The sequence below is a fragment of the Pelophylax lessonae genome (assembly GCF_965119305.1).
Source record: "Pelophylax lessonae genome assembly, chromosome: 9".
NCBI lineage: Eukaryota > Metazoa > Chordata > Amphibia > Anura > Ranidae > Pelophylax > Pelophylax lessonae.
In genome coordinates this window covers 24,555,770-24,627,858 of record NC_138776.1, presented here as the reverse complement: position 1 = coordinate 24,627,858, position 72,089 = coordinate 24,555,770, and the positions used below count along the sequence as shown (strand labels likewise).

The window sequence follows — 72,089 nt, the reverse complement described above, 5'->3', positions numbered from 1 at the left end:
CAGCGCATTTTCTGAAGAACTTCCACGCTAGAGAACTCCTTTGAGCTGGCTTTGGTGCGCTCGTTCCCTTGCTGCGTTGGGCAGTAGCAGGCGTAGTGTCTAGGTCACGGCCGCTCCGCTTCTGCACCCTGCTCCCTCTTCTGCTGTGCTGGTGGCTCTGTGCGACCACCGCCTCTTCCTCCAAACTACTCAGGTCACCTGCATGACCTTCATTCCATGTGGGGTCGAGGACCTCATCGTCCTCCACATCATCTTCCACCCAGTCTTCACCCCTGCCCTCCTTGTCGGTCTCCACAATTCTGAGTGCCGCAGCAGTTGGCACCTGCATTTCGTCATCATCGGAGACGTGCTGCGATGGTCCTTCCATGTACTCATCTTGAGAAATAAGTGGTTGGGCATCGCTGCACTCAATCTCTTCCACTTCTGGGGCGGGGCTAGGTGGATGGCCCTGGGAAACCCTGCTGACAGAGTCATCAAAAAGAAGAAGAGACTGCTGCAGGACTTGGGGCTCAGACTGCTTGCCTGATTTGCAAGGGGGTGAGGTGAAAGACGGTTGGACATTGGCTGCAGGTGCCAACTCTGACCTTTCTGCAGTAGACTGGGTGGGAGACAATGTGAAGGAACTGGAGGCACTGTCAGCAACCCAATCTACTATCGCCTGTACTTCTTCAGGCCTCATCACGTCTAGAGGCGCATTATGCCCTACCAAATACTGCTGCAGGTTCTGTCGCCTACTCACACTTGAGGAAGGTGTTTCACTTGTGCGTGTAGCTGGCACAGATCGACCACGTCCTCTCCTTGCAACAGGAGCTCTACCAGCAGCACCACGACCCAGGCCACGGCCCCTATTTGACGGTCTCCTCATATTTCTGTAATTTATGATCTTGCCCTAGAAAGGTGTTTATTGAATAGCGGAACAAAACAACAACAGTATCGCACGGGTGTATCTCACAGTCAAATATGCAAACTATGCCGCAATTTAATTTTTTATACCCCAAAAGGGTGTATATTGAATAGCGGAATAGAAAAAATGATAAAAAACGGTGTATCTCACACGTACAAACACAGACTAGGCCCCGATTAAAATTTTTTGTACCCTAAAGGGAGGATGAGGAAGAGGAGTAGGAGTAGTTCGGAACAGGAGGCAAACTGAAGCGCCCTGCAATCCTTGGCGGTGGAAGGAGATGCGCCAAACAAATTTAAAAGGTGTATCTCACACGTACCGATACAGACTATGCCGTAATTTAATTTTTTACACTCCAAAAGGGTGTATATTGAATAGCGGAATAGGAAAAATTTTATAATACAGTGTATCTCACACGTACAAACACAGACTAGGCCCCGATTACTATTTTTTGTACCCTAAAGGCAGGATGAGGAAGAGGAGTAGGAGGAGTTCGGAACAGGAGGCAAACTGAAGCGCCCTGCAATCCTCGGGGGCTGAAGGAGATGCGCCAAACAAATTTAAAAAGGTGTATCTCACATGTACCGATACAGACTATGCCGTAATTTAATTTTTTACACTCAAACAGGGTGTATATTGAATAGCGGAATAGGAAAAATTTTACAAAACGGTGGTGTATCTCACACGTACAGGACCAGACTAGGCCCCGATTACTATTTTTTGTACCCCCAAAGGCAGGATGAGGAGTAGGAGGAGTTCGGAACAGGCAGGAGGCAGACTGAAGCACCCTCAAATCCTCGGCAGTATGAGATGCGCCCCAAAAATTGGAAAGGTGTATCTCACACTTACCGACACAGACTATCCCGCAATTTAATTGTTTTTACCCAAAGGTGTAGATTGAATAGCGGAATAGAAAATATGATATCAAAAGGTGTATGTATCTCACACATACCGACACAGACTATCCCGCAATTTAATTGTTTTTACCCAAAGGTGTAGATTGAATAGCGGAATAGAAAATATGATATCAAAAGGTGTATGTATCTCACACGTACCGACAAAGACTATTCCGCAATTTAATTGTTTTTACTCCAAAGGTGTAGATTAAATAGCGGAATAGAAAATATTATCAAAAGGTGTATGTATCTCACACGTACAGAACCAGACTAGGCCCAAATTACTATTTTTTGTACCCCCAAAGGCAGGATGAGGAGTAGGAGGAGTTCGGAACAAGCAGGAGGCAGACTGAAGCACCCTCAAATCCTCGACAGTATGAGATGCGCCCCAAAAATTGGAAAGGTGTATCTCACACGTACCGACACAGACTATCCCGCAATTTAATTGTTTTTACCCAAAGGTGTAGATTGAATAGCGGAATAGAAAATATGATATCAAAAGGTGTATGTATCTCACACGTACCGACACAGACTATCCCGCAATTTAATTGTTTTTACCCAAAGGTGTAGATTGAATAGCGGAATAGAAAATATGATATCAAAAGGTGTATGTATCTCACACGTACCGACACAGACTATCCCGCAATTTAATTGTTTTTACTCCAAAGGTGTAGATTAAATAGCGGAATAGAAAATATTATCAAAAGGTGTATGTATCTCACACGTACAGAACCAGACTAGGCCCAAATTACTATTTTTTGTACCCCCAAAGGCAGGATGAGGAGTAGGAGGAGTTCGGAACAGGCAGCACCCTCAAATCCTCGGCAGTATGAGATGCGCCCCAAAAATTGGAAAGGTGTATCTCACACGTACCGATACAGACTATCCCGCAATTTAATTGTTTTTACCCAAAGGTGTAGATTGAATAGCGGAATAGAAAATATGATATCAAAAGGTGTATGTATCTCACACGTACCGACACAGACTATCCCGCAGTTTAATTGTTTTTACTCCAAAGGTGTAGATTAAATAACGGAATAGAAAATATTATCAAAAGGTGTATGTATCTCACACATACAGAACCAGACTAGGCCCAAATTACAATTTTTTGTACCCCCAAAGGCAGGATGAGGAGTAGGAGGAGTTCGGAACAGGCAGGAGGCAGACTGAAGCACCCTCAAATCCTCTACAGTATGAGATGCGCCCCAAAAATTGGAAAGGTGTATCTCACACGTACCGACACAGACTATCCCGCAATTTAATTGTTTTTACCCAAAGGTGTAGATTGAATAGCGGAATAGAAAATATGATATCAAAAGGTGTATGTATCTCACACGTAGAGACCCAGACTAGGCCCAAATTACTATTTTTTGTACCCCCAAAGGCAGGATGAGGAGTAGGAGGAGTTCGGAACAGGCAGCACCCTCAAATCCTCGGCAGTATGAAATGTGCCCCAAAAATTGGAAAGGTGTATCTCACATGTACCGATACAGACTATCCCGCAATTTAATTGTTTTTACCCAAAGGTGTAGATTAAATAGTGGAATAGAAAATATTATAAAAAAAAAAGGTGTATGTATCTCACACGTACAGAACCAGACTAGGCCCCGATTACTATTTTTTGTACCCCCAAAGGCAGGATGAGAAGTAGGAGGAGTTCGGAACAGGCAGCACCCTCAAATCCTCGGCAGTATGAGATGCACCCCAAAAATTGGAAAGGTGTATCTCACACGTACCGATACAGACTATCCCGCAATTTAATTGTTTTTACCCAAAGGTGTAGATTGAATAGCGGAATAGAAAATATGATATGAAATTGGTGATTTATCAATAGCACATGTGAACAGCAGTGTCTTATATCAGTCAGCTCTGCTGCAGGCTATGGGGAGAAAAAAAAAAGAAAATTCCCCTTTTAAGTTTGTAATTTTTAACTAGATTAGTACAGACTATGCCACAATTTAATTTTTTTAACCCAAGGGTGTATATTGAATAGTGGAATAGAAAAAGTGTAAAACTTTTGAAATCACTCAATAATAGCACATGTGAACACAGCAGTGTATTATCACAGTCAGCACAGCAGCACTGAATGAAAAACGCTGCACACAAGTGACTGTCTGATAAAAAATACTTTTTTCTCCCTCCTCCTCAGCGGGCAAAAAGATTGTGTTCACACCACCCCACACACAGCAAAATCGATGTGGACCACTGACACCTGCCTATCTCCAGACTCTCCCTAAAAGGATCGATAAGATCGGTCACTGCCGGCACTGCAAACCCCCCCCCCCACACAGCAAAATCGATTGTAGAACACTGACCCTGCCTATCTCCAGCCTCGCCTTAAAAGGATCGATAAGATCGGTCACTGCCGGCACTGCAAACCCCCCCCACACAGCAAAATCGATTGTAGAACACTGACCCTAAAAATCAGCAGCCTCGCCCTAAAATGCCCTAACAACTCGCCCTGCCTAAAACACTCCGACCTGTCCCTCAATTCTATTCGGACACAAATGATTTTTGCCTGTCTGTCCCTAATCAGCAGCCAGCACGTATGATGTGTGCTCTGTCCCTGAACTACAGCATAATGACGCAGCGGCGCTCTGTCTCGAACTTATAAAGACTTGGTCACATGCTTCAAATGGCCAATCACAGCTACTAATACATTTGTAGGCATGGCTGGGACGGCTAAAGGCACACCAGTTAAACGCTTGTTGATTGGCTTTTGAAAGCCCGCCATTAAAAGCGCGCCAATACATACAAAACCTGGAAATAAAATGACCGAACACGGATTTTTACCCGAACATACAGTAAAGTTTTCTTTGTTCGGGTAACAAAAATCCAATTATTCGGTACGAACACGAATAATACAGTCCGTGTTCGCTCAACACTACTTGTCACGGCTAGGCCGCTACTTCACTTTGCCCTTGGCTGTGAAAAGAGACTTTAAGCTTCCTGTGATATTCCTTTCCTGTGGCAGCTATTCTTTAACCACTTTAGCCCCTGAAGATTTGTCTGCTCAAAGACCACGCCCTATTTTGCGATTCAGCACTGCCTGACGTTAACGGACAGTTGCGCGGTCGTGCGACGCTGTGCCCAAATTAAATTGATGTCCTTTTTTTCCAACAAACAGAGCTTTCTTTTGGTGGTATTTGATCACCTGTGCGATTTTTATTTTTTGCGCTATAAACAAAAAAGGAGCAACAGTTTTGGAAAAATAACAATATTTTTCAAATTTTTTTATATGAAATTCTCAAAAAAAAAGCGTATTTCGATTGGTTTGCGCAAAATTTATTGTGTTTACTAACTACGGGAAATATTTGTCATTTTTATTGTTTTTTTTTAACTAGTAATGGCAGCGATCTGCGATTTTTTTTTTTTGCGGGACTGCGACATTGTGGCGGGCAGATCGGACCCCTGGCTGACATTTTTGACACTTTTGGGGGTACCATTGACATTACTACAGTAATCAGTGCTATAAATATGCACTGTAAAAATGACACTGGCAGGGAAGGGGTTAACTTTATTGGTGATCAAGGGGTTAAGTGTGTCCCCAGGGGCGTGATTCTAACTGTTAGGGGGCGTGGCTAGTGAAGTAATCACAGAGACATACGATCCTATATAGCAGGATCACATAGCCTCTGTGATTACTTCAGTGAGAATGACAGATGGTTGTGTTTACATCAGCCGTCTGTCTTTCTCCCTCTCCTGCGGGAGATCGCAAGTGGCCGCCGGTCACACTCGCTGGCTAGGCAGGGAATGTGCGGGGGTGGGAGCGCACCGCCGGCGGCCCGCGCTCCCCCCTACAAGCTCTTTGGCAAGCGACGTAGGTCTACGTCACTTTGCCTGTAAGTGGCTGACTGCCGCAGTAAATAGTTGTTAGGCGGTCGGCAAGTGGTTAAGGTAGACTGTACTGCTGAACAACTTCAGGGCCCTTCCTGGTGCCCCCTTTACCCCCTAATCTTCAGAGCTTAACAACTTGGCACCCCCTTTACTATAACACTCTGGGTTAGCTGGCTCCTTGATCCCCTTGACCTCTCTGGAGTGGTCGCCTCTCTTAGGCAGACCTCTGGGCAGATCCTTAAGTACTAACGACACTGTTTTTCCAGAAGTCTCCTGCCCAGCAGCTCCACTGGTCAGCAACTCTGGATCCTCTGCAGCACAGCTCAACCCCTGGTCCTTGGCTGACTGCCTGGGCCACCTTCCTCACTTCAGCAGGAGGAGAGACAGCCGTCCACCTCCTCCTGGGACTTTGCTCCCTGCCAAAAGACACTCTGTAACATGCCCCCTCCAGATTTATTCCCAATCCCAGGATGCATTGCAGCAATGCCCACCCACTGGGACAGTCATAAACCCCAGTGTGCTATTGGCTAGGTTTCCTCCACTGTCCAACAAGATCCCTCATTGGACACAGTGGGGAGACTCCCCAGACTCAATAAGTCACACCTGGAAGCATGTGACAGGCTAAACTGACAGATCAGGCCCTCCTGATAAGCAGACAGGGCCGCTCTGTTTTTACCTAGCACCCACCTAGGAGGGTGCTACATATATGTGATCCGGCGCACAGGTGTATAACTGCTATAGGGGAGACGGGATGTGGTTAATTTACAGTGGGGGGATCATGGGGGGGTTGCATCTATCTGAAAATAATATCAGTCTGGCAACGAGAATGAAAATGATCTACCCAGTTCAGATCTGTCAATATAGCCAACCTAGAGAAAGTTTCATTTCTTTTGAAAAGAGATGTTTCTGTGACGGAAAGATGAGGTTGTACAGAGGAAACAAAACCACAAGAATCTCATATGTGATAACAGATGATGACCACACTAGAGATGGAGAAAACCTTCAAAGCCCTACACAAACTGATACTAGATTGTAAGAAATGGCGTTAATCGGCAATAGTATCTGCGCAATGGGAAATTAAAAAGTGAAAACGTCTATTAAACATTCCACATTATAAATACATATCTGTATAGTGCAATATATAAGAGTGCATGTGTAACACAATTATATGATGGTAAAATACCAAAATTGGGAGCTGCAACAAAACTGTGAAAACGTGAAAATGAATTAGTGACTATACCTTAAAGTATAAAATGCTGCGCTCACCTAATAGTGCACATTGCCGAACAAAATGAACTGTGAGAACATATTAATAACATGAATCAAAAAGATTGATAAATGTGCAAACACAATATGGTGATAAAATTATATGAATCGGTGAATAAAGTCCCTTACACCAACAATCTGAAGAAGTCCACAAAAACTTAACAATAGTGCAGTCTCTAAAAGATGGCTTTCCACAACTATTGATTCTTCAGTCCCTTCACCAAATGGACACCCGGTGTGTATGAGCGCTTACCAGAAAGCACCGACCCCTTAGTTATAGGGGGTCAGTACAAGTAGAGTTGTATATTAAGATCCGGATCTCTAGATGTAGTTGCGCCTGACAGAAGGTCCACCTTACAGCCTTACAGGTTTCGTCAGCACGTATGCCCTTGAGAACGACGGCATACGTGCTGACGAAGCCGGTCGGGACTTGATCACAATCACGCTATTACGCCACTTCCGGGACCGGGCGGTGCGCAGGTTGGAACGGGGAAGCAGCGTCTGCCTATGTTGTCCACGGACTGTATTTTACTGAAATGCCCGTTGCTGTCTAATCTAATGTAAGTGCATCTACCTATTTTTAATAAAATTGCCTGAACGTACTTCACTATATCGCCCCCTTTTCATTTACCCTAACTTTAAGGAGCGTTAGGCAGGTTGAGGAGTACGGAGTACAATATACTCAGCAAGTGGCTGTAAGGTGGACCTTCTGTCGGGCGCAACTACATCTAGAGATCCGGATCTTAATATACAACTCTGCTTGTACTGACCCCCTATAACTAAGGGGTCGGTGCTTTCTGGTAAGCGCTCATACACACCGGGTGTCCATTTGGTGAAGGGACTGAAGAATCAATAGTTGTGGAAAGCCATCTTTTAGAGACTGCACTATTGTTAAGTTTTTGTGGACTTCTTCAGATTGTTGGTGTATGGGACTTTATTCACCGATTCATATCATTTTATCACCATATTGTGTTTGCACATTTATCAATCTTTTTGATTCATGTTATTAATATGTACTCACAGTTCATTTTGTTCAGCAATGTGCACTAGTAGGTGAGCGCAGCATTTTATACTTTAAGGTATAGTCACTAATACAAACTGATACTACACTGCAGGAAGGTTCTTAAAACTAAAATAAAGCCTTGTTTCCAAAAAAAAAATAACAAACATGTTGGTTTTGCACAGAGCAGCCCGGATCCTCCTCTTCTCGAGTCCCCCACCAGCGCTCCTGGCTTCTCCCACCTGTAGGGTGCCCCCACAGCAATCAGCTTGCTCTGGGGTCACCCAAGCAGGCATGATCCTGACCCACGGCTCTGTGTGTCCATTCACACACGAAGCCCCAGCTTGGACCTGGCCCCTCCGTCTCCTGGTTGGCTCACTGGCTGTGATTGACAGCAGCAGGAGCCAATGGCTCAATGAGTTCCCAGAGAGGCAAGGCTCTTGTAGACAACGCTAGATCAAGAAGGGGCTCAGGTAAGTATAAGGGGGGCTGGGGGGGCTTCTGCACACAGAAGGTTGCATTCTATTCATGAAGGTAAAAAAAAAAACCTTGTTCCTTTACAACCACTTTAAAATACATATTCAAAATACGTGTAAAAATCTTGCCATGTGTGAAGATGTATTCAGCCTCACCCTGTGCAGAGATTTTCCTGCTCTGGGAGAAAAGTCTATGTCAGCCTTTATCAACCAGGGTTCCCAGGCAGCCTGGGGTGCCTTGAGGTTTCCTTGAGGTTTCTTCAGGGGTGCCTTGACAAAATGCATAAAAATTGCCCAAAAAATGTATACAAACCAGCAGATGGATGAAGCCTTCCTTTTAGTTACACAAAGCCACAGGTTTCAATTGTGTATCATTACGACCTTCTAGCTGACGGTGTCCTAACAACCAGTGATGTCATCAGTTGATGAGGAGGATGTCAGTCTCCTGCACAGCATCCTTGTTTGTCTCTCACCTGCCCCTCTCTATCAGTTTTGGGGTCACATTAGCTGACTGATAAAGAAAAACTTAGGGAGAAGAGAAACATTGGAATACTCGTCAGTATAGTACCACTTTGCAAAAGTGTATTTGCTTTGGAAGAATAAATCACCTCCAAGGTTGGGTGTCTTACTTGGACTTGTGGATGTTGCTGTAGTATGTGAAATTATTAGAATAGTTTTTACATTTTCAAATGGGTTCCCTCGAGACAAGGGCCGGAAACAGGATTGGGCAGGAGGGGCGGCTGCCCTGGGCACAGTAGTTTATTACAGGGATGTGGGCACCCTTACCCTAACCCTAAAGGGAAGGGGGGGCGCAGTTTGGCATCTTTGCCCTGGGAGCTGGATGGCCTTGTCCCAGTACTGCTTGAGACGGTCCATAATTTTTAACCACTTCAATACAGGGCAATTTCACCCCCTTCCTGCCCAGGCCAATTTTCAGCTTTTAGCGCTGTTGCATTTTGAATGACAATTGCGCGGTCGTGCAACACTGTACCTACACCAAATTTATGTCATTCCTCTCCCCCCCCCCCCCCCCACAAATAGAGCTTTCTTTTGGTGGTATTTGATCACCGCAAGGTTTTTTATTTTTTGCTAAACAAATAAAAAAAGGCTGAAAAGCTTGAAAAAAAAAAAGTTTTTTTGTTTATGTTATACAATTTTGTAAATAAATATGTTTTTTCCTGCACTGATGAGCACTGATGAGACTGCACTGATAGGCACTGATGAGGTGGCACTGATGGGGTGGCACTGATGGGTGGCACTGATATGCGGCACTGATATGTGGCACTGATAGGTAGCACTGATATGCAGCATTGGTGGGCACTGATAGGCAGCACTGATGGGAACTGATATATGGCACTGATAGGTAGCACTGATATGCAGCATTGGTGGGCACTGATAGGTGGCATTGATGGGCACTAATAGGTGGCACTGATGGGCACTGATAGGCGGCACTGATGGCCACTAATGGGCACTGATAGGCGGCACTGGTGGGCACTGATGGGCACTGATAGGCGGCACTGACGGGCAGCACTGATGGGCACTAATGGGCACTTATAGGGCCACTGGTGGGCAATAATGGGCACTGGTGGGCGGCACTGATAGATGGCAATGATGGGCACTGGTGGGCAGCACTGATGGGGAGGGCACTGGTGGGCAGCACTGATGGGGAGGCACTGGGGGGCTCCTTGAGCCCTGATTGCCATCCCTGGTGGCCATAGTTGGCATCCCTTGGGTCATGGGTGGGCATCCCTGGGGTCATGGGTGGGCATCCCTGGTGGTTCTAGTGCCCCCCCCGAGGGTCTGCACTGGTAATCAATGATCTACTTACCAGTGCAGACCCCCCCCCCCGTCAGGAGAGCCACAGATCGGCGCTCCTTTACTCGTGCCTGTCAGGCAAGTACTGAGGAAAGCCGATCAACGGCTCTTCCTGTTAACTATGTGACCAGCTGTGATTGGACACGGCTGGTCACATGGTAAAGAGCCTAAGTCAGTAGGCTCTTTACCAAGATCAGAGATGCGGTGAGTCAGACTGACACGCCGCATCAACGATCGCCGCTCTGCGCGCCCCCCGGGGGGCGCGCAGAGCGCATTATCCTGCCGCCGTCATATGACGTCCGGTCAGGATAATACAACCACATTCCCGCCGTCATTTGCCTATAGGGCGGGTGGGAAGTGGTTAAGGGTGCCTTGAGACCAGGGGCGGACTGACCATACGGGCATTTAGGGCACTGCCCGGGGGCCCGGGGCCAGTAGGGGGCCCCATCACGCTCGCCATCTTACTATATTCAGGGAAGCTGTCAGCCAAGTATAACATGGCTGTGAAGCCAAGTATAACATGGATGGACTATTTGGTGTGAGCTGGAAGTAGAATTGAAAGTCGGTAAAGCTCTCTGCTCTCTGTATGACCGCTCTGACTTGCGGACATCCGTGGAAGAACCCTGAGTGTTAACCATTGCTTATCTGCTGCAAGGAAATGCTACACTGCTGCTATCATCTGTTCTTGCATTAAAGCATATGTAAAGTGAAATTCTTGCCTCTGCTCACTGATTTTCTTACACTGAGCATAAAAAGCTGACTTGCTAAATGCTTGCTGACAGAGGCGTAACTAGAACTTTCAGGGCCCCAGTGCAAGAACCCATGAGGCCCTCCCGACCCCCAGCCTGGGCCCATCCCACTGATCCCTGAGGCCATTTGCTCCCATTTCAGGTTCCAAAAGCAGGACCTTTTCACATGTTCTGTAGCGGATCTCCTTCCTGCTGTTTTGGTCCCCCCCACGGTAGCAAAAAACACCAGAGCCTGGCCGCATATGCAACGTTTGCAACCATGGTAGTGTCAGTCAGTAGGGCAATGGATCGTGTTGGTAAGGCCGTGGACAGTGTCTGTAGGCAGTGGGCAGTGTCAGTAGGGCAGAGGATGGTGTCAGTAGGGCAGTGGAAGGTGTCAGTAGGGCAGAGGAAGGTGTCAGTAGGGCAGTGGAAGGTGTCAGTAGGGCAGTGGAAGGTGTCAGTAGGGCAGAGGAAGGTGTCAGTAGGGCAGAGGAAGGTGTCAGTAGGGCAGAGGAAGGTGTCAGTAGAGCAGTGGGTAGTGTCAGTAGAGCAGACAACAGAGTAAGTAGAGCAGTGGATGGTATCAGTAGAGCAATGGATGGACGGTGTCAGTAGAGCAGTGGAGGGTGTCAGTTGAGCAGTGGATGGTGTCAGTTGAGCAGTGGACGGTGTCAGTTGAGCAGTGGACGGTGTCGGTTGAGCAGTGGACGGTGTCGGTAGAACAGTGGACGGTGTCAGTAGTGCAGTGGACGGTGTCAGTAGTGCAGTGGATGGTGTCAGTTGAGCAGTGGATAGTATCAGTAGAGCAGTGTACGGACAGTGTCAGTAGAGCAGTGGATAGTGTCAGTAGGGCAGAGGACGGTGTCAGTAGAGAAGTGGACAGGGTCAGTAGAACAGTGGACGGTGTCAATAGAGCAGTGGATAGTGTCAGTAGGGCAGTGGACGGTGTCAGTAGGGCAGTGGACGGTGTCAGTAGCGCAGTGGATGGTGTCAGTAGGGCAGTGGACAGTGTCAGTAGAACAGTGGTCGGTGTCAATAGAGCAGTGGATAGTGTCAGTAGAGCAGTGGGCAGTGTCAGTAGGAAAGAGGTTGGTGTCAGTAGGGCAGTGGACGGTGTCAATAGGGCAGTGGACGGTGTCAGTAGAGCAGTAGACGGTGTCAGTAGAGCAGTGGTTGGTGTAAGTAGAGCAGCGGACGGTGTTAGTAGAGCAGCGGACGGTGTTAGTAGGGCAGTGGACGGTGTCAGCAGGGCAGTGGATGGTGTCAGTAGAGCAGCGGTTGGTGTTAGTAGAGCAGTGGACGGTGTCAGTAGGGCAGTGGACGGTGTCAGTAGGGCAGTGGATGCTGTCAGTAGGGCAGTGGAAGGTGCCAGTGGAGCAGTGGATGGTGTCAGTTAGGCAGAGGACGGTGTCAACAGAGCAGTGGATGGTGTCAGAAGGGCAGAGGATGGTGTCAGTAGAGCAGACAACGGAGTTAGTAGAGCAGACGACAGAGTCCGTAGAGCAGTTGATGGTATCAGTAGAGCAGTGTACGGATGGTGTCAGTAGGGCAGAGGATGGTGTCAGTAGAGCAGTGGAGGGTGTCAGTTGAGCAGTGGACGGTGTCAGTTGAGCAGTGGACGGTGTCAGTAGAACAGTGGACAGTGTCAGTAGTGCAGTGGGCGGTGTCAGTTGAGCAGTGGATAGTATCAGTAGAGCAGTGTACGGACAGTGTCAGTAGAGCAGTGGATAGTGTCAGTAGGGCAGAGGATGGTGTCAGTAGAGAAGTGGACAGTGTCAGTAGAACAGTGGACGGTGTCAATAGAGAGTGGATAGTGTCAGTAGGGCAGTGGACGGTGTCAGTAGGGCAGTGGACGGTGTCAGTAGGGCAGTGGACAGTGTCAGCAGAACAGTGGACGGTGTCAATAGAGCAGTGGATAGTGTCAGTAGAGCAGTGGGCAGTGTCAGTAGGAAAGAGGTTGGTGTCAGTAGGGCAGTGGACGGTGTCAGTAGGGCAGTGGACGGTGTCAGTAGAGCAGTGGACGGTGTCAGTAGAGCAGCTGTTGGTGTTAGTAGAGCAGCGGACGGTGTTAGTAGGGCAGTGGACGGTGTCAGTAGGGCAGTGGACGGTGTCAGTAGGGCAGTGGATGGTGTCAGTTGAGCAGTGGATGGTGTCAGTTGAGCAGCGGACGGTGTCAGTAGAACAGTGGACAGTGTCAGTAGTGCAGTGGACGGTGTCAGTTGAGCAGTGGATAGTATCAGTAGAGCAGTGTACGGACAGTGTCAGTAGAGCAGTGGATAGTGTCAGTAGGGCAGAGGACGGTGTCAGTAGAGAAGCGGACAGTGTCAGTAGAACAGTGGACAGTGTCAATAGAGCAGTGGATAGTGTCAGTAGGGCAGTGGACGGTGTCAGTAGGGCAGTGGACAGTGTCAGTAGAACAGTGGACGGTGTCAATAGAGCCGTGGATAGTGTCAATAGAGCAGTGGGCAGTGTCAGTAGGAAAGAGGTTGGTGTCAGTAGGGCAGTGGACGGTGTCAGTAGGGCAGTGGACGGTGTCATTAGAGCAGTGGACGGTGTCAGTAGAGCAGTGGTTGGTGTCAGTAGAGCAGTGGATGGTGTCAGTAGGGCAGTGGACGGTGTCAGTAGGGCAGTGGACAGTGTCAGTAGGGCAGTGGTTGGTGTCAGTAGGGCAGTGGACGGTGTCAGTAGGGCAGTGGACGGTGTCAGTAGGGCAGCGGACGGTGTTAGTAGAGCAGCGGACGGTGTTAGTAGGGCAGTGGACGGTGTCAGTAGGGCAGTGGACGGTTTCAGTAGGGCAGTGGACGGTGTCAGTAGAGCAGTGGACGGTGTCAGTAGAGCAGCGGACGGTGTTAGTAGAGCAGCGGACGGTGTTAGTAGGGCAGCGGACGGTGTCAGTAGAACAGTGGACAGTGTCAGTAGTGCAGTGGACGGTGTCAGTTGAGCAGTGGATAGTATCAGTAGAGCAGTGTACGGACAGTGTCAGTAGAGCAGTGGATAGTGTCAGTAGGGCAGAGGACGGTGTCAGTAGAGAAGCGGACAGTGTCAGTAGAACAGTGGACAGTGTCAATAGAGCAGTGGATAGTGTCAGTAGGGCAGTGGACGGTGTCAGTAGGGCAGTGGACAGTGTCAGTAGAACAGTGGACGGTGTCAATAGAGCCGTGGATAGTGTCAATAGAGCAGTGGGCAGTGTCAGTAGGAAAGAGGTTGGTGTCAGTAGGGCAGTGGACGGTGTCAGTAGGGCAGTGGACGGTGTCAGTAGAGCAGTGGACGGTGTCAGTAGAGCAGTGGTTGGTGTCAGTAGAGCAGTGGATGGTGTCAGTAGGGCAGTGGACGGTGTCAGTAGGGCAGTGGACAGTGTCAGTAGGGCAGTGGTTGGTGTCAGTAGGGCAGTGGACGGTGTCAGTAGGGCAGTGGACGGTGTCAGTAGGGCAGTGGACGGTGTCAGTAGAGCAGCGGACGGTGTTAGTAGAGCAGCGGACGGTGTTAGTAGGGCAGTGGACGGTGTCAGTAGGGCAGTGGACGGTTTCAGTAGGGCAGTGGATGGTGTCAGTAGGGCAGTGGAAGGTGCCAGTAGGGCAGTGGATGGGGTCAGTAGTCTTATTTTTGTTAATTTTTTTACCAATTTATTTTATTATTTTGTTTTACAATTTTATTTTTTATTTTTTTATTATTATTACTTTATACAACTTTTTTTAGGAGCCCAGTTGGGAGGCTTTGGTGATATACCAGGGCTCTAAACAGACCTCTAATCTTTCACCTTGGAGAGAAAGAAAGAAAGAAAGAAAGAAAGAAAGAAAGAAAGAAAGAAAGAAAGAGAGAAGATTGATTCTTGACACCCTAGGCGAAACCACATTTTGCCGCCCCCCATTGGCTCTGCCTCTGTCTCCACCCCCTTTTCCCTGCCCATGTATACGGTGGCAGGGGTAAAGATTTTTTGTGGCGCCTCTCTACCTATTTCTTCAGCTGTGGTCCCCAGGCCTGCACTTGCTCTTCTGGGCCCAAACTGAAGACAAATAATGGCAACACCGGCTCACTTCCTCACGCCAGCTGTGGTCTGCAGGTATACAGACAAGCTAGGGAGGTATACGGACAGACTAGGGAAGTATACGGACAGGCTAGGAAAGTATACTGACAGGCTAGGGTAGTATACAGACAGGCTAGGGTAGTATACAGACAGGCTATGGTAGTATACAGACAGGCTAGGGAGGTATACGGCAGGCTAGGGTAGTATATGGACAGGCTAGGGAGGTATACGGACAGGCTAGGGTGGTATACGGACAGGCTGGGGATGTATACGGACAGGCTGGGGATGTATACGGACAGGCTGGGGTGGTATGCGGACAGGCTGGGGTGGTATGCGGACAGGCTGGGGTGGTATGCGGACTGGCTGGGTTGGTATGCGGACTGGCTGGGGATGTATACGGACAGGCTGGGGATGTATACGGACAGGCTGGGGATGTATGCGGACAGGCTGGGGTGGTATGCGGACAGGCTGGGGTGGTATGCGGACAGGCTGGGGTGGTATGCGGACTGGCTGGGGTGGTATGCGGACTGGCTGGGGATGTATACGGACAGGCTGGGGTGGTATACGGACAGGCTGGGGTGGTATACGAACAGGCTGGGGTGGTATACGGACAGAAAGATTAGAAAAAGAAAATGAAACCTCATGAAGAATAACCAAGCTGATACCAGATTCATCAATTACATTTTCTACATCAGACATATTTATTGGGTAACTGTGCATGCAAGGTTGTTACTACATCCTCATCTTCCCTAGGAGAACCATGTACCTCCCCCCTACTTCCCTCCCTATGTCCAACCCCAGGTTGCTCCGATGACACAACTATATATTTACACAGTACCTTGATTCAAGGAATCTGGTTGGTGAATCGTTGGTGTCCTCATAGTAAGAGACTAGGGTCTCCAGAGCTGAGTCTTATACACTGGTATGGGAATCTCGTCCGAGACAACAACCTCTCTCATCCCACTCCCGGCCCCCAGATCAATAAAAACCATTGCACAGGGTAAACGTGAGTGGGTTCCTCAAACCCCTGTGGAAGTAGGACATTTCTTTGGAAGCATGTCTTTTTCATCCACTGGCTGGGGGCGATCTAAGGAGATTTCTGCACCAGTGCTTCCAAAGCTAATAATGATTTGGTTGCCCATGATGGCTGAAGGTTGGTATTGCTGCCTTTGCTTTTCCACAGACAAACAGCACAGAAAAAAGGGCTAGTGGCCAGCAGGTCAGGTGTTGTTAGTTTCTTCTGCCCAGGACAGGTGTTCCTGAGGTGTCCAGGCTAGCCACAAGCAAAGCACCTGTGGCTATCTGCTGGTGCTGGCTTGTTACCAGGAGCTCCAAGGCAAGTAGCCAGATTAGACAAGTATCTGCCGGCTTATAGTCTCCCGGAAACCATGGGGCACCCAATTTTTCTACCATGTCCACATAGCTTCCATCTGTTTCTCCTTTATGACCAAATCCCTCTGTCGTTCCTGCAGCTTTAGTTGTCCCTCTTTTTGTTCTAATGTGTAAATCTCTATATACGATGTACTGCTTTGCCAAAAGTATTATGCTGCACTAAAGTTTTTTATTCAACCTCCATATTACTGCATTTGCCAAAGTCAATATAATGGAAAAAATTGAGTTTAAAAAAGCACTTGTGTGTTTACACAATTATTTTAGGCATATTCAATCTTTATGGTCTGTGTAACTGGGGCCAAGACAGAGATGCGTCCTTTGTCTCCTTACTGTATGCGAAAAAGGTCTCTCTCTCTTTATCAATTCAGGAGGAGAATGGGCCCCTATGTCTAGTACATTATTATGTCCTCCCACTACCCCAAACCTCCAGGACATCCCTACCTCCCCCCTTCCCCCATGCCATATTGCCCATCTAACTTTTAACTTTTTCTTCCCTCCTTCTTCAGGTTTTCCTTACCCATTTAATTCACATTTTTATGTTAGGACATGCTGCCTACGTTAAATACTTTAATGCTGGGATACTTTACTACGCCATGTATATAATTACTACTATACCCAAATGTATCTCCTGTTGCACATGTGCCACTACTGCGACTTACCCTTAATATTTATTTAATGCATTGACGAAACATGGACTTCCCATTGCAGAAAAAATTTAATAACATATAGATAGGTGATAATATAGGACATGGCTTTAATCTTCCTGTAATACTTTGTATTGTGGGTGATCTGTGGTCTGAGCAGTGTGTCTGTATGTTGGGAGGAATCTGTCAGATCTTCAGGGCTTTCTTCTGACAAATCCAGTTGTGTTTGGATTGACAGCCATCCTTATTATATCCAGCACCTGCTTCCAAATATGTACAGTTTCCTGAGGATTCTGATAGCTGAAATCTGTGTAATAAATAACAATAGGTAGTTATGAGTATTTATTTTTTCTGGATGGGAAACCTTCATATTTTTAGTGTAGATGTAGCACCCTCCTAGATAGGTTGCTAGGTATTTGGAAAATGTTACTTTTGGAACAGAGTTATTGCTTTGGGTTGTTCTGGACTTCACTAGCTGCAGGTTTGATTGTTTTGCCAGCCAATCCCTGGGGGAATGAACAGTAGGTGGCTGGAGAGTACACAAATAGTCTGGGCCTGGGGCAACCCTGTTCTTGTCCAGTAGGAGAAGTTCCCAGCCCGAAGGGCTGTTGCCCTTCTGGGCAGTCCAGCTGAAGTTCTACATGTGCTTATTGAGGTTCCAGCTATGTCAGAGTTGGGGGACCTATTTTTGGAGAATCTTTTGAACTAATCAAGGGGTTTCACTGAAGAGCTCACGAGTGAATTTCTGGCTGTTTTTGGAAGGAGGCATCCAGTTATCCAGGGACATTGTGAGTAGAGACCTGAATCTAGGATCCTAATGACTGTTTGCTGTTTTCTCTTTGTGCACAATGCCAGTGGTTGCTCCGACTGGGACATTTTTTACCAAAAATCTCAGTGCTGGCCATTCCCTTAGCCCCCTGCTATAAAGATTGTACTAGGCTGCATATATGTAGTGAAGAATGTCCTTACATTACAGCCTGGTGTTACTGGAATATCACATACACCCCAGCCAAGTTTAATCTGCAATAAAGCATAACAAGATTACCCCTAGACTGTTCATTGAGACAAAAAGAGTGACATTGCTGTGTGCCTGGCTCTGCCTCTGTGCTAATCTTGGGAAAAGAACTTTGGGCTAACAGCAGTGCCTTAAGGGGTGAGTGCTGCATGAAGAAGAGTCACTTACAGCCTGGAATCATGGAGCCGACCATCCACCCATCTCCATCTATCTCCATGTCTGTATAGACCAATCCAGAAAACTTGATATGATGGTCCTTTGCTGGATCTTTTTATAAAGTCCTGGGACAACAGAACATTCTCTGTCACAATCCAGCCACCGACATCGGACACACACATTGGATATACTGTAAGTCTGTAGATCTGTCTATTCCATCATTTCTATGAAAGCTCTATTGTGGACAAATGTCACCAGAAAAAAAAAATGATCCGTGAACTGGAATTATTTGTCAGTTTCCTGATGTTTCATTGGAAACACACAGTTTGTAAATGTCTATTCTTCTGCATTAAAATAATCAAAGATCACACACAATATAAGTGTTATTTCCCACATCTAGGAAGTACCATCCAATAATACCCAGCACCCTCACATGTGTAATGGATGATCTTTTTGGTAGATAAATGTGTTAATTTCTATGGAAGGATGGTTTTGTCTGGTCTGACTGTTGTCTATGTGTAACCTCAACATAACAGAGAATCCTGTTACACAAAAGAGAACAATGTATCATACAAATCAATTTTTTGGCTCAGTTCACGTCACAATGGGCTGGGTCTCTGGGTGATGTCAACGGATGGCCACACCCCATGATTAAATAAGAAATGGCAGACACCGGACCTGTCACAGCAGCGGGAGCAAGAGTCACGAGAAGACATTAGCAGAGGGAGAAGAACCAGGAGAAAAACCGGAGGAAGAAGACATCAGCAGCAGGAGGAGAACCAGAGGAAGAAGACATCACCAGAGGGAGAAGAACCAGAGGGAGAAGACTTCACTGGAGGGAGAAGAACCGGATGGAGAATACCATAAAAAGAAGACACATTGGAGCTACGACAGAAACATTAAACATAGTATATTTCAGTGCCTTACTGCACGTTTAATGCAGTATATTTCTGTGCATTTTGTGCCATTTAATGCAGTATATTTCTAAATGTGTTACTGCATGTTCAATGCAGTATATTTCAGTGAGTTACTGCACATTTAACGCAGTACATTTCAGTGATTTACTGCATGTTTTACGCAGGATATTTCTTTGCGTTACAGCACATTTAATGCAGTAAATTTGCGTTAGTGCCGTTAAACGTAGTATATATTTTAGTGCGTTAATGCATGTTTAACGCAGTATATTTCTTTGCATTATGTGCCGTTTAATGCAGTATATTTCTGTGCGTTACTGCACGTTTAACGCAGTATACCTCAGTGCGCTAGTGCACGTTTAACGCAGTATATTTCTGTGCGCTATATGCTGTTTAACGCTGCATATTTCAGTGCGTTACTGCCCGTTTAACGCAGTATATTTCAGTGCATTACGTGCTGTTTAACGCAGTCTATTTCAGTGCACTAGTGCATGTTTAACTAAGTATATTTATGTGCGTTACGTGCTGTTTAACGCAGTATATTTCAGTGAATTAGTGCACGTTTAATGCAGCATATTTCACGACGTTACTGCGCGCTTAATGCAGTATTTTTCAGTGCGTTACTGCATGTTTAACGCAGTATATTTTAGCGCGATGATGATGATGAGGTCACTGACGCAACAACAAGGCAGCCATCATGGAAGAGTAGAGAGCAGACACTCTATTCCATCACATTGTGGAGCTGTTATCTTCCGGCCCACTTCTTACAGCTCCGCTGTCTGGGTCTTTTCTAACACATGTGCAGCCGATTGCACTATTGCAAATTGCAAACTTTGTCTCAGGCACATCAAGCGTGGCAAAAACACCAGCCATTTGGGTACCACAGACTTGACAAAGCATTTAACCTCCCACCATTCAGCTTCAAATGTCATTCAAAATGCGACAGCGCTGAAAGCTGAAAACTGGCCTGGGCAGAAAGGGGGTAAAAGTGCCCGGTATTTAGGGTGGTTAAAAGGATACGGATTTGATGATGTTCCTGACCATGACAATGACACTGCTCAGCGTTCCAAAAAAACAATTCCAGGAATGGCAGTGGCACAGTCTTCTAGAAAAGTGCTTCACTTCACAAGGGGACTACTTTGAAGATGACAACAACAGCTGATGCTTAGGCAAGCAAACTTTTTTTTTTTTTTTTACAGTTCGTAACATGAAATAAATTGTCACACATTATGAAAGCAATGAAACAATCCATCTCACATCTATTTCCATGTTAAACCATACCTGCTGTTCCAGGTCCTCTATGACCAGTAGATTGGCTCCGATCCCGTCACACATTTCCCGACTCTCATTCCATGTTCTGTATTCTCCTCCAGATGAAATATAGTAACAGTTCTCTTTGTGCCACAACCAGCCATTGGGACAAAGTGTACATCCTATAAGAAAATGTTTTAATTTCTTTCAAAATACAAATAAAATCATGTATGTAAACCTGGTCCTTCACAACCCAGTTGTCTTAGCTAAAAAATGGCAGCTCACATGGAAATAAAATAATAAATGACGTGCGGTGCTCATAAATAGTGATGAATATAAAATACTCTATGAAAAATAAATCAACTTGTGCTTAAAAGCAATTAAATAAACAAAAAACATACTGACACCAATATCTTGTGTAAAACAATCAGTCCAAAATTCTTCAAAACATTGTTTGTGCCTCCACCATTCAAATGTGCTCTTAAAACTTATTCACACAGTGAGAATTCGCTCAACCACCCTGGTGTGCCCTGGCAGCATATCTGCCCACCTTGGAACTGACCTCTGGGAAAGCAAGAGGTCTAAACAGGCAATATAGAGTAAAATAGAGGGCAACTCCACGTTGTCACCCACAATAGGAAGAACTTTGATCTTATCCTGGAGATTTCAATCCAAACCTATCCACTGGATAAATGTAACAGATGCCCCTCAAAATCATTCAGACATTCTAGTCTAGTCATTTTTGGTATACAGGAATGCCCCTTCCGAGGGACCTCCTGTTTTATTTTTTTTTTTCTCTTTATTTTTTCCCAATCTTTTACGTTTTTTTGAGGTTTTATTTTTTTTTTTCTTCCATTTTTGTGTTATACCTTATTTAATATTTCTCACACCGCATAATCAATATCTGAGAGAGATGGTAGATGCTCGGTCGAGACATCTACATTGCACTCCATATATTAATAGCGACATTGAACTCTATCGTCAGATAATATGGCCCCCCCTGAATATTATATCATGGAACGTGAAGGGTTTACGTTCCCCAAATAAACAAATGCGTATCCTTAGACACCTAAAACGATTAAAGGCCGATATAGCGCTTTTGCAAGAAACACATCTAGAGGCAGATACATTCCATTACATGAAAAAGTTATGGGTTGGGGAAGTGATAGGTTCACCCGCGATACACCGAAAGGCAGGCGTATTAATCCTTATAAATAAGACGCTGCCCTGTAACATACACTCAGTATATACAGACCTATTGGGTAGGAAGGCATCAGCAGTAATTCAATTACCTGAACACTCTTTCCAAATTTCAAAGATATATGCACCTAATTCCCCCACCAAGGCATTGTTTGAGGAGACAGCAGCATGACCAAGCTACATACTATATAGTAGGAGGGGATTTTAATCCAGTTATGTACCCGTGAGAAAATCATAAAACAGGGCCCTTACCCTCTAGTTCAGGCATGTCCAACCTGCGGCCCAGAACCGCAGGCAATGTGGCCCACTGCCCCCTGACATTTTTTTTTTTTTGCTGGGGACGAAGGAAGTCAGGTCGGGGGCACGGTCACAGCAGCTTCCAACTGTAGGCAGAGGCTGCCTCGGAGGGGAGGGGGGGGGGGGGAGGCTCTTCTGACTCCTACCACCATGACCACTTCCAAGTCACTGAAGTGGTCATGGTGGTTAGACTGTTCCTTTATTATCTCTCAGAAGAAGTAAACCTCTGTATACTGATTCCATTTCATTTGATCATCCTCTAATTGTGTTAAATTAGCGCGGGAAGGGCGCGGCGGCATTTTATTACTTATATACCTTAACTATAGTAGACATTTTATATGCGGCCCGAGAAAATGTCTCCACACTCATTGTGGCCCAGAGAAGCCAAAAGGTTGGACACCCATGCTCTAGTTCTTCAACTCAGACCCTTCATGAAGAACGTACCACGAATCTCTCTGACATGATGGATTCCCTGAATTTAATCGATTACTATAGTGTTAGTCATCCCATTGAAAGGGAATATACTTTTTTTTTCACACCCTCATAATTCCATGGCCCGACTGGACAACTTGTTCTGTACACAAAACTTGGCGCCATATATAACCTCAAACATATATGATAGAGCAATCTCTGATCATGCCCCCATATCGCTGTCTCTAACATTAACATACAGTGCCTTGCGAAAGTATTCGGCCCCCTTGAACTTTGCGACCTTCTGCCACATTTCAGGCTTCAAACATAAAGATATAAAACTGTAATTTTTTGTGAAGAATCAACAACAAGTGGGACACAATCATGAAGTGGAACGAAATTTATTGGATATTGCAAACTTTTTTAACAAATAAAAAAACTGAAAAATTGGGCGTGCAAAATTATTCAGCCCCCCTTAAGTTAATACTTTGTAGCGCCACCTTTTGCTGCGATTACAGCTGTAAGTCGCTTGGGGTATGTCTCTATCTGTTTTGCACAACGAGAGACTGAAATTTTTGCCCATTCCTCCTTGCAAAACAGCTCGAGCTCAGTGAGGTTGGATGGAGAGCGTTTGTGAACAGCAGTTTTCAGTTCTTTCCACAGATTCTCGATTGGATTCAGGTTTGGACTTTGACTTGGCTATTCTAACACCTGGATATGTTTATTTGTGAACCATTTCATTGTAGATTTTGCTTTATGTTTTGGATCATTGTCTTGTTGGAAGACAAATCTCCGTCCCAGTCTCAGGTCTTTTGCAGGTTTTCTTCCGGAATGGTCCTGTATTTGGCTCCATCCATCCTCCCATCAATTTTAACCATCTTCCCTGCTGCAGAAAAGCAGACCCAAACCATGATGCTGCCACCACCATGTTAACCAGTGGGGATGATGTGTTCAGGGTGATGAGCTGTGTTGCTTTTAGGCCAAACATAGCGTTTTGCATTGTTGCCAAAAAGTTTGATTTGGTTTCATCTGACCAGAGCACCTTCTTCCACATGTTTGGTGTCTCCCAGGTGGCTTGTGGCAAACTTTAAACTACACTTTTTATGGATATATTTAAGAAATGGCTTTCTTCTTGCCACTCTTCCATAAAGGCCAGATTTATGCAGTATACGACTGATTGTTGTCCTATGGACAGAGTCTCCCACCTCAGCTGTAGATCTCTGCAGTTCATCCAGAGTGATCATGGGCCTCTTGGCTGCATCTCTGATCAGTCTTCTCCTTGTTTGAGCTGAAAGTTTAGAGGGACGGCCAGGTCTTCATAGATTTGCAGTGGTCTGATACTCCTTCAATTTCAATATTATCGCTTGCACAGTGCTCCTTGGAATGTTTAAAGCTTGGGAAATCTTTTTGTATCCAAATCCGGCTTTAAACTTCTCCACAACAGTATCTCGGACCTGCCTGGTCCCTCATAATTCCATGGACCGACTGGACTACTTGTTCTGTACATAAAACTTGGCTCCATATATAACCTCATCAAACATATACGATCTAGCAATCTCTGATCATGCCCCCATATCGCTGTCTCTAACATTAACATATAACCAGAACCTGCCTAGAGTATGGAGATTTCCAAACTACCTGGCAGATAAGATTTTGTCTGTTTTCTACAGACCTCTTGGGCTGAATATATATCATATAACAGGGAAGAATGCACGGACCCTATACTATTATGGAAGGCGGGAAAAACGGTTTTGCGGGGCAACATTATATCTTATACTATAAGATATAAAAATACCTTAATGTCTACTTATACACAGCTTAGTGAACAACTACAAACAGCTCAACAGAACATGATACAGTCCAACACGCCAGAAAATATTAATAAGTGGCATAATGCTAAACAAAATTTTGATCTATGGGCAGAAAGGGTGGAACAAATAAAACATTCACACTTAGAGGCCAAACTTCATTGGTTTGGTAACAAACCTAGTGTAGCACCACCCCCGCAGGAGCTGCTGATTATATTATTGGGTCTACACCCTGCCTAACAACCCAATCAAATTGGCTCGATCCCTCCTCAGGCACAACTGACCCAGAATAGGACTGGACTATCAAATGGATACACAGATTGGAATACAATACTTCACTATGCAACAATACCTTGTTACCTTCTTGAATGGTAGTCCTTCTGGGTGACACAATGGAACAACGCACAGGATTGTAATTAACCAAACTTAGTTTACTATATATCAAATTGAATAGGGGAGATACAATACAATACAATACAAGTCCATAAAAGGTTATTTAAAACAGCTTTAAAAAGGTAAAAGAATACCCCCACACTCCTCCTGCATTAAGGCTAGACACAGTACCAGGTAGGTAGGCCTATCTGAGTCCCCCCCCCCCAGAGTTCTCTTCTTTCTTGTTGATCTTCGCTAGCAAGGTTATTGAATAGAGCTCATTTGTAATCCAGATTAGGAATAAAGATCAAGAGAGAGAGAAACAACGAGCTGTTAGTTGTCACCGCAGGGTGTCTGCGTAACTGAGCAATAACTTCTGCGAGAGAGATAAACCTCTGGCGACTCCTTTACAGACCTTACTGTTTGTCTATGAGTCTCCTGAGAAAGTATGCTGATAAACCCCGGGGTTTTATCACCTCCTGTTGCGCTACCGCTATCTGTAGATAAAACTATCTCTTCGGCAGATAAAGTCAGTTATTGGGCATGTGCCCTCTCACCAACAGAAGTTTTCTCCTTCGCGCGCTTCCACTGCGGTCTCAGTCCTGTGGCTATATGCCAGCCGCGCGAGGTCCTTCTGGCGGATGACCTCCCGTCTCTGCAAACAGCAGTATGACCTCCAGGAATGTGCCTCGTGCTTAAGATGGGACGGTTCCACGTCGTCCCTCCAGGCTAAGAGGCTCTGGCCCAATATCCAGTGTCAGTCCTTCACTCTCGCTCGCTGGTTCCTCAGAGTCCAGCGCAGAAAGGCGCCCCCTTCGCGCGCTTCTATCTTCCTTTAAATAACTTCCCCCATAGTGCCGTGCGGTGCAGCCGTGCACCTTGGATCTTGCAAAGCAGCCTGGGAGATGTAGTTTCTTCATCTTGTGAAAAGGAAGTCACAGCCCGGGAAATTCCATGCAGCTACCACTAGAGGGAGCCTAGCTCCTTCCCACATATCAAACAGTGTCTTTAGGCATGTTTAACCCCGCTACACACTCCCCCCACTTGAGAAACTTTGGTCCCCAAAGAGGTCAACAGTATGTACCCTAGTGCATAGGTTGGCATTATACAACAAAAACATTAACATTTTGCTGAAATAAGTCAATCTGAATATATCCAATTTTGTATTCTGATAGCAGTGCAACAGTAAACGATAAAGTGCAATTAATAAGCAAATAAGTGATTTCTACAGTGTTAATATAGTGCTGATTTCTAGTGCTTTTTTTATATAGTGCTCCTTTAAACAGCACATGTGCATTTGCAATTTCTTAAACACTTACATCTTAAAGTTTGTGTTATAAAAAAAAAACATCAAAAGGTGAGAAAGAGAAAAAACATATAGTGAGGTCAGAGCAACAAAATGTGCGCAAACATTAACTCACAAAGTAAACCAAATTGTGAACATCAAAAACTGTGCTTATTATAATGGCCAAACCCAATATCCTTATGTACAAACTTAAATGCAAACGTTTTCTACTTCAATACTTTGTTCTCATGATCTCTCACAGACCCCCCAAAACTTGGGTGGCTTGTACAGTTGTGCCTGGGGGTGAGCTAGGGTTGTCCCCCACCAAATCTACAGTGGAGGAACTAGGCTGGTCAGGAGATCTTTTGGAGGTAAAAACAGCTTCTTCCGAACATTCACCCAATTGATCATAGGTCAGTCTCTTAGGTGGGTGAATGACTCTCCTTTCCCTCTGTTCCCGTGGAGGCATGCTCTCAGAGGTGCTAGGATCAGGCACTTCTGAGGATTCTTCAATGTCCACCTCCTCATGTTCCAACACAGAGGAACCTGATGGTTCAAGAGAGGTCAGTTCTTCTTCAGAGAAGGGTGCAACCTTCTCCTCAGGATCTTCATCCTCAGCTGCTTCTTCTGGAACCATATAAAAGGGTATGAATTCAGGGGCTTCTGCCCGAAGGGCTCCTCTATCAGCCAAGTCAGATGAAGACAGGGAGGCAGATGTAGGTTCTGGCAACTGAGATGACCACAACCAGTCGGGTACCTCCTCTTCATCTTCCAAATCTTCAGATGGAGAACTTCCCTCTCCCTCATCTGGGAGCGTCGTCTGAGATCTGGTAACTGGTCTGGACCGGCGAGAAGTCGAAGGGGCCTCTGACAAGTCTTCCACAGGGGGCATACGAACCGCTTCAGAGAGAGGCAGCAAATGATTCCGATGCCAAACCTTCAATGGACCCACACTTCCTTCAGGCCGAATTTGGTACACAGGAAGGTTTGGCAGTTGCTTGCAGATAACATAAGGTTGGGACTTCCAGCGGTCTGCCAACTTGTGTTTTCCCGGGACACCCAAGTTTCTCAACAAAACCCTGTCCCCTGGTTGCAGGTCATGGATCCGAACTTTTAGGTCGAAATTTTTTTTATTCCGCAGTCCACGTTGATCAGATGTGGCCTGAGCCTTGTCATAGGCCGCTTTCAGACTCTTCCGCAGTCGGTCCACATATCCTCTATGCGATGCTGAAGAGGTATGATCAGGCGAAATGCCAAAGGCCAAATCCACTGGCAACCGAGCTTCCCTTCCAAACATCAGCCGATAAGGGGAATATCCAGTAGCATCACTGACAGTGCTGTTGTAGGCATGCACAATGGCAGCTACGTGCTTGCCCCAATGCTGTTTCTTCTCTGAGCTCAAAGTCCCCAACATATCCAAAAGAGTCCTGTTAAATCGTTCAGGCTGGGCATCCCCCTGTGGATGGTAGGGAGTGGTTCTAGTCTTTTGAATGCCTAACATATCTAACAGTCTCTTGATCAGTCTGCTTTCAAAGTCCCTTCCCTGATCAGAATGGAGGCGTTGTGGTAACCCATAATGTACAAAGAACTTCTCTACAAGAACTTTGGCTACCGTTGAGGCCTTCTGATCCCTTGTTGGGAATGCTTGAGCATATCTGGTAAAATGGTCTGTTACCACAAGGACATTCCCCTGGCCACTCAGATCAGGCTCTAAGCAAAGGAAATCAATGCACACCAGCTCCATAGGTCCCTGACTTTGTAGATGGCCCATTGGGGCTACTTGACGTGGCAGAGTCTTCCTCTGTATACACCGGACACAAGAATGACAGTATCCTTCAACTTCGGCCCTCATACAAGGCCAGTAGAACCTGTCCCTGACAAGCTGAAAGGTTCTTTCGGGCCCCAGATGGCCATGATTATCATGAAGAGCGGCCAGAACTCCCTCTCTGTATTTAGCTGGTAAGAACAGTTGCCACTTCTCCTCCAGATCTTCAGATGGACCTCTCCGGTAGGCCACTCCTTCTCTGATCTGTAACCGGGTCCACTCTCTATGTAACAGACGGGCCCCCTGAGGGGAGTCAGTTAGAAGCAACTCAGGGCTCTGGATCTCCAGGTCTTCCAAGAGAAGTTTTCCCAAAGGGTCTTCCAACTGCTCCTTCCGCAAGTCCCTTTTGGACAGCCGGGGCAAACCCTCCCCTTCAACTTGGGTCACCTGGCAGTAGCATTTGGGTACTCCGATAGCCGAAACCCCAATCTCTTCTGCTCTTGACCCTCCTCGGGATCGAAATTCAGTTCCCTGATATAGGGCACGCACCCCTTCTGGAGCCAAATGAGTCCATTCTTCCGCAGGTTCCTGTGGAACATGCAACCTTCTGGATAGGGCATCTGCATCCCTATTTCCGATTCCTGGCCGATACTTCAGGCTAAAATTGAAGCTAGAGAGGGCAGCCAACCATCGATGTCCTGTTGCATCCAGCTTGGCCGTAGTCAACAGATAGGTGAGGGGATTATTATCTGTCTTGACAATGAATTCAGCTCCGTACAGGTAGTCTTTCAATTTGTCAACCACTGCCCACTTCAAGGCCAAGAATTCAAGTTTGTGAGTAGGATAATTCCTTTCAGCAGGCAGTAGGCTTCTGCTCACATAGGCAACAGGTCGCAGATGACCCTCATGCTCCTGATAAAGTACCCCCCCCAGCCCATCTCGGCTGGCATCAACATGCAGTTCATATGGTTTTGTGGGGTCCGCATAGGCCAACACAGGGGCAGTGGTTAGGGTTTCCTTCAGCTGGACAAAGGCCCCTTCGCATTCCGGGGTCCACTGATCCTGGATGGATTCCTTAGCCTTCCGAGGGCCCATGGTGGACTTCACCGGCTTTACCAACTCAGGGACATCATCTTCTTCATTCTTCAGGAGCTCATTTAGGGGTCGGGCAATCTGGGCGAACCCCTCCACAAACCTCCTGTAATAGGAGCAAAAGCCCAAAAATGACCGGAGTTCGGTCACATTTGTGGGTCTGGGCCAGGAAGCAACAGCATCCAGCTTGTCCGGGTCAGTGGCCACCCCTTCTCCAGACACGATATGGCCCAGGTAATGGACCGAGGACTGATAGAATTGGCACTTCTCAGGAGAAAGTTTCAGACCTTCTTCATGTAGCCTCTTCAAGACCTTTTCCAACCTCTCCTCGTGTTCTTCCAAAGTTCTGCCAAACACGATAACATCATCCAAGTATACCAGTACCTCTATCAAGTTCATATCTCCAACGGTCCTTTCCATCAGCCTCTGGAAGGTAGCAGGGGCCCCGGACAACCCCTGAGGCATGCGATTGAACTCAAAGAACCCCACAGGGGTGATGAAGGCTGTTTTCTCCCGATCTTCAGGGTGCATGGGAATCTGATAATACCCACTCTTTAAGTCCATCACACTGAACCACTTCGCCCCTGACAGACTCTGTAGGGCATCTTCGATTCGAGGAGTGGTATACTGGTCTGGGATGGTTCTTCTGTTCAGCTTTCGGTAGTCGATACAAAGCCTCAAAGATCCATTTTTATCCCGGACGAGCCCCCACGTGTAGCACCACCCCCGCAGGAGCTGCTGATTATATTATTGGGTCTACACCCTGCCTAACAACCCAATCAAATTGGCTCGATCCCTCCTCAGGCACAACTGACCCAGAATAGGACTGGACTATCAAATGGATACACAGATTGGAATACAATACTTCACTATGCAACAATACCTTGTTACCTTCTTGAATGGTAGTCCTTCTGGGTGACACAATGGATCAACGCACAGGATTGTAATTAACCAAACTTAGTTTACTATATATCAAATTGAATAGGGGAGATACAATACAATACAATACAAGTCCATAAAAGGTTATTTAAAACAGCTTTAAAAAGGTAAAAGAATACCCCCACACTCCTCCTGCATTAAGGCTAGACACAGTACCAGGTAGGTAGGCCTATCTGAGTCCCCCCCCCCAGAGTTCTCTTCTTTCTTGTTGATCTTCGCTAGCAAGGTTATTGAATAGAGCTCATTTGTAATCCAGATTAGGAATAAAGATCAAGAGAGAGAGAAACAACGAGCTGTTAGTTGTCACCGCAGGGTGTCTGCGTAACTGAGCAATAACTTCTGCGAGAGAGATAAACCTCTGGCGACTCCTTTACAGACCTTACTGTTTGTCTATGAGTCTCCTGAGAAAGTATGCTGATAAACCCCGGGGTTTTATCACCTCCTGTTGCGCTACCGCTATCTGTAGATAAAACTATCTCTTCGGCAGATAAAGTCAGTTATTGGGCATGTGCCCTCTCACCAACAGAAGTTTTCTCCTTCGCGCGCTTCCACTGCGGTCTCAGTCCTGTGGCTATATGCCAGCCGCGCGAGGTCCTTCTGGCGGATGACCTCCCGTCTCTGCAAACAGCAGTATGACCTCCAGGAATGTGCCTCGTGCTTAAGATGGGACGGTTCCACGTCGTCCCTCCAGGCTAAGAGGCTCTGGCCCAATATCCAGTGTCAGTCCTTCACTCTCGCTCGCTGGTTCCTCAGAGTCCAGCGCAGAAAGGCGCCCCCTTCGCGCGCTTCTCTCTTCCTTTAAATAACTTCCCCCATAGTGCCGTGCGGTGCAGCCGTGCACCTTGGATCTTGCAAAGCAGCCTGGGAGATGTAGTTTCTTCATCTTGTGAAAAGGAAGTCACAGCCCGGGAAATTCCATGCAGCTACCACTAGAGGGAGCCTAGCTCCTTCCCACATATCAAACAGTGTCTTTAGGCATGTTTAACCCCGCTACACTAGTAAGTTAATGTCTAGACAAATAAAAGGGCCTCATACCACTACACAAATAAATTCCCTTTATGATCTACAAGGACAAGTCACCCATTCTCCTGTAGCCATTACGGCTATATTGGAGAAATATTATGTAGATTTATACGCTAAAGGCTCCATAGACTCAGAGGCAGCAGTGGAACTATTAAACACCATAAACCTCCCCTCCCTTTCAGAGGATCAAATAGGCTCGATTAACGCATCGATAGCCCAAGATGAAATAAAGAACATTATTAAAACATTACCGAAGGAAAAACCCCCGGGACCTGATGGCTATACAAATGAATTTTATAAGAAAATGCTGGATAGCCTGCTACCCTATCTTACATCTGTGTTTAATGAATTATGGACAAAGGACATCTATCTTTCAACAGGTTACGAATCATATATTAAACTTATCCCCAAAAAGGGTAAGGATACTCTACAACCTGGTTCGTATCGTCCAATATCGTTACTAAACATAGATGTAAAGATACTGGCTAGGCTGATAGCTACTAGAATAGCAGCGATTTTACCATCTCTCATTCATGAGACACAAGCAGGTTTTGTTAAAGGCCGATCAGCCACTTTAAATATCCGAAAGGTTATAGCCGCCATGGAACATGCAAAAGCAAACCCGTTGAAATCAATGGCCATAGTTTCTATTGATGCAGAAAAAGCCTTTGATAACATCAATTTGGAGTGGTTATTCCTGAGCTTGAATAGATTGGGCTTTACAGGACATGCCTTAAATTTTCTGCGAGCTATGTATACTAAGCCAACAGCCAGAATCGTATCCTCAGCGGGGATGTCTGCCTCTATAGCCCTATACAAAGGTACGAGGCAGGGATGCCCGCTTTCCCCGATCCTTTTAACCTTGCTTTGGAGCCATTATCCAGATTTTTTCTGGAACAGGCTCCTATGCAGGGAATTCAAATAAGGAATGAAGAAATAAGAACGGCACTATTTGCGGATGATATGCTGATTTTTACGTCCAACCCTCAGGCCGACTTAACCACTTGCCGACTGCCGCACGACTATTTACGTCGGCAGTCAGCCCCTCACAGGCAGAGTGACGTAGTACTAAGTCGCTAGCCTGTGAGGGTCTAGGGAGCGAGCACGCGCCCCCGGAGGCACGGACCCCCCCCCGCGCATGTGACCGGCGGACCCGATGTCCGCCGGTCACTCGGCGATCGTCGGTGCAGCGGGAGAAAGGCAGGCGGCTGATGTAAACAAGCCGCCCTTCATTCTCCCCTGTGTAGAAACAGTGATCATACGGTTCTACTATGTAGGACCGTTGATCACCATTCCTACACCTCAAGCCACAGCCAATTACAGTTAGAATCACGCCCCTAGGGACACACATAACCCCTCCCTCTCAAAAAAAGTTAACCCCTTCCCTGCCAGTGTAATTTTACAGTAACAGTGCATATGTATAGCACTGATTACTGTAGAAATGTCACTGGTAACCCCAAAAGTGTCAAAAATGTCAGTCAAGGGTCCGATCTGTCCACCGCAATGTCACAGTACCGGAAAAAAAAAAAAATCGCAGATCGCCGCCATTACGCGTTAAAAAAAAAACAACAAAAATCTTTCCCTTAGTTAGTAAACGCAATAACTTTTGCGCAAACCAATCAAAATACGCTTTTTGCGATTTTTTTTTACCAAAACATATGTAGCATAAAACAAATTGGCCGAAAATGTTAAAAAATTTTGATTTTTACATTTTTTTGGGGAATTTTATATAAAAAAATGTGAAAAATATTGTTATTTTTGCAAAATTGACGCTCTTTTTTTGTTTCTAGCGCATGATCAAAAAATCGCACAGGTGATCAATACCACCAAAAGAAAGCTCTGTTTGTGGGAAAAAAAGGACGTCAATTTCGTTTGGGTACAGCGTCGCACGACCGCGCAATTGTCCGTTAAAGCCACGCAGTGCCGAATCACAAAATAGGCCCTGGTCAGGAAGGGGGTAAAATCTTCCGGGGCTTAAGAGGTTAAAAACCATACAACATATCTTTAATAACTTTGAAAAACTTACAGGACTTAAAGTAAACTATAATAAGAGTGAGGTTCTCCCGCTTACTTCTCCTACCATACTTCATTGGGATACATCCTGTCCTTTTACTCTTGTACAAACATATATCACATACTTAGGAATAAAAATCAGTAGAGATTTGTCCTCACTGTACACATTAAATTTTACTCCATTGAAAAGATAAGGAAAGAATTATGTATGTGGCATAAATTACCCCTGTCATTCTTTGGGAGATGCCACTTAACCACTTTACCACCGGAGGATTTTGCTGTCTTCCGTCCAGGCCACTTTTTGCGATTCGGCGCTGTGCGACTTTAACTGACAATTGCGCGGTCGTGCGATGCCGTACCCAAACTAAATTTACGTCCTTTTTTTCCCACAAACAGAGCTTTCTTTTGGTGGTATTTGATCACCTGTGCGATTTTTACTTTTTGCGCTATAAACAAAAAAAGAGCGTTTATTTTGAAAAAATAACAATATTTTTCAAATTTTTTTATATGAAATTCCCCCCAAAACAAATGTAAAAATCTATTTTTTTTTAAATTTTTGGCCAATTTGTTTTATGCTACCTATGTTTAGTAAAAAAAATCGCAATAAGCGTATTTTGATTGGTTTGCACAAAAGTTTTTGCGTTTACTAACTAAGGGAAAGATTTCTGTCATTTTTGGTGTTTTTTTTTTAACGCGTAATGGCGGTGATCTGCGATTTTTTTTTGCGGGACTGCGACATTGCGGCGGACATATCGGACCCTTGACTGACATTTTTGACACTTTTGGGGGTACCAGTGACATTTCTACAGTAATCAGTGCTATATATATGCACTGTTACTGTAAAAATGACACTGGCAGGGAAGGGGTTAATTTTATTGGAGAAGGAGGGGTTAATGTATGCCTGGTGCTTACTGACGTGTGGGGGGGGAGGTGACTGTGTGACAGAAGGACAGATCGGATGTCCAGCTATGCTGAACACTCCGATCTGTCAGTCCCTGTCACTATGGAGATCCGACTCGATTCTCCGACGATCGGGGCAGAGCAGCGGCAATCGCCGCTGCTCCTCCCCTGGCCCGACTCCCGCAGTGAATGAAGACAGCGGGAGCGAGCCTCCGGCGGCGCGCGAGCGCCGCCCACAAGGGGCGGAGTCCAGCGACGTAGGTCTACGTCGCTGGACGGGATCGCGGCACTTTGCCGCAGTAGCCTCCATGTGAGCGGGGCTAAAGTGGTTAATAAAGATGATCAGCTTCCCACGCCTATTATACCAGCTACAAACTATACCGCTCCTATTGAAACACAAAGACGTTCAAATTTTGAACAGAGCTTTTTCAAAATGTATTTGGCAAGGTAAGCGTTTGCGAATTTCGCTGGATAAGTTGCATCTCCCGAAGAACACAGGGGGGGCTGGTCTTTCAGACGTCAGACTGTATAATCTTGCATGTTTGATGAGGTATGGATTGGATTGGCTTGTGGAGGGAAATTGTTATACTAATAACACTCTGGAGGAACAAATAGCTTATCCTTTGAGTTTGGCGGGCATTTTGCATAGCAAATTTTCATCTTTACCAAAAACTATACAACAACATGTGCTGTTAAGAGAAACCTTTATAGCCCGGAGAGAAATTCGCAAGAAATTACATGTACCACTAGTAGTGTTGAGCGAACACGGACTGTATTATTCGTGTTCGTACCGAATAATTGGATTTTTTGTACCCGAACACGGACACGGACACTTTACTGTATGTTCGGGTAAAAATCCGTGTTCGGTCGTTTTATTTCCGGGTTTTGCATGCTTTGGCGCTCTTTTCATGGCGGGCTTTCAACAGCCAATCAACAATCGTTTAACTGGTGTGCCTTAAGCCATCCCAGCCATGCCTGCAAATGTCTCAGTAGCTGTGATTGGCCGTCTGAAGCATGTGACCAAGTCTTTATAAGTTCGAGGCAGCCGCAGCGGCGTCATTATGCTGCTTAGATTCAGGGACAGAGCACACATCAACGTGCTGGCTGCTGATTAGGGAAAGATAGGCAGGAAAAAACCATTTGTGTCCGGATAGAATTGAGGGACAGGTCGGAGTGTTTAGGCAGGGCGAGTTGTAGGCATTTTAGGGATAGAGTCTGCTGAATTATAGGGTCAGTGTCTTCTACAAACTACAATCGATATTGCTGTGTGGGGGGTGGGGTCTGCACTCAATCCTGATCTACGATCTCTTCTCAATCCTGTTAGGGACAGAGTCTGCTGAATTTTAGGGAAACTGTGTTCTACAAACTACAATCGATATTGCTGTGTGGTGTGGGATTGGAGATAGGCAGGTGTCAGTGATCCACATCCATTTTTCTGTGTGTGAGCTGCAGTGAACACAATCTTTTTGGGCTGCAGTGAACACAATCTTTTTGGGCTGCAGTGAACACAATCTTTTTGGGCTGCAGTGAACACAATCTTTTTGGGCTGCAGTGAACACAATCTTTTTGGGCTGCAGTGAACACAATCTTTTTGGGCTGCAGTGAACACAATCTTTTTGGGCTGCAGTGAACACAATCTTTTTGGGGTGCAGTGAACAAAATCTTTTTGGGGTGCAGTGAACACAATCCTTTTTGGTGTGCAGTGAACACAATCTTTGTGGGGTGCAGTGAACAAAATCCTTTGTGGGGTGCAGTGAACACAATCTTTTTGGGGTGCAGTGAACAAAATCCTTTTTGGGGTGCAGTGAACAACATCCTTTTTGGGGTGCAGTGAACACAATCTTTTTGGGGTGCAGTGAACAAAATCCTTTGTGGGGTGCAGTGAACACAATCTTTTTGGGGTGCAGTGAACACAATCTTTTTGGGGTGGAGTGAACAACATCCTTTTTGGGGTGCAGTGAACAAAATCCTTTTTGGGGTGCAGTGAACAAAATCATTTTTGGGGTGCAGTGAACACAATCTTTTTGGGGTGCAGTGAACACAATCTTTGTGGGGTGCAGTGAACACAATCTTTTTGGGGTGGAGTGAACAACATCCTTTTTGGGGTGCAGTGAACAACATCCTTTTTGGGGTGCAGTGAACACAATCTTTTTGGGGTGCAGTGAACACAATCTTTGTGGGGTACAGTGAACAGAATCTTTGTGGGGTGCAGTGAACACAATCTTTGGGGGGTACAGTGAACACAATCTTTGTGAGGTGCAGTGAACACAATCTTTGTGGGGTGCAGTGAACACAATCATTGTGGGGTGCAGTGAACTCAATCTTTGTGGGGTACAGTGAACACAATCTCATACTGAAGGTTTGAGGGTGCTGCCTGTTCCATACTCCCCCTACTCCTCATCTAGCCTTTTAGGGGTACAAACAATAGTAATTGGGGCCTAGTGTGGTTGTGTACGTGTGATATACATACACTTTTTTGGGATCATATTTTCTATTCCGCTATTTAATCAAAAACCTTTGGGGATCAGTTAAATTGGGGGATAGTCTGTGTTGGTACGTGTGAGAGAGATCCACCTTTCCAAGTTGTTGGGGTTCATCTCATACTTCTGAAGGTTTGAGGGTGCTGCCTGTTCCATACTCCCCCTACTCCTAGCCTTTTAGGGGTACAAACAATAGTAATTGGGGCCTAGTGTGGTTGTGTACGTGTGATATACATACACTTTTTTGGGATCATATTTTCTATTCCGCTATTTAATCAAAAACCTTTGGGGATCAGTTAAATTGGGGGATAGTCTGTGTTGGTACGTGTGAGAGAGATCCACCTTTCCAAGTTGTTGGGGTTCATCTCATACTTCTGAAGGTTTGAGGGTGCTGCCTGTTCCATACTCCCCCTACTCCTAGCCTTTTAGGGGTACAAACAATAGTAATTGGGGCCTAGTGTGGTTGTGTACGTGTGATATACATACACTTTTTTGGGATCATATTTTCTATTCCGCTATTTAATCAAAAACCTTTGGGGATCAGTTAAATTGGGGGATAGTCTGTGTTGGTACGTGTGAGAGAGATCCACCTTTCCAAGTTGTTGAGGTTCATCTCATACTTCTGAAGGTTTGAGGGTGCTGCCTGTTCCATACTCCCCCTACTCCTAGCCTTTTAGGGGTACAAACAATAGTAATTGGGGCCTAGTGTGGTTGTGTACGTGTGATATACATACACTTTTTTTGGATCATATTTTCTATTCCGCTATTTAATCAAAAACCTTTGGGGATCAGTTAAATTGGGGGATAGTCTGTGTTGGTACGTGTGAGAGAGATCCACCTTTCCAAGTTGTTGGGGTTCATCTCATACTTCTGAAGGTTTGAGGGTGCTGCCTGTTCCATACTCCCCCTACTCCTCATCTAGCCTTTTAGGGGTACAAACAATAGTAATTGGGGCCTAGTGTGGTTGTGTACGTGTGATATACATACACTTTTTTTGGATCATATTTTCTATTCCGCTATTTAATCAAAAACCTTTGGGGATCAGTTAAATTGGGGGATAGTCTGTGTTGGTACGTGTGAGAGAGATCCACCTTTCCAAGTTGTTGGGGTTCATCTCATACTTCTGAAGGTTTGAGGGTGCTGCCTGTTCCATACCCCCCCTACTCCTCATCTAGCCTTTTAGGGGTACAAACAATAGTAATTGGGGCCTAGTGTGGTTGTGTACGTGTGATATACATACACTTTTTTTGGATCATATTTTCTATTCCGCTATTTAATCAAAAACCTTTGGGGATCAGTTAAATTGGGGGATAGTCTGTGTTGGTACGTGTGAGAGAGATCCACCTTTCCAAGTTGTTGGGGTTCATCTCATACTTCTGAAGGTTTGAGGGTGCTGCCTGTTCCATACCCCCCCTACTCCTCATCTAGCCTTTTAGGGGTACAAACAATAGTAATTGGGGCCTAGTGTGGTTGTGTACGTGTGATATACATACACTTTTTTTGGATCATATTTTCTATTCCGCTATTTAATCAAAAACCTTTGGGGATCAGTTAAATTGGGGGATAGTCTGTGTTGGTACGTGTGAGAGAGATCCACCTTTCCAAGTTGTTGGGGTTCATCTCATACTTCTGAAGGTTTGAGGGTGCTGCCTGTTCCATACCCCCCCTACTCCTCATCTAGCCTTTTAGGGGTACAAACAATAGTAATTGGGGCCTAGTGTGGTTGTGTACGTGTGATATACATACACTTTTTTTGGATCATATTTTCTATTCCGCTATTTAATCAAAAACCTTTGGGGATCAGTTAAATTGGGGGATAGTCTGTGTTGGTACGTGTGAGAGAGATCCACCTTTCCAAGTTGTTGGGGTTCATCTCATACTTCTGAAGGTTTGAGGGTGCTGCCTGTTCCATACTCCCCCTACTCCTCATCTAGCCTTTTAGGGGTACAAACAATAGTAATTGGGGCCTAGTGTGGTTGTGTACGTGTGATATACATACACTTTTTTTGGATCATATTTTCTATTCCGCTATTTAATCAAAAACCTTTGGGGATCAGTTAAATTGGGGGATAGTCTGTGTTGGTACGTGTGAGAGAGATCCACCTTTCCAAGTTGTTGGGGTTCATCTCATACTTCTGAAGGTTTGAGGGTGCTGCCTGTTCCATACCCCCCCTACTCCTCATCTAGCCTTTTAGGGGTACAAACAATAGTAATTGGGGCCTAGTGTGGTTGTGTACGTGTGATATACATACACTTTTTTTGGATCATATTTTCTATTCCGCTATTTAATCAAAAACCTTTGGGGATCAGTTAAATTGGGGGATAGTCTGTGTTGGTACGTGTGAGAGAGATCCACCTTTCCAAGTTGTTGGGGTTCATCTCATACTTCTGAAGGTTTGAGGGTGCTGCCTGTTCCATACTCCCCCTACTCCTCATCTAGCCTTTTAGGGGTACAAACAATAGTAATTGGGGCCCAGTGTGGTTGTGTACGTGTGATATACATACACTTTTTTTGGATCATATTTTCTATTCCGCTATTTAATTTAACTGGGCCTCCATGCGAGACCTGTGTGCCTTGTTGCGCTGTTTTGAGTACTCCACCAACATGGCCAGTGGCAATGACGCCGTTCTCAGCTTAACTATCCCACTTCTATGCCTCCTTGAAAAAACAATTCGGGCGATGATGGAAGAGGATGTGGCACAGGATGAGGAGGAGGAGGAGGATGAAGAGGTAACATTTCCAAGGCTTTCAGGGCAGTCATTCGCAAGGGGCTCCGAGGGTGGGTTCCTGCACACGCAAACGCCAGGGACGCAATTGTCCAGCAGGGGCACAGTTCTGGAGGATGAGGAGGATGAGGAGGAGGAGGAGCTGGAGGAGGAGATGGAACCATGTTCACAGCAGGGTGGCACCCAGGCCAGCTCATGGCCATCACTGGTGCGTGGCTGGGGGGATACAGAGGACACGGACGATACACCTCCCACAGAGGACAGCCTTTCGTTGCCTCTGGGCAGCCTGGCACACATGAGCGATTACATGCTGCAGTGTCTCCACAACGACCGCCGAGTTGCCCACATTCTAACTTGTGCTGATTACTGGGTGGCCACGCTGCTGGATCCCCGTTACAAGGACAACGTACCGTCCTTAATTCACTCACTGGAGCGCGATCGCAAGATGCGCGAGTACAAGCGCACGCTGGTAGACGCCATGCTGCTGGCATTCCCATCTGACAGCGGGGCCACAGTGGAAGCACAAGGCAGAGGAGGAGGAGGAGGAGGTCGCCAACGCAACCAGGGCACCGCCAGCACCTCAGAAGGCAGGGTTAGCATGGCCGAAATGTGGAAAAGCTTTGTCAGCACGCCACAACAAACAGCAGCACCAGCAGCTCAGATGGAACGTCTTAGCAGGAGGCAGCATTTTACCAACATGGTGGAGCAGTATGTGTGCACACGCCTACATGTAGTGAATGACGGGTCTGCCCCCTTCAACTTCTGGGTCTCCAAATTGGGCACATGGCCTGAGCTTGCCCTTTACGCCTTGGAGGTGCTGGCGTGCCCTGCAGCCAGTGTATTATCTGAACGGGTATTTAGCACGGCTGGGGGCGTTATAACAGACAAGCGCAGCCGCCTGTCCAGAGACAATGTGGACAAGCTCACGTTCATTAAAATGAACCAGGCATGGATCCCACGGGACTTTTCCGTACCTTATGCAGAATAGCAATGGATACCGACCTTACCCACCCATTGTTCCATTTTTGCTCTTTCTCACTCTTTTGGGGTGTACCCTCATTTAAAATTTGTGAAAAGAAGCAGTGTTGGCTACCTCGTCCTCCTCCTCAGGGCCAGATTAATGTAGGGGCTATTGGAGCTGCAGCTCCAGGCCCCTACCTTTTATATAGGCCCCGGGTTGGCCATATTCACTGTTACCGCTCTTCTGTCACTTGTAAACACAGAAGTCTGGCTTCTATGCTCGCTTCCCCAGGCAGCACCCTCAGAACCTCCCCACACAGCGTGAAGGCCGGACAAGGAGGGACAGTTGGCGATGCATGGATGTGTTTATGGGCTTCAGAGACAGCATCCCATGTTGAATTAGGCATGCATGGCTGCACCCTTCCTCCTCTGGGTGCATGGCAAGGCACGGCCCTAAGGCCCTTCAAAATCCTCAGCACCAAGCCCATGATGCTGTTAATCCGGCCCTGGTCCTCCTCCACCGCCGCTTCCACCTACACCGCCCATAGGTGTGCGCAGCCTATTGCATTAAGGTGTGCACCCCAAAGTTGAAATACACATGCATGTGTTTGCCAGCAGGGAGAGTAATGTATCGGGGCCATGTACCTGTAGGCAAGGAGAAATAGAGCAGAGCAGGTCCCAGGGAGATCTTTCCCATCTCCTCACTGGCAATGCTATGTGCCCTAGGTGATTAGGGTGTGCCCAGGCACACCCAGCACACCCTGTGCGCACGCCTATGTCACCGCCACATCCACCACCACCTCAACCTCCCTCCTACTCCATATGGGCCTCGTCCTTCAGAGATGAAGAAGAACATTGTTTTATTTTTCTGTTTTTTTTGTTGTTTTAAGTTATTTCCCTATCCACATTTGTTTGCAGAGCACTTGCCATGCTCTTAATTACGTTTTGCTGCCATTTGCAGCACTCTAGCCCTTTCCTTTGGTGTTTTAGAGCCATTTTAGTGCCTTAAAGTTCGGGTCCCCATTGACTTCAATGGGGTTCGGTGTCCGGGAAAAGTTCGGTAAAAGTCCGGGACACGGACCCGGACTTTTTTTTAAAGTTCGGCCGAACCCGTCGAACACGGACATCTAGGTGTCCGCTCAACCCTAACCACTAGGTATCTCAAAGCATTTAACGTTGGTGGGAAACCCAATGTTTCCTCAGGCAAGAAACTACCTAGCCTTTGAATATTGGAAATCTAAGGGTCTGGTGAAGGCATACTCCTTGATACAAATGGAAAGCGGGACCTCCAGACTTAGATTTAAATCTTTTCAGGCTCTTGCTGCAGAATATGATCTCCCTAAATCACATTTTCTGGCCTACCACCAAGCAATTTCTTATATATCTTCATGTGCATCAAGCCTGTCAGAGGGTTTTCAACATACAATGATGGACACCCTGATACAACAAAGATCCTATTCAATATCTACGATATTTAAAACCCTACAGGATGAATTGCTTCCTCCCTCTACGGATAGACTCTTCGAAAAGTGGCATATAGATTTTCCTGGATTAGAATTTTCACATTTGGTACTTCAGGGCTATAGGCATATCAGGGCACTTACGGTGAATGAAATATGGAGAGAGACTCAATTTAAATTTATCCATAAAGCCTATATTCCAGCTCTCTTTACCAGAGATAAGAGAACTAAAGCAGTATGTCCTCTTTGTACTACAATGAGGACCACATTGGCTCACAGATTCTGGCACTGCCCCAGAGTGATTCCATTCTGGGACAGGGTGATGCATTATGCCAATACGGTAATGAATATCCGTCTACGGAAATCTCCACACCTTATGTTATTTTGAATTAACCTGCCGATTACTACTGCTCATGGGAACCCACGGCCTATTGTCCCTAGGTGGATACATCTATGCTTTTTGGCGGCTAAGAGGGCCATTCTAAAATCATGGATCCCACCTAGCCCTCCTACCCTACTAGCTGTTAAAAGGGATCTTCGATCACTACTGTATAAGGAACGTATGGATACAGTCTTACAACATTATATAACTATAAAAAGTTTTTTTGACAAATGGCAATCCTTTATAGAGCAAGAACTTACGGACGCGGATATTCAATATTTTATGAAACCTTTAAGATATACGGATTGGTACTTAAAGGCTGAATTAACACGAACTTTGGGAAGATTAAAGATAAGCGCTCCGTAGGTCTGACCATCCTCCTTCCCAAATTAATTTATTTCATGATTATATTTAGGCCTTAAATATTTATATGGGAAACAAAATGAGGTTGAAGGATTGTAAGAGGTGCATGAAAGTCAGCCAGCCCCCAGTCTGATGTACTCACCCTCCAGTCTGTCACCAACCAAATAAAACCTGTCTCTTGGTACAAAGAACAGGGGTTTAGTTGACACACATTTGCAAACGCAGTGTGCTTTACAGGCCATGCCCCATACATAAAATCCCTTCCTATCCATATACTGCATCCACCAAGGGGATGGAGGTGTAATGCTTTTCAGCTGGTCTTTTCCAGTTTGCACCATGGTTATATTATAACCTAATTATTTGAGCTTTTGAGACAACAGCCAGTAGTGCATGGGGATGGGTTGGGGGAGGTTGGGCTGTCTCCCTCTCACCTGTTCCCCATCCACCCATTAGCGGCCATGTGCCTCCAGTGTGAGGACACTAAATTAAGAGTGTAGGACTGCAGATTTAAACAGGGTGCCGTGAAGTGGCTCTGCAGCTTTCACATGCGTTTTATACGTATGCGTATAAGACGACCCCCCTAATTTTCAAGTTAAAACATAGGTTTTGGGCTATACTCGCCGTATAAGACTACCCCCCTTCCGAAGCAAGGCAACACCATTGAAAAACATCAGATTTCTCATAGATCTCCAAGGTACCCTAGTACTGTAATACATGTAATCTCTTATAATATCTCCTAAGTACCAGTAGATGTAATCTCAAGACGGTGGCTGTGCGGGAATCCTGTGCCGGTATACCGTATGTACCGTAGCTTCGGCTACATACAGTATACCGCGCTGAGCCAACCAGGGAGAGCGATGTATTCTATTATTGAATGCAAAGCCTGCTCGGATTGGCAGAGTCAGAGAGGCGCGGTGTACATAGGGTATACCGGTACAGGATTCCCACACAGCCAGCGTCTTGAGAGATTACATCTACCGGTAATACTTATACTTAGGTTACCTTGGAGATATTATACTCGGCGTATAAGATGACCCCCCGTTTTTGGGGGATTTTTTTGAGGTTCAAAAGTAGTCTTATACGCCAGAAAATACAGTGTGTATGTATATATATATATATATATATATATATAATGTTTAGGGGTTCTGAGTAATTTTCCTAGCAAAAAGTACTAATTTTAACTTTTAAATAAAAAGTTACAGAAAAGGCATGGTCTTCAAGTGGTTAAGGGGGCATGGCAGGGGGTGTGTCCTTTGCCTACATACTTTTGCTAATAGGTGTCCTCGTTCCCATCTCAAAAGGTTAGGAGGTGTGGATCCCAGGTTTGTGCACCATTCCAGTTATTCTCTACTTGATGAGATCACATGGACAGTATCTAACATGACCTACCATCAAATTCCTCACTGGTGGCCACACAGAGATGCTTCTTTATTTCCATCATCCAAATCTTCCTATCACAGAGCCGATCTATAAACAAGGAGAGCAATGGAAAAATAAGAGATGTCTTTTTGGTAGGAGATGAATACAACATTTAAAAAACAGTGCCCCACAGTATTATACCAAAAACACACAATGCTGCAAAACAATATCAGAAAACATTAAATATCGGTGAATTAAGTTAAACAATCAGTCCGCCATTAAATAAAATGTAGTATAATAGTGTCCTTTCTTTATCATTATGCAGCATTCTTCTTGTTGATATTGCACATGCTCGGTTCAATTTCCACTGGATATCACTATTCCGACATCAATTTCACCATATACTGTGCAATCCTACCCCCTCCAAGTACCAGAAGCTCAAAATAATAAATAATCATCTCTCCACCTCAGTACCCCAATTTATTAAAACCAATTCCTTAAACATGCCCACATTATTAATTTATTTTATTTTATTATACACATTTTTTCTTTTCCTCTCTTTTGTCACAGTTATTGCATGGTATTGTATTGGGGCCTTTGTTACTAGCCATTTGGACTCCAGTTTGTCCGATTGGATTGGACACACCACCCAACAACTAATATTATTAAATCGATGATCTATATGGGTTCTACTCCATTGCTATATATCCTTGGCCGGGTTCCAATTCTCTTTGTTTTTATTCGACTTTTTTACTGTGCATAGTCAACCATGTAAGCTGTATGTCGTTGTTGTTGTTTGTTTTATTTCTTTTTCTTGATAATTATGCATTGTATTATATTGTTATCGCAGTCTTATAATATGGATTGCAATGAGATTGTATATGGGCATTATATATATTTTCTCATACACTTACAGAAAAACCATCCAGAGCCACCCCTGAGGAAGAGGTTGTTACCTCGAAACGCGTCGGACATCCGCTCTTGGATTGGATGGTTGAGTTCTGAGATTCTGCACATGACTTATGCTTGCTTAGTTTTTAATGTATAGTTAATCTATCTGCACAAGTTTTGTATGTCATATTTAATAAAATTTGTTTAATTACTTACACAATTGTTGTGAACAAATTAAATTTCCGTGCCTCTAAAGTCCCACCCAAGGGGAAACCACTCCACCTTTTGTTTCTTATAGGGATGTGGCACACAATTTAGAGAGCATGTACAGGAGCACCTACTAACTTGCCCACATTATTAAGTGCACGGAACTGGTGCACTACAGAATAAATGCACGCATTGACCCTTCAAGAATTGCAAAACTCTCCCTCTTTGTCCCAGGATCGAAGTTACGTGGTATGGTGACGCAACACGTAGGGAGGAGCTGATGACATTACATCGCTTTACCCGGAAGTGGGCAGGATAACATATTGTAAGCCGCAGAGAGTTTTGCATTTCTCAAGAGGGCAATGCATGCATTTAATCTGTAGGGCACAAGTACAGTGCACTTAATAATGTGATGGGTTTTTAAGGATTACCATCAGTAAAGAATTGCAAGAAATTAGGGATATTTAGGTGCCATTAGAAACGAATCAAAAAACAATTAATAAAATCATTCAAATTTTATTATACAAATGTAAAAAAAAATCTTTAAAAGAACAATTTGTCTGTACACATGCCAATATCGCAAACATTCCTCCACATGTTTCGCTATACATACATAGCTTCTTCAGGAGTTGGTCTGGATATTGCTCACATAAGCTATTGAAAAATATAGTACATAATTATTCATCACAAAAGTTTATAAAAACCAAAATATGTGTGTGTAAAGAACAACATCAATATATATATATATAAGAATTAGACAAACATATGTGCTTACACTTGCTGGGTCCACAAAGAGAACATAGGATCCCATTTAGTCAATATATATCCCAGAAATTGCAAAAATTTCCAAAAACAAAAACAAAAATAAAAAAACCAGGTGAAGGACACTTAGAATTTATCTAAAAAATGCTTATGGATGGATAGAAATGTCCCACTGGGGCTGTTACCATGGACATGAAAAAGTGTCAGTGCCACGTCCTAATTCATGTATAAAAAAGCGCTATGCAAATGAATGCCAGCTACCACTCAAGTGCTGCAGATAAATAGGAAACATAACTTCCTTTAGTATATTTCACCAACCAACGTCAGTAATATAGCAGAAAGGTAAGTTCAAAAGTTGTAAGATCTGTTGATAGGGCACTTTCACTGCTGAACGTCTGTTTTGTAGCTCAGGCTCGACATGTTTCCTGCTTTCGCGCTTCATCAGGAGCCTGCCAATGAGCACCTGAGACAATAACATACAGTAAATAAACCAAAAATATAGCAATCAATTTACAATAGGCCCATATCAGAACAATTCCATATTGTTCTGATATGAGCCTATTGTAAATTGATTTCTATATTTTTGGTTTATTTACTGTATGTTATTGTCTACAGTGCTCATTGACAAGCCCCTGAGGAAGCAGGAAAGCGTAAAACATGTCGAGCCTGAGCTACAAAACAGACGCTCAGCAGTTGAAGTGCCCTATCAACAGATCTCACAACTTTTGAACTTACCTTTCTGCTATATTACTGATGTTGGTTGGTGAAATATACCAAGGGAAGTTATGTTTCCAGTTTATCTGCATCACTTCTTGAGTGGTAGCTGGCACTCATTTGCATAGCGCTGTACATATGTATAGACACATTTTTGTGTCCACATTTTGTTCAAAAACTGTATTTTCTATGTGACTGTGCTTTCCAAAGATGAAACATATTTTTAATATGAATACTTTATTAAATAAATAATTGATTTTACATTTACGGGTTACTTGATATTATGTGCCAGTAAATTCCATGCCATTTAGCTTCTCTTATTTATGCTTATGGATGGATATCAGTGTACCATAAGGAGCAAATGAATCCAAATTTTAGGAAACCTAAGCGAGAACATAAAAAAGTAATTAAAAATGCATATAGGACTTATTTTTGTTTCAAACTATGTTTCATGCCTTTATCTCAAAATCATAGGTGCAAATTCAGGTAATTACCTATAGTCACCTATATAGTAGCAAAGCCACCGATCATAAGGAACATTGAGGCTTAAAAAAGACTCATGCAGAGAATAGAAAAATAATTCAACGCTTTCCCTCTCTATTGATAGCAGAGCAATTAAGAATCTCAGCACAGATTTTTTTTATTTTCTCCCTTAGGTTTCCTAAAATGTGGGTTTCATTGCTCCTTATGGTACACTGATATCCATCCATAAGCATTTTTAGATAAATCCTAAGTGTCCTTCACCTGGTCTCATTTTTGGAAATTTTTGCAATTTCTGGTATATAAAAAGAAAGAATTGGCAGTGCCAATGGAAATATGTATAATTGATAATGTTCACAGTCCAGTTAAAAGTCCATAATAGAGATAGCTTCTCCAACCACCCGTGAGATAGGATGAAGGAATAACAACAACCACACCACGTGAATGTTAATTGGACTCTTACCAGACAATATTGACCCTCAAACTATAGAGAGGTCAATAACAGCAGAAATATTTTGTGTGGCTAGATACCGGAAACGGATATACTGGATCCAGTGTATTCACACAGAGAATGTTGATCAAGGTCATTCGTATCCAGAAGTCTATTTACCCAACTACCTCACAGGGGGACCAGCCTGGACTTACCTCTGTCGTACCTCAGACCATGATGAATTTACCACAGGTGGACTTCAATCAAATTGTAGAAACATCTCAAGGATAATCAGTGGAAACAGGATGCACCTGAGCTCAATTCTGAGTGTCATAGCAAAGGCTGTGAATACTTATGTACATGGGATTTTCTCGTTTTTTATTTTTAATACATTTACAAAAATTTTAACAAACGTCTTTCACATTGTCTTTATGGGGTTTTGTTGGTAGAATTTTGAGGAAAATAATGAATTGAATACATTTTGGAATAAGGCTGTAACATAACAAAATGTGGAAAAAGTGAAGTGCTGTGAATACTTTCCGGCACCCCTGAAAGCACAGCCAAGTCTCTGAACTCACGTTTCTTCCATGAAGTTAAAGCTATACAACTTCGTCAAGGACCTTGTCAGGGTTACCGAGGCCGAGGTGCTGAGGGGGCTCCCCTTGCGACTCAGTGCGCCACACCCCTGGAGATGGTACAGAGGGTGTGGCGCCCCAAGTGGCACGGGTTACCAGCTGCAGGTAGGTAGGTAGAACCAGAAGCAATCCGAGGGTGAACTGGAACAGGCTGGAACCACAGCAGGGTAGGAGTCTTCAAGGGCCCTGGAGCAGACGGGTTACCTTGTGCCAAGGAATAGTCTCTGGTAGCGGAGACAGGAACTGGCCAAGGTCTGGGACTGGAGCAGGCAGCGGGAACCATGGTACAAGCCGAGGTCATGCACAGGAGACAACCAGAACAGCCGAGGTCTTGAAGCAAGCCAGGGTCAAACACGGTAGGTAACAGAAGCACGGTCAGTGGAAGAAGCCGAGGGTCAAACCAGGAGCAGGAGATCAAACGGAATCAGGAACAAGCCGAGGTCACAACAGGAAGTCCAAACAGGAAGCACAGGAAGCTGAGAGATAATCCAGCAATGAGTCTGATCCTATGGCCACCTTTAATAGGCCAGCAGAGGGCAGTGTCAATTGAGGCAGGGACGACCATTGCTATTACTGGCAATGTTGCCAGTTCTCCTACGGCCATTTCCCTGACGGGCCAGCAGAGGGCTGTGTCAATTGAGCCAGGAGCGTCCATTGCTATTACTCGAAATGTTGCCAGTTCTCCTACGACCATTTCCCTGACAGACCTCCTTAGCATGTAATTGAATGGTGAAAGGAGTCATGATTTACTTATAAGGTCATCCCTGTGCTCTCCCTTCCTTTCCCCTGTTAGATTAATACCACTGTACATGTGCCTGATGACGTCACAGTTCTGCTGTGAGTGGGGTAACAGACAGCTAATATAAACACAATGTCATGAAAGATGTTTGCATATACACAGACGCATAAACCTAAGAACCCTTGCCTGTGACCGTGTAACAGGAGCACATGCACATGCTACTCCCCTACTACATTTGGGAATTGACTGTTTCTCTCTTTCCTCCAGAAAAAATGTAAGAAAGTATAACTAAAGGGAAAACTTTTTGTTAAATTCTGGATAGAGTGGAGAGGGATTAGAACACCTGTCAGCTTTTATTGCTGTCTGTGCCCCCTGCTAAGGAGATTCCCCCTCTCTATTTCTCCTGTTTACCATTATCATTGAAAGTGAAAGTAAAAGAAATTCCCAGATTTTGGGTTGTCCCAGAACAAGAATAGAGGGGAAATCTTCCAATGGGGACATTATTTCTTGTGACCTGGGGGTCCCCAAGGAATTCCCCTAATTCGTTTGGATTTCCTCTCACTTCCTGTTTGGCTATGGGACAGGAAGTGAAGGGAAATCTCTGCAATGGTAGACAGATGGGGAAAGGGGTTATAACCCTTCCTTGCTCAATCCAAAATGAAAAAAAAAATTGTGCCTATAGTTCTACTTAAACCTTGCTAGCCGCTAAACTGAATATCACTGTGGAATTCTGCACGACAACCAAGCTTCCTCAACACTGTTAAGAATCTAAACCTCCAATGTTTAATGAAACAAATGATTGCACTGAACAATTACTCTTGCAAGCCATTCCACCTGGCTGAATAACCCTAAGGCTGGCTTTACACAAGCGTCCTCCGTAGTCCACTTCCACCTGCTCAGCAGGGGATCTCCCAGCAGAGCAGGCAGAAGACAGGTCCATGTCCGCTATGCTATGTAACATGTTGGGTATCTATTTACTCGGCATGACATCATCTTTCACAATATACAAAAAAATTGGGCTAACTTTACTGATTAGTATTTTTTAAATGCAGTGAAATGTGATTTTTCTGAATTTTTCCAAAAAAATGGCGTTTTAAAGACCGCTGCGCAAATACCGCGTGACAAAAAATATTGCAATGACCGCCATTTGATTCTCCAGAGTCTTTGCTAAAAAAATATATATAATGTTTGGGGGTTCTAAGTAGTTTTCTAGGAAAATATACTGGTTTTAACTTGTGAACAAAAAGTGTCCGAAATAGGGCTGGGGCTTAAGTGATTAAAGGATTTTTAATGAGCATTTAACTGGACTAATTCTATGTCCTTTATATCTGTTTAAGGTTCTGCTTTAAAAAGGTAAAATATGTGAATCATTAATTCTCATTAACCACGTCATTCCAGTTGCAGAGATACATACAGAACGGGGCTTACTGTCAAAAACAAAACGCTTTGTTCTTTTATTATTAGGCAGAATAAAACAATTGATAAAAAAACTGCATTGTTTTTATCATGCATTACATTACAATCAAAGAAAAGGAAGATGAAGAAAGAACTTTCCAGGAGATATACAGTAAATGTGTTTTTGTTTGTGTCTTTGAGTCACTATTTTTAACTTTTTTTCCAAGTCTAAATTGAATCTTTGTTGTAGAATGTTTCCCCAATTTATAAAAACATTGGGATTGATTTACTAAAACTGGAGAATGTAAAATCTGATGCAGCTTTGCCTAGAAACCAATCAGCTTCCAGGTTTTTTTTTTTGTCAAATCTAACTTTAAAAGCTGATTGGCCGCCATGCACATCTGCACCAGATTTTGCACTCTCCAGTTTTAGTAGTTCCACCCTATTGACTTTTATTGTCAAATGTTTATATCCTGCAAAGGAACAAACTGGCAAAATTATGAGGTAAAATATTGAGATATAGAGCAAAGTGAGAAGCTGTTAACTTACAAATTAGGCTATATGGCGAGATACAAGGGAACATATAATGGTTTTGGGTAATTTTTTTATTTTCATGTTTTATATATATAAACAATACGTACAGTCTTTGTTTTATGAATAAACATCTAATACATGCAAAGGGATTCCCAGAGCACTATGGGTTAGATAAACCACTTCAGAAGAAGCCCTCTTTAACCACTTGCCGACCGCCACAAGCACATATAGTGTGGCGGTCAGCCCCTCACAGGCAAAGTGACGTATGGGTACGTCACTAGCCTGTGAGGCTCTGGGGAGCGAGCTCGCGCCACCGGAGGCGCACTCCCGCTCGGTCACGGACCCCCCCCCGCGCGCGTGTGCCCGGCAGACCTGATGTCCGCCGGGCACTCACGATCGCCCGTGACAGCGGGAGAAAGGCAGGCGGCTGATGTAAACAAGCCACCTGTCATTCTCCCCTGTGTAGGAATGGTGATCATACGGTTCTACTATGTAGGACTGTTGATCACTGTTCCTACAGCTCAAGCCACAGCCAATCACAGTTAGAAACACGCCCCTAGGGACACACATAACCCCTCCCTCACAAAAAAAGTTAACCCCTTCACTACCAGTGTCATTTTACAGTAACAGTACATATGTATAGCACTGATTACTGTAGAAATGTCACTGGTAACCCCAAAAGTGTAAAAAATGTCAGTCAAGGGTCCGATCTGTCCGCCGCAATGTCGCAATCCCGCAAAAAAAATCGCAGATCGCCGCCATTACGCGTTAAAAAAAAACAACAAAAATGACAAAAATCTTTCCCTTTGTTAGTAAACGCGATAACTTTTGCGCAAACCAATCAAAATACGCTTTTTGCGATTTTTTTTTTACCAGACATATGTAGCATAAAACAAATTGGCCGAAAATGTAAAAAAATTTTGATTTTTACATTTTTTTGGGGGGAATTTCATATAAAAAATGTGAAAAATATTGTTATTTTTGCAAAATTGACGCTCTTTTTTTTTTAATTGCGCATGATCAAAAAATCGCACAGGTGATCAAATACTACCAAAAGAAAGCTCTGTTTGTGGGAAAAAAAGGACGTCAAATTAGTTTAGGTACAGCGCCGCAGGACCGCGCAATTGTCCGTTAAAGTCACGCAGTGCCGAATCGCAAAATACCCCCTGGTCAGGAAGGGGGTAAAATCTTCCGGGGCTTAAGTGGTTAACCACTTTACCACCAGAGGATTTTGCTGTCTTACGTCAAGGCCACCTTTTGCGATTCGGCGATGTGCGACTTTAACTGACAATTGCACGGTCGTGCGACGCTGTACCCAAACGAAATTTACGTCCTTTTTTTCCCCACAAACAGAGCTTTATTTTGGTGGTATTTGATCACCTGTGCGATTTTTACTTTTTGCGCTATAAACAAAAAAACAGCGTTTATTTTGAAAAAATAACAATATTTTTCACATTTTTTTATATGAAATTCCCCCCCCCCCCCCCCCCAAAAAAAAATGTAAAAATCTAATTTTTTTTTAATTTTTGGCCAATTTGTTTTCTGCTACCTATGTTTGGTAAAAAAAATCACAATAAGCGTATTTTGATTGGTTTGCGCAAAATTTATTGCGTTTACTAACTAAGGGAAAGATTTCTGTCATTTTTAATGTTTTTTTTTAATGCCTAATGGCGGCGATCTGCAATTTTTTTTGCGGGACTGCAACATTGCGGCGGACAGAACAGACCCTTGACTGACATTTTTGACACTTTTGGGGGTACCAGTGACATTACTACAGTAATCAGTGCTATAAATATGCACTGTTACTGTAAAAATTACACTGGCAGGGAAGGGGTTAACTTTATTAGAGATCCATGGGTCAAGTGGGTCCCTAGGGGCGTGCTTCTAACTGTAAAGGGGTGTGGCTTTTCATGTAACCACAGAGACATACGATCCTACATAGCAGGATCGTATGATCTCTGCTGTTACACCAGGGAGAATGACAGGCGGCTTTGTTTACATCAGCCGCCTGCCTTTCTCCCTCTGCACCGGGAGATCGCGAGTGGCTGGCGGACATCGGAGCCGCCGGTCACTCGCACGGGGATGGCCGTGAACGAGCGGGGGTGGGAGCGAGCTGGCGCGCTCACCCCCTACAGGCTCCTGGGGGAACAACGTAGTACTAAGTCGCTTTGCCCAGGAGGGGCTGACTGCTGCAGTAGATGTACTTGTGGCAGTCGGCAAGTGGTTAAAAGCTGATTGGCCGCCATGCACAGCTGCACCAGATTTTGCACTCTCCAGTTTTAGTAGTTCCACCCTATTGACTTTTATTGTCAAATGTTTATATCCTGCAAAGAAACAAACTGGCAAAATTATGAGGTAAAATATTGAGATATAGAGCAAAGTGAGAAGCTGTTAACTTACAAATTAGGCTATATGGCGAGATACAAGGGAACATATAATGGTTTGGGGTAATTTTTTTATTTTCATGTTTTATATATAAACAATACGTACAATCTTTTTTTTATGAATAAAACATCTAATACATGCAAAGGGATTCCCAGAGCACTATGGGTTAGATAAACCACTTCAGAAGAAGCCCTCTTTAAAGCATGCTGTCTCTCATTGAAACCCCAGACCGGGCCTTATGATAAGGGAAAGTCAGTGCTCTGATTCATTTACTTGTGTGTGTAAATTTCAACTTAAACTCTTGAGCTCTGAAAGCAAAATACTTTTTACAGCACATGGTACAGAGACAGGGGGCAATATGTGAAAAGGAGCCTGAAGCTTCATCTGCTGGCTGCATAAAACTCATGTTCATATGTAATATTTCTTAATTTCCTAATTTAAAACAATGTATAAAAATTATATTTTTAGTTCTGTCCATAATTAAAGCAAAAAATATGTACAAAACTGCTGTACATTCTTATGTAAAGCGGAGTTCCAGCCTGAAAAAAAGAATTTCGATAAAAAATACCCCCAGGACAGTCAGGGCTAGTGCATTTCAGCAACGATAGCCTCTGAACTGCCCCCGGGTTCACTTACCTTTTAGAAGAAATACTTACCTGGAAAATGTCTTGTCCAGCGCTGCCATCTCAGGTGTGGGCAGCTGAAGCCGGAGCGTCCTCTTCAGTGACGTCGGAAATCCCAGAATGCCCTGCACCGGCCCCGCTCGTCACTTCCGGGGCAGGCGCGTCATCCCTGCACAGCTTCTGGGCACAGTTTAGCAAGGAATGACGCGCCTGCACCGGAAGTGACGAGCGGGGCCGGTGCAGGCGCATTGACTACTGGGAGCGATGACGCTCGGCTCCCAGGACTCATTGCAAGAAGGAAGTGATGGCCGCAGAGGGAGGAAGAGGAAGGAAGGAAGTATATTTTCTTTAAAAACAAGGTAAGTGAATCAATAAAAAATGTTTAATTATCCAAATATTTTTCAGGTAATTTAGAGCAAGCGGATGGCAAAATTTTGTTTTTATGCTGTAACTCCACTTTAACCACTTAAGCCCCGGAAGATTTTACCCCCATTCCGACCAGGGGGTTTTTTGCGATTTTTTACTGCGTGACTTTAACGGACAATTGCGCGGTCGTGCGACGCTGTACCTAAACGAATTTCACGTCCTTTTTTTCACACAAACAGAGCTTTCTTTTGGTGGTATTTGATCACCTGTGCGATTTTTTGATCATGCGCTATAAACAAAAAAACAGCGTAAATTTTGCAAAAATAACAATATTTTTCACATTTTTTTATATGAAATTCCCCAAAAAAAATGTAAAAATCAAAATTTTTTAACATTTTTTGCCAATTTGTTTTATGCTACAGATGTTTGGTAAAAAAAAATCACAAAAAGCGTATTTTGATTGGTTTACGCAAAAGTTATCGCGTTTACTAACAAAGGGAAAGATTTGTGTCATTTTTGGTGTTTTTTTTTTAACGCGTAATGGCGGCGATCTGCGATTTTTTTTGCAGGACTGCGACATTGCGGCGGACAGATCGGACCCTTGACTGACATTTTTGACACTTTTGGGGTTACCAGTGACATTACTGCAGTAATCAGTGCTAAAAATATGTACTGTTACTGTAAAAATGACACTGGGACGGAAGGGGTTAACTGTATTGGAGAAGGAGGGGTTAAGTGTGTCCTAGGGGCGTGCTTTCTAACTGTGATGGGACAGGTCTCCTATTGTAAAAACAGAGATCAACGGTTCTACATAGTAGAACCGTCTGATCTCCATTTTTAAACAGGCGGCTTGTTTACATAAGCCGCCCGCCTTTCTCCCGCTCTACCGACGATCGTAGTGTGACCGGCGGACATCGGGTCCGCCGGTCACACGCGCGGACTCCTCCGTGAACTAGCCGCGGCGGGCGCGCGCTCGCCCGCTATTGGCTCACAAACCGGTCACAGGCTAGTGACGTATATATACGTCACTTTGCCTGTCCGGGGCTGACCGCCGCAGTATATCTACTTGCGGCGGTCGGCAAGCGGTTAAATAATTAGGATACTTTTGGTATCTTATCCTACTATTACAGTATAGATCTGTTTGTGCAGTGAATATAGTAAATTTTTCTTTATATAAATACATATATGTGAAGTGAATCGTACATCTCTTCTTGCCCCTCATTACTTCTAGTTATGATTGGTCCAAGATCATTTTAATTCTGTAAAAGAATCCTCCAAATGAAGTCGGTGAAAGGTCTGATAATAACTTAGACTCTAATAAATAAATAAATAGTAGAAAGCCAGAGGTAAAGACCTAAACTGCTGAGCCTACATCCCAATAACAATAGATAGAATCATCCTTCTAATATTCGAAACGCGTTGGGCCTTACCCACCCCTTACTCCTAGGGGTTGGGCCATACTTGGTTGTTGTCCCTTGTGGACATTATGTGTTTTTATTGTCACAACCATTTTGTTTTATCACGCATCCTTTTTGTATGTTGTATCATTTTCTTTGTGTAAAATAAAATTAGATATTTGATACCTTTCATATGTGTCACTATACCAGAGCCCATTAAAGTCCCACAGAGGGGATTTCTCTTTGTTCTATCTAATAAATAACATCTAATAATAAACATACCTGCAGATGACTGGGTGTTGTTCTTCTCATTTCCCAAAGACTGACCTTTATAAACTAGATAACACAAAGACAGGAGACATAATAGGTAGAATGAAACTCTGTTAGAAGGTTGTTCAATACAGTGCCTTGAAAAAGTATTCATACCCCTTGAAATTTTCCACATTTTGTCATGTTACAACCAAAAAACGTAAATGTATTTTATTGGGATTTTATGTGATAGACCGACACAAAGTGGCACATAATTGTGAAGTGGAAGGAAAATGATAAATGGTTTTCAACATTTTCTACAAATAAATATGTGAAAAGTGTGGCGTGCATTTGTATTCAGCCCCCTTTACTTTGATACCCCTAATCTAAAATCTCACCTAATTAGTAAATAGAGTCCATCTGTGTGTAATTTAATCCCAGTATAAATACAGCTGTTCTGTGAAGCCCTCGAAGGTTTGTTAGATAACCTTAGAGAACAAACAGACTCTCGAAGGACAAGGAACACACCAGACAGGTCATGGATAACGTTGTGGAGAAGTTTAAGGGTCCATTCAGACTAGTGCGACTTGTCAGGCGACTTTTCAGCCTGACAAGTCGCACTTGGTCGCTCGCCATTGATTAGCACAGGACACGTTCTAATAGGAGCGACACAAGTCGCTCCGACTTAGAAAAAGGGTCCTGTACTACTTTGGGGCGACCTGGAGGCGACTTGCATTGACTTCCATTATATGAAGTCCGTGCAAGTCACGCTTCACAGGTCGCCCCACAAAGTCGGATTGCGCCAGTCTAAATGGGCTGTAAGGAGAATTAGATTATAAACAAATATCTCAAGCTTTGAGCATCTCACAGAGCGCTGTTCAAATCATCACCTGAAAATGGAAAGAGTATGGCACAACTGCAACCCTACCAAGATATGGCCGTCCACCTAAACTGACAGGCCGGACAAGGAGAGCATTAATCAGAGAAGCAGCCAACAGGCTCATGGTAACTCTGGAGGAGCTGCAGAAATCCACAGATCAGGTGGGAGAATCTGTCCACAGGACAACTATTAGTCATGCACTCCACAAATCTGCCCTTTATGGAAAGAGTGGCAAGAAAAAAGTCATTGTTGAAACAAAGCCATAAGAAGTCCCGTTTGCAGTTTGCGAGAAGTCATACATGAGAGCAGCAAACATGTGGAAGAAGGTGCTCTGGTCAGATGAGACCAAAATTTTACTTTTTGGCCTAAAAGCAAAACGCTATGTGTGGCGGAAAACTAACACTGCACATCACCCTGAACACACCATCCCCACTGTGAAACATGGTGGTGGCAGCATCATGTTGTGGGGATGCTTTTCTTCAGCAGGGACAGGAAAGCTGGTCAGAGTTGATGGGACCATGAATGGAGCCAAATATAGGGCAATCTTAGAAGAAAAGTCTTCAAAAGACTTGAGACTGGGGTTTACTATTAGACTATTAGAGTCTGCAAAAGACTTGAGACTGGGGTTTACCTTTCAGCAGGACAATGACCCTAAACATACAGACAGAGCTACAATGGAATGGTTTATTTTAAAGCATATTCATGTGTTAGAATGGCCCAGTCAAAGTCCAGACCTAAATCCAATTGAGAATCTGTGGCAAGACTTGAAAATTGCTGTTCACAGACGTTCTCCCTCCAATCTGACAGAGCTTGAGATATTTTGCAAAAAGAATGGGCAAAAATGTCTCTAGATGCGCAAAGCTGGTAGAGACATCCCCAAAAAGACTTGCAACTGTAATTGCAGGGAAAGGCGGTTCTACAAAGTATTGACTCAGGGGGGGTGAATACAAATGCACCCCACACTTTTCACATATTTGTTTGTAGAAAATGTTGAAAACCATTTATCATTTTTCTTCCACTTCACAATTATGTGCCACTTTGTGTTGGACCATCACATAAAATCCCAATAAAATACATTTACGTTTTTGGTTGTAACATGACAAAATGTGGAACATTTTAAGGGGTGTAAATAATTTTTCAAGGCACTGTATCCCAGTGCAAATCAGAGACAATAATTATTTCTGATTGTCTTTCTGTCCCTTCAACAACCAATCAAAATCAACACTAGGCAGTTTGATAAATCAGACCCAGAGACTCTCCATTCTTATGGATTGTGTCCAGCATATTGCATAACTTACCCAGTACTCCAAAAGTGCAGCTGGTGATAATTTTCAATCCCAAAAGGAGGGTTAAAATGACCCTTATACAGGAAGGCCGCCAGAGTTTCTTCCTACTGTTATCTGTAGAGATTATCAATAAATCATGAATTAATCATAGTAAGGTAAAAATCCTTCTTACTTTATACTTCCAGAATTCCGTAGAATACAGGAAGAATGTAAAGTGGTGAGCTTTTTATCAGGAAAAGAGACGGGAGCCAATCCTATCTTACTTTATAGAGCAGGAAGTGATGTCACTGAGATGTAACTTCCTCCTCTACAGAATTGCACATCTTGAAAGTAGAGTGGAGCTGTGAAAATTCCCAGCCACAAGCCATTCACATGTTCATAATTAACAAATCCTACATGTCCAATAAAGTGTATTTTAACCCAAAAATGCAATACTGTATATTGCAGCTCACCAGTCCTTAGATGTGGTGGTTTCATTAGGTTTCTTCTGGTAGCCCAGTGGAACTTCCCTTAAAATCATTTCTACTGAGTTTTATATGAGGCATACCTTGCTACTGCCAGATTTCCTTAACCGCTTGCCGACCGCCGCAGTCAGCCCCTCACAGGCAAAGCGACGTAGTACTACATCGCTAGCCTGTGAGGGTCTCAGGAGCGAGCTCGCGCTGCAGGAGGTGCGCTCCCACGCGGTCATGCCCCCCCCCCCCCCCCGCGCGTTTGACCGGCGGACCCGATCATCCGCCGGTCACTCGCGATCGTCGGTGGAGAGGGAGAAAGGCAGGCGGCTAATGCAAACAAGCCGCCTGTCATTCTCCCCTATGTAGGAATAGTGATCATACGGTTCTACTATGTAGGACCGTTGATCACTGTTCCTACACCTCAAGCCACAGCCAATCACAGTTAGAATCACGCCCCTAGGGACACACATAACCCCTCCCTCTCAAAAAAGTTAACCCCTTCACTACCAGTGTCATTTTACAGTAACAGTGCATATGTATAGCACTGATTACTGCAGTAATGTCACTGGTAACCCCAAAAGTATCAAAAATGTCAATCAAGGGTCCGATCTGTCCACCGCAATGTCGCAGTACCGCAAAAAAAATTGCAGATCGCCGCCATTACGCGTTAAAAAAAAAACAACAAAAATGACAAAAATCTTTCCCTTTGTTAGTAAACGCGAAAACTTTTGCGCAAACCAATCAAAATACGCTTTTTGCGATTTTTTTTACCAAACATAGGTAGCATAAAACAAATTGGCTGAAAATGTTAAAAAATTTGGATTTTTACATTTTTTTGGGGGGGAATTTCATATAAAAAAATGTGAAAAATATTGTTATTTTTGCAAAATTGACGCTCTTTTTTTGTTTATAGCGCATGATCAAAAAATCTCACAGGTGATCAAATACCACCAAAAGAAAGCTCAGTTTGTGGGGAAAAAAGGGCATCAAATTTGTTTAGGTACAGCATCGCACGACCGCGCAATTGTCCGTTAAAGTCACGCAGTGCCGAATCGCAAAATAGGCCCTGGTCAGGAAGGGGGTAAAATCTTCCGGGGCTTAAGTGGTTAAATAGGTAATCAGCTTCTATGAACCTTATAAACTTCATATAAAATATATGGACAAGTGCTCATTAATCTTGTTCCATAGGTACTTATTTTGAGCAAACTCTGCATGATCCCTTCCTCTACCGCATCCTCTATATCCGCCCGGGAGGCATTTGCTGCACTATTTGAGCAGGTTTGTTCCTCTCTAAGCACGGACACATGTATATGTATTTTTTTGAGTAAATTTATGCATTTTTCACTAATCTATGTTTTGTTTTACTTAAAGAACTATTCTGATACAAACTGGTCCTGAAGAAGCACGCTGCGAAACGCGTAGACCCGTTGATCAGACATGACTCTGTAACAAGTCAAGTATCTCCTTACGGTCCAAACCATTTGTTCTTTCGAACACAGTTGGTCTAGAGACTGTTTGGGTCAGTGTTTTTAGATTTAGTTTTTCTTTTTGGTTCTGTATATGTACATTAAGTGAGGATTGTCTTTGCTCCCCATTCTTTTAATAATTTCTTTGCAATAAAAATGATATTTTTTATCAATTGTGAGTCGCTTTGGTTCATTCTATGATGTGCCCCCGAAAGTCCACGTTTTTTGTGAAATGTTGGTTTGGTTTTTCCCAATCATACATTTCTCATTTTTTTTCTCAATGTTATTATTTGGATGAAGGCCCTTGTTGGGTAGTTCATTTCATTTTCATTAGTTTTCATTTTCAGGCTAAAAACATTTTCAGCAAATATAGGAAAACACCCGTTGATCTTGCCAGGAATGTCATGTCCTTGCCACTTTCCGTGAGCTGAAGAGACAGTACAAACAATGTTATCTCTTTTTTGTAAACTACTAGTCCCATCAATCTACCATGTAAAGGAGATGAACACAGGCAGATAGGTTTGAAGGCCAGCCTGTGTGATAGTCATGGCTCCTTCTGTAGGAACCCTGAAGAGTTAAGTGTAGACACAAAGGGACAGGAAGTGTTTTCCTTTTTGCAGCATTATCAGGTGAAAATAAAGTAAGAAGCCTGAAAAAAAAAAAACTATGTAGCCATCAGAAACTGCAATATATCAGATTTTTGGGCTTAGAAATGTTTTGATTTCTCGCTCTGCACTACCATGAGGCTGGTGATGGTGGGGATATGCCCAGCAACACATGACCTCCCACCCTCTCTGTTATATGGTGGTCATGGTAAACTTTGCATTGGTGTGATATATGATTCTGCTCCCTTCTCATCTCAAACAGAAGATCTGGTTGTGTGTTCTGCATCAGTACAACACCCACCAATCAGCTGAGTGACTATTTAAAATGAGAAAGCTAGGGTGAAGAGCTTTCAGCCACCAAATAGTGAATTTCAGTTCACCAGTAGGGATGAGCTTCGAGCTCGAGTCGAAGCGATGTTCGACTTAAACATTGGTCTTTCGATCGTTCGTCGAATGAGGAACAAATGTGCTTCTTCGTGGGAAATTCGAGTTTCCCATTATGCAATGCGTGCAGCGCGTTATGTAATTGGCCAAAGCATGCACCCTGACCTCATGCTTTGGCCAATCAAATGGTCTCTGCCATGATTGGACTTAAGGCAGGCTGCCTTTAGCCAATCATGGCTCAGGGGCCAAGTACACGCCCCACACTACATAAAGGCTGCTTGCGCAGCCGCAGCGTGTAGTGTCATTGTGCAGGCGTTGAGACAGGGACAGGCACGCGATTGAGGCAGGAAGAGAGTAGTTTTTTTGGAGTTTGTCAGACATTTCTAGCAGTGTAGGGAGGGCCAGGTACCTGTATGAGGTAGGGAGAGCTTTCTTTCTTTACATCATATCAGACAGTGCAGCGCCAGTGAGTGAGTAGCAGTGTAGGGAGGGCCAGGTACATGTGTGAGGTAGGAAGAGATTTTTCTTTACATCAGATATCAGCCAGAGTATTCATTGGTCAGTTGTGGAACATTCTATAAGCATCCCAGACCTCTAGGAATAGAGATAACTTCAGATATCAGCCAGAATATTCATTGATCAGTTGTGGAACATTCTATAAGCATCACAGACCTATAGGAATATAGATAACTTCAGATATCAGCCAAAGCATTCATTGCTCAGTTGTGGAACATTCTTTAGGGATCGCAGACCTCTAGGAATAGAGATCACTTCAGATATCAGTCAGAGTATTCCTTGATCAGTTGTGGAACATTCTATAGGCATCACAGACCTCTAGGAATAGAGATCACTTCAGATATCAGCCAGAGTATTCGTTGCTCAGTTGTGGAACATTCTATAGGCATCACAGACCTCTAGGAATAGAGATCACTTCAGATATCAGCCAGAAAATTCATTGGTCAGTTGTGGAACATTCTATAGGCATCACTGACCTCCAGGAATAGAGATCACTTCAGATATCAGCCAGAGTATTCATTGGTCAGTTGTGGAACATTATATAAGCATCACAGACCTATAGCAATAGAGATCACTTCAGATATCAGCCAGAGTATTCATTGGTCAGTTGTGGAACATTCTATAAGCATCACAGACCTCTAGAAATATAGATCACTTTAGATATCAGCCAGAGAATTCATTGCTCAGTTGTGGAACATTCTATAAGCATCACAGATCATCCATATATAGGATTATAGATTACATCAGATATCAGTGAGAGTATTGATAATTGGTCACTTGCGTACATCTATAACCAACATAGCTCATCTATAGGGCTATCAATTACATCATATCAGGTCATTGAGTATCTATTGGTCAGTTGCATATACCCTATAATGATCTGTATCAACATCATGTCCGAAAGGCCAACGCTCACAGGCCACAAAAAGAGGGCAAGCAGCCTTTGTGTCCATTGTGAAAAGTGGTGGTCACAGTCGACATAGTGCATCCGCAACATGTGGAAGAGTTGGTTGAGTGGATCAATAGGTCATCCGCATCCTCCTCTTCCTCTGACACCCAGACTGCCAGTAGTTTGCCTTCCACCACAACTGCCAAAGCGGCTCGTTCCACAGGCTCCTTCTCCACAGCTACTCCTTCCGTCGCCCCACCATCATGCACAGAGGAGTCACCTGAACTATTTGATCATAGTGTCAGTGACATGCTCCTGGATGATGCGCAGCAATTTGAAAGCTGTGATGTTGTTTGCCAGGTTGATGAAGGGAATAAGGTGAGCCTAGAGAGAGGGGGTGACAATGACGGACAAGAGACAAGCAGGCATGTTGCCACAGCTGAAGCATATTGCCAAGTTTGCCCCAGTGACGAGGAGGGAGGGGATGATGAGGTCACTAACTGTACTTGGGTGCCTGACAGGATGGAGGAGGGGGGCGCACAACTCCAACCAGGCAGGATGTGCTCCAGGGGCCGCCATAGCAGTAGCCAACCTATTGCGTCACAGCACAGAGCTCCACAGGTGCAGGGTGCTGCAAAATCCCCACGGACTCCGAAAAGTTCATTAGTGTGGGCCTTTTTTAGCGCCTGTGCAGTAGACTGCAGCGCTGCTGTTTACAACATCTGTCTAAAGCGGATCAAGCATGGCCAGAACACCAGCCGCTTCGGCACCACATGCTTGACAAGGCATATGACGACCTGCCATGCAACAGCAACAGCACCTGAAAGAGGCACCAGATCAAAACAAGCATACATTACCTTGCTCCTCATCTGCGATCTCTAACCCTACTATCCCTCATGCCTTCTCAAATACCAGCATTGAGAGGGATGATGGTATAGCAATGAGTGCCACAGAGACTTGCACCCAATCTGCTAGCAGTACACCACTACTTGATTTGAGCAGCAGGCAAATTTCACTAACACAGTTGCTGAACGGTAGAAAGAAACACTGTCCCAGCCATCCACATGCTCAGCATATTAATGCTAGCTTGGCCAAATTGCTAGCATTACAGTTGCTGCCTTTTCATCTGGTAGACTCGGCTCCCTTTCGCAATTTTGTGGAATGTGCTGCACCACAGTGGCAGTTCCCAAAAAGGCATTTCTTTTTGCATAAGGCCATTTCGGCTCTCTACCGTCATGTGGAAGGTAGTGTTTTGGCCTCGTTGGACAAAGCGGTCAGCAGGAAGGTGCACATTACTGCTGACTCTTGGTCCAGCAGGCATGGACAGGGATGTTACATTTCTTTTACGGCACACTGGGTAACTCTGCTGGCAGCTGGGAAGGATGCAGGACAGGGTTCGGTGCTGGAGCTGTTTTGCCACCACGCCTCCAAAAAGCTGGTGCTGGTTCTGCCACATCTGGCTACTCCACCACCTCCTCCTCCTCCATGTCCTCTTCTGTGCAATTCTCCTCTGCAGCAGCAGTGCTCCCTAAGCGTTCAAGGGGCTACGCAAGCAGTCAGGCTAAAAGATGCCATAGTGTGCTTCAGTTGGTCTGTCTAGGGGATAGGAGTCACACCAGCGCAGAGATTCTGTCAGTTCTGCAGGGGCAGGCTCAGAGATGGTTGACGCTAGGACAGCTTGAGCCAGGAATGGTTGTATGCAATAATGGCACCAACCTTCTCTCCGCCCTCCGACAGGAACACTTGACACATGTTCCATGTATGGCACATGTTATGAATCTGGTGGTGCAGCATTTCTTGAGCAGATACCCGGCCTTCCAAGATCTCCTGAGGCAGGCTAGGATAGTCTGTGGCCATTTCCGCTGGTCGTTCAATGCCAGTGCTTGCTTATCTGACAATTTAACAGGAATTTAACCTGCCCACCATCCGCCTCATTTGTGACATGCGCACCAGGTGGAACTCACCATTGTCAATGCTGCAGCGGCTGCACACGCAGCAGAGGGCCATCAATGAATACCTGTGTGAGTATAGAACAAGGACAGGGTCAGGGGAGCTTGGCTTTTTTTTGCCACGACAGTGGATTTTGATTAAGGATGCATGCATTGTCCTGCATGCATTTGAGGAGGCTACAAGGATGGTGAGCCGGTATGATGCATGCATCAGTGACACTATCCCACTAGTCTACCTGCTTGAGCACATGCTGTGTGGAATCATGGACAGGGCACTTGAGGCAGAACAGCAACAGGAAGAGGAGGGCTTCCTTTCCTCACAAGGCCCTCTTTATGCAGATATCATTCCTGCAGGGCCACAAAACACACAGGAGGAGGATGAGGTTTCGGCAGCATGGATGTAGAGGATAGCATACAGCAGTCTTCAAGGGATGGTTTTGATTCCCCAGAAACCCCAGGAGTTGTACATGGTTGGGGAGAGGTTAATCCAGCTGGAAATGTCATTCATTCTTAGTGACCCAGAGGACTCAGAAACTAATGCCTCCTCCAACTTACGTTACATGGGCTCCCTGATTCTGCAAAGCCTGCGAAAGGACCCGAGGATTCGTGCTATCAAGGAGAGGGATAATTACTGGTTGGCAACCCCTCTTGATCCACGTTACAAGGGTCAAGTTGCAGAGCTCATCCTGCCTTCGCAGAGGGAGCAGAGGATGCAACATCTTGAGGAGGCCTTGAAATAAAATGTGTGTACCGCCTTTCCAGACACTGGGAGGTCAACATTCTCCGGACGTGTTTCTGAGGCATTGTTCAGCCAAAGGAGGAGCGGTGGAGAGGGCGGCTGGCTGACCGATGCCTTTAAACAGTTCTTTTGTCCTTAGCAGCACCCAGGGCTGTTAGGTTTAAGCAACCATTGGCAGCGTCTCTATCATATGGTGCATGATTATCTAGGAGCAAGAGCAGACTTGGAAACCTTTCCAGCTGCGCATCCACTGGCTTACTGGGTCTTGAGGATGGACCACTAGCCAGAACTTGCTCAATATGCAATGGAACTACTGGCCTGTCCTGCTTCCAGCGTGCTTTCCGAATAGACGTTCAGTGCTGCTGGAGGTTTTGTGATGGACAAAAGAGTGCGTCTGTCCACAGATTCTGTTGACCAGCTGACTTTTATCAAAATGAACCAGTCCTGGATCAACAAGAGCTATCAGGCCCCTGGTGCTGATGTAACTGATTGAATTTGCTAGGGGTCTGCCATCCCTTGAAGACTGCATATGCTGCCTTTACTATCCCTCTACCTTTATTCTGCTAGCTTCCAACAATGTTTTAGGTCTCTACCTACCCTCAAAACCTAATTTTTCTGCACTTGTATGACAGGTGCATACAATTGAAATGTCGTATGTCATTTTTTAACAGCAGTCCCTGTCCCTGTGCCCTGCTAACTGCAAGGGGTTATGGTGTTCAGGCACCACCAACACCAAAGGCCCAATTTTGTCACCTGTGTAGTACATGCAATTTCAAATTTGCATGGAATTCTTACCAGCAGGTACCATTCCTGCACCCACCAAGAGTAACTGCGAGGCCTTGGTTATGGTGTTAAGGCTCCACCTATGGCAAAGGCCCAATTTTTGGCACTTGAATAGCACATGCAATTTCAAATTTGTATGCAATTCTTACCAACAGGTCCCGTTTCTGCACCCAGCAAGAGTAACTGCAAGGCCTTGGTTACAGTGTTCAGGCACCACTTACGGCAAAGGCCCAATTTTTGCCACTTGTATAGCACATGGAATTTCAAATTTGTATGCAATTCTTACCAGCAGGTCCCGTTCCTGCACCCAGCAAGAGTAACTGTGAGGCCTTGGTTACAGTGTTCATGCACCACACACGGCAAAGGCCCAATTTTTGGCACTTGAATAGCACATGCAATTTCAAATTTGTATGCAATTCTTACCAACAGGTTCCGTTCCTGCACCCAGCAAGAGTAACTGCAAGGCCTTGGTTACAGTGTTCAGGCACCACAGGCTCACCAAAACTGGACAATAGAAGATTGAAAAAACGTTGACCGGTCTGATGCGTTCTGATTTAAGCTTTGACATTAAAATGGTAGGGTCAGAATTTGACGTTCAGGCTGGTGGTGTAATGGTGTGGGGGATTTTTTCTTGGCACACTTTGGGCCCCTTAGTACCAACTGAGCATCATTTATGCTCCCTCCCACCTGCCTCCTATCCATCCATTAGCAGCCATGTGCTTCCATTGTGGAGACACTCAAATTAGAAAGTGTTAGGACTGCAGGTAAAACAGGGTGCAGTGCAGTGCAGTGGCCCTGCAGCTTACACATGCGTTTGCAAATGCGTGTCAACTAAACCCCTGTTTTTTATTTATATCATGAGACAGGTCTACTTGGTTGGTGGCAGACTGGAGGTTGAGTACATCAGACTGGGGGCTGGCTGGCTTCCATGCACTTCTTTTAATCCTTTTCAACTTTCGTTTTTTCTGATACAGGGATGGAGACGCTGGGCATTACCTGCTGGTGTCTCACTCAAAGTCCCACATAGCCTACATTGTTTACCTGAGTAAAAAAAAAGTAAAAATCAAATGTTTTCATCCTTTTAGGCCAATTTGTATTCTGCTACATATTTTTGGTAAAAAAAAAAAAAATCCCAATAAGCGTATTTTGATTGGTTTGCGCAAAAGTTATTGCATCTACAAACTAGGGGAAAGAATTATATAATTTTTATTTTTTTTTTTTTTACTAGTAATAGCATCGATCTGCAATTTTTAGCGGGACTCCGACATTGCGGCGGACAGATTGAACCCCTAACTGACATTTTTGACACTTTTGGGGGTACCAGTGACATTACTACAGTAATCAGTGCTAAAAATATGCACTGTTACTGTAATAATGACACTGGCGGGAAAGGGGTTAACCCAGGAGTGAACAACTGTGAGGGCGATAGGATCCTCAAACTACGGCCCACCAGCTGTTGCGGAACTACACATCCCATGAGGCATTGGAACACTCTGACATTCACAGACATGACTAGGCATGATGGGAATTGTAGTTCCTGAACAACTGGAGGGCCATAGTTTGAAGACTCCTGGCTTATTGGTTGGATCAACACAGAGACCTGCGGTCCTAAATAGGAGGATAACTGACAGAACAGCGGTCTGCTGTGTTATTACAATAGCAGACCGCCGTTCTGTCTCCACGGGGAGTGGTCGCGTGTGCCCGGCGGCTGCGCAGTTCAGTTTCTCCTCTCTCAAAACGCACGCGCGCCCCCTCATGCTCGCTCCCAAGAAGCAACGTATGGGTACGGTGATTGCCGCAGCTGAGCCAGCCTGCCGCAGTATGTCTGCGGCGGGCGGTCGGCAAGTGGTTAGGAACAAACCTACAGACCCTATCTTGTTTGTAACGCGGGGCCTGCTTGTATTCTGTATCTTGTCCTATTTCTTAAAAACTGCCTCATTGCCCGTTATCATGGCCCCTTGGTATCTCTGCCCATTATTGAGGTGCCTTTTGGAAAAGATTTGGTTGGACAGTTGGTGGTCCACTAGGGGCCATCGGTGTATTCTTGTTTTAGATTATGCAAGAAGCGGATCCTTTGAGAAACATCTTAGCAAAAAAATTGCCCAAGAACTATTCTATATGTTCACCCATACTGTAATAGCAAAAGAGATTCTTATGGATCAAGGCACTCCCTTTATGTCAAACGTGATGGAGTTATATACTTTGCTGAAGATCAAATAGTTAAGAACCTTTGTGTATTACCCACAATCTCATGGGTTGGGGAAGTGGTTTAACAAAATGCTAAAAGTATGTTTTGTCAGTAATTGATAATGGGGGGGATACTGTATGTCGTCAGCACACCAAAGTGGTTTGCAAAGCAAGCAAAGTCCTTTCTTGTATTGACAGAGGTATGGACTCCAGAGAGAGAGATATAATTTTCCCCTGTACAAATCATTAGTAAGACCTCAACTGGAATATGCAGTTCAGTTTTGGGCACCAGTTCTTAAAAAGGATATTGGGGAACTGGAGAAAGTGCAGAGAAGAGCAATCAAACTGATAAGAGGCATGGAGGAGCTCAGTTATGAGGAAAGATTAGAGGAACTGAATTTATTCTCTCTTGAGAAGAGGAGATTAAGGAGGGATATGATCACCATGTATAAATACATAAGGGGGGGATATGATCTCCATGTATAAATGCATAAGGGGGATATGATCACCATGTACAGACCCAATTCCAAAAAAGTTGGGACACTGTACAAATTGTGAGTAAAAAAGGAATGGACTAATTTACAAATCTCTTAAACTTATATTTTAGTCACAATATAATATAGATAACATATCAAATATTGAAGGTGAGACATTTTGAAATGTTATGCCAAGTATTGGGTCATTTTGGATTTCATGAGAGCTACACATTCCAAAAAAGTTGGGACAGGTAGCAATAAGAGGCCGGAAAAGTTAAATGTACATATAAGGAACAGCTGGAGGACCAATTTGCAACTTATTCGGTCAATTGGCAACATGATTGGGTATAAAAAGAGCCTCTCAGAGTGGCAGTGTCTCTCAGAAGCCAAGATGGGCAGAGGATCACCAATTCCCCCAATGCTGTGGCAAAAATAGTGGAGCAATATCAGAAAGGAGTTTCTCAGAGAAAAATTGCAGAGTTTGAAGTTATCATCATCTACAGTGCATAATATCATCCAAAGATTCAGAGAATCTGGAACAATCTCTGTGTGTAAGGGTCAAGGCCAGAAAACCATACTGGATGGCGGTGATTTTCGGGCCCTTAGACGGCACTGCATCACATACAGGAATGCTACTGTAATGGAAATCACAACATGGGCTCAGGAATACTTCCAGAAAACATTGTCGGTGAACACAATCCACCGTGCCATTCGCCGTTACCGGCTAAAACTCTATAGGCCAAAAAAGAAGCCATATCTAAACATGATCCAGAAGTGCAGGCGTTTTCTCTGGACCAAGGCTCATTTAAAATGGACTGTGGCAAAGTGGAAAATTGTTCTGTGGTCAGATGAATCAAAATTTGAAGTTCTTTGTAGAAAACTGGGACGTCATGTCATCCGGACTAAAGAGGACAAGGACAACCCAAGTTGTTATCAGCGCTCAGTTCAGAAGCCGGCATCTCTGATGGTATGGGGTTGCATGAGTGCGTGTGGCATGGGCAGCTTACACATCTGGAAAGGCACCATCAATGCTGAAAGGAATATCCAAGTTCTAGAACAACATATGCTCCCATCCAGACGTCGTCTCTTTCAGGGAAGACCTTGCATTTTCCAACATGACAATGCCAGACCACATACTGCATCAATTACAACATCATGGCTGCGTAGAAGAAGGATCCGGCTACTGAAATGGCCAGCCTGCAGTCCAGATCTTTCACCCATAGAAAACATTTGGCGCATCATAAAGAGGAAGATGCGACAAAGAAGACCTAAGACAGTTGAGCAACTAGAAGCCTGTATTAGACAAGAATGGGACAACATTCCTATTCCTAAACCTGAGCAACTTTTCCTCAGTCCCCAGATGTTTGCAGACTGTTATAAAAAGAAGAGGGGAGGCCACACAGTGGTAAACATGGCCTTGTCCCAACTTTTTTGAGATGTGTTGATGCCATGAAATTTAAAATCAATTTATTTTTCCCCTAAAATGATACATTTTCTCAGTTTAAACTTTTTATATGTCATCTATGTTGTATTCTGAATAAAATATTGAAATTTGAAACTTCCACATCATTGCATTCTGTTTTTATTCACAATTTGTACAGTGTCCCAACTTTTTTGGAATCGGGTTTGTATACATACATAAGGGGGGGGGGATATGATCTCCATGTATAAATACATAAGGGGGTGGGATATAATCACCATGTATAAATACATAAGGGGGGATATGATCTCTATGTATAAATACATAAGGGGGGATATGATCTCCATGTATAAATACATAAGGGGTCCATATAGTGAACTTGGTGTTGAGTTATTCACTTTAAGGTCAACACAGAGGACAAGGGGGCGCTCTTTACGTCTAGAGGAAAACAGATTTCGTCTCCAAATACGAAAAGGTTTCTTCACCGTAAGAGCTGTGAAAATGTGGAATAGACTCCCTCCAGAGGTGGTTCTGGCCAGCTCACTAGATTGCTTTAAAAAAGGCCTGGATTCTTTCCTGGGTGTACATAATAACTGGGTACTAATATTTATAGGTAAAGTTGATCCATGGAATATCTGACTGCCTCTCGGGGGATCAGGAAAGATTTTTTTCCCCTGCTGGAGCAGATTGGATCATGCTTTGCTGGGTTTTTTTCGCCTTCCTCTGGATCAACTGCGGGTATAGGATTGTGTATATGGGATTGCATGGTTGGATTTTCATTACTGTTTTTTTTTTTTTTCGGTTGAGCCAGATGGACTTGTGTCTTTGTTCAACCTGACTAAGGGCTCTTTCACACGGGCGATCCGATCCGCCTGTCAGTTTTTTAGGCGGATCTGATCGGATCCTCCATGCAGCTCTATGGGGCAGCGGGTGTCAGCGGAGACACCTCCACTGACACCCGCTACCATCCGTATCCGATCCTGTGCGTGAAATCTGGATGGATGGAAACCCTATTTTTCCATCCGTTCAGTAATCGGATCGGATCGGGTGAGAGCGGACAGGCGGTCCGCTCTCATCCGATCCCCCATAGAGGGCAGCGGGGGCTGAGACACCTCCCTCTCCGCTCTGCAAGCGGAGACGGAGCTGTCATCCGCCGGCTCAGCGGGGATCGCGGATCGATCCCCGCTGAGCAACACGGATCCGCCTACGGAGGCGGACCGTGTGAAAGAGCCCTAACTATGTAACTATGTAACACCAATAAACTATTTTCAAAGTGTAAGGCCTCTTTCACACGGCCACACCGTATGTCCGTAAATCACAAAAGCGGATGTCAGCGGATGGTCATCCGATTGGTGTCCTTTCAGTTCTGTTCCGTTTTTTGGAACGGAACAGAACCCTATTTTTCTTCCGTTTAAAAAAAGGGAACGGATGCAAAATCGGATGCCACCGGTGTCATCCGCTGACATCCGCAATCCCCATAGACATGCATTATGTCCGTATATCATCCGCAATCGGATGGGATGATATGCGGACATACGGACCGGATGACACAAGGGCCGGAGCGGAAGAAAAAAATCGGAGCGGCCATGTGAAAGAGGCCTAAAGCTCTTTATTCTTGTATGACCACATAGAAGATCAATATTTTGGGACCATGTAGGGACAGGCATGTAATGATCATCACATGCCTGAAGAAGTGCCCCCGCATGGTCCCAAAACATTGCTTTTGCAATGTGATCATAAAATAACAAAAAACATTTCACTTTGAAAATTGCTTCTCGTGTGTTGGTGACAATTCCTAAATCCCATCATTCATTTCATAATAAGATAGGGGAATCCCTTACCTGCTGTTTCCATGTCTGATAACGCAAGATGAGTCCTGAACTGCTGTACTGTGATGTCCGGTCTAATGGGCTCTATGTATGATATTACATATACTATACATGGTGTGACTACACTGCCACCCCCCTGTTCCTGTGTGGTCACCCAGGCTGAGATCTTGCCCAGTGTAGCCTAACCATGAAGAACAGTGTAAAGAATAACTTCCTGTGTTTCAGAGTATGTGTGTTTGTATGAACGTGTAAGGGATATTAGATTGTTAGCTTCCTCGGTATGCTGGAACTGATGTGAGCCAGTCTGTGTGCAGCCATGTCAACTCCCTCTAATATCAAGGCATTACCCTTTATATTTTGCATGTCATGGTGTACAAATATTCCAAGACCTGTCCCTGTCACCCATAACCGTGTAGGCAGGTGGTAGAGCAGGTCCCCTTTAACCACTTAAGCCCCGGAGGATTTGGCTGCTCAAAGACCAGGCCCTATTTTGCGATTCGGCACTGCGTGAATTTAACGGACAATTGCGCGGTCGTGCCACGCTGTACCCAAATAAAATTGACGTCCTTTTTTTCACACAAACAGAGCTTTCTTTTGGTGGTATTTGATCACCTGTGCGATTTTTACTTTTTGCGCTATAAACAAAAAAAGAGCGAATATTTTGAAAAAATAACAATATTTTTCACATTTTTTATATGAAATTCTCCCAAAAAAATGTAAAAATCAAAATTTTTTAACATTTTAGGCCAATTTGTTTTCTGCTACATATTTTTGGTGGAAAAAATCGCAATAAGCGTATTTTGATTGGTTTGCGCAAAAGTTATTGCGTTTACTAACTATGGGATAGATTTATGTCATTTTTATTGTTTTTTTTTTTTAACTAGTAATAGCGGCGATCTGGGATTTTTTTTGCGGGACTGCGACATTGCGGCGGACAGATCGGACCCTTGACTGACATTTTTGACACTTTTGGGGGTGCCAGTGACATTACTACAGTAATCAAGTGCTATAAATATGCACTGTTACTGTAAAAATGACACTGGCAGGGAAGGGGTTAACTTTATTAGAGATCCAGGGGTTAAATGTGTCCCTAGGGGCGTGATTCTAACTGTCAAGGGGCGTGGCTTTTGATGTAACCACAGAGGCATACGATCCTACATAGCAGGATCCTATGATCTCTGCTGTTACACCAGGGAGAATGACAAGCAGCTTTGTTTACATCAGCCGCCTGCCTTTCTCCCTCTCCAGCGGGAGATTGCGA

General features: G+C 44.5%; 1 protein-coding gene across 1 annotated transcript; it reads right to left on the bottom strand.

Annotated features, from left to right (window-relative positions):
• Positions 1 to 17,111: 17,111 nt before the first annotated feature.
• Positions 17,112 to 57,128, bottom strand: LOC309564169 (killer cell lectin-like receptor subfamily B member 1B allele B; the record flags this gene model as incomplete). The annotated part of the gene is made up of 6 exons (XM_082268796.1): positions 17,112 to 17,292; positions 18,169 to 18,281; positions 20,352 to 20,503; positions 43,188 to 43,265; positions 54,998 to 55,051; positions 57,092 to 57,128. 6 exons carry the CDS (start codon positions 57,126 to 57,128, stop codon positions 17,172 to 17,174), a joined length of 555 nt encoding a protein of 184 aa, XP_082124922.1. The 3' UTR covers positions 17,112 to 17,171.
• Between the last annotated feature and the right edge of the window lie 14,961 nt (positions 57,129 to 72,089).